Below are 68463 nucleotides of genomic sequence, written 5' to 3'. Positions count from 1 at the left end.
GAATCCAAGAGGTCCTTGCGTGAGGAAAGTCTGAAGTCATCTACAGGAAACCATCCATCCGGTTCTCTTCCAGAGAGATCAACCTCAGTTGAAATTCCACGGTCTCCAAGTTCAAGTGCAGAAACTCCATCTAAGGAAAAGGCTAGTCATGTTCACCCAAAGCTTCCTGACTATGATGACATAACTGCACACTTCCAGTCTCTCCGACAGAGTCGGTAATAAATTGAGTTACTTACACATAGAATATAGGTGCTGTTACATGATTATTGTGGGTTGCTATACTTTTACAATGTGTATGTTTGTAATTACATTTTTGATCCGAGAACCCAAATAGCTTTGTTGGTTACAGCCTTATAGGATGAGTAAGATTATAGTTTCCTTGTCCAAAACGAGTCATGTCAGTTAATATATATATTTTTGTCGTTCTTATATTCTTTTTTGTACCATAAAAATATAAGGCTACATTGCTTTGAACGATCTTGTAGCGTAATAAATTGTTATCTCCTGGTTGACTTTAAAGATCAAAATTGTAAGAATGTGAACCTCCCTAGTTTATGCCTGTCATTCTAACTTGTAACTGGCTTACTTTTGTCCAGTACAATGTCTATTTAATTTTTAGGTGCTCTTAGACATCCAAAGAAAGGCAGGCCTGATGTTTTAAAGTACTGGTGATTAGGGGTGGTGATTTTTATCCATATCCATAAATTCACCTATTACTCATCTAATTTGGATAAATCTTAACTCAACTCATTTAAACATTTGAGTTAAATGAATAAAGACCCATTAAGTTATTTAATTATATCGGTTTTAATGGATAAATAAATAACAAACAATATAAATTTCTAGAAAATTACCAAAATACCTCTTAAACTTAGAAAATGACCAAAATACTTCTAAAACCTAAAAAATGACCAAAATGTCCCAAAACCTAAAAAATGACCAAAATACCCTTGAAACTTAAAAATTACCAAAATACCCCTAAATCTAAAAAATGATCGAAATATCTCCGAAACCTATAAAATGACTGAAATACCCCCAAAACCTAGAAAATGATCAAAATACCTCCGAAATTAAAAATGGCCAAAATATCTCCTAAACCTAAAAAATGACCGAAATACTCTCAAAACTTAGAAAATAACTGAAATACCCTCGAAACCTATAAAATGACCAAAATATTCTTGAAACCTAAAAATTACCAAAATACCCCGTATACCTAAAAAAATACCGAAATACCCCTGAAACTTATAAAATTACCAAAATATTTGCTAAACCTAATAAATGACTGAAATGCCTCAAAAAATGACCAAAATACCCCCAAAACCTAAAAAATGACCAAAATACCCCCAAAACCAAGAAAATTACTGAAATACCCCTAAAAATTAAAATTACCAAAATGCCCCCCCTAAACTTACAAAATTACTGAAATACCTCCGAAACCAAAAAATGACCAAAATATCCCCTAAACCTAAAAAATGACCAAAATGCCTCTAAAAGCTAAAAAAAAAAAAATGATTAAAATACTCCCGAAACTTAAAAAATAACTAAAATACCCTCGAAACTTAAAAATGACCAAAATACCCCATAAACCTATAAAAAAAAAAAAAAACCGAAATACCCTTAAAACCTAAAATATATTTAGCCTAGTATTTTCACAAAAAATGAAACCCAAGGAAGGGATGAGGCTTGTATTTTCATCATCATTATTATTATTTTTTGAAGCTGTATTTTCATTATAATAAATTTCTAGACCTTTTCCCAATTGATTGCATGAAAAGTTTAATTACGTTGAAGGGTTATTGTAATGGTGAGGAGCTACCTTCTTGTTCATATATCAGTCATACTCGATTGATTTTCCCCTTTGATTGTAAAATTTGATTGATTTTGCACTAACTTATAAATGTGGCAATTCGCTTTAGCAAAATGCAAAATGTAATAGATTTTGCCCTCGTATTACACTTTGTTGTTCCTCGATATTTTTTAGGAGCTTATTATTTGTAGTAATTGTAGAATGGTGTTACACAATTATTAGGTCTAATAAGATTTTTCATGACCCAAGCAAATGGTTAAGCACATTTGTGCTTATACCCTAAATGTTACTCTTCTTGTTTTCTTACCAATTTTAGTAGTAGATCCTGTTTGATGGCTAGTATAGGTTTCCTAACCACTTTGAAAGTGCGTTCATTTTCTAGAAAAGTACCAATACAAGGCATCATCGAATTACACCATCATTTCTTACATCTATCTACATTGTTTTCGGGACCCTAGATGAAGTACATTTATGTCTACTCCAAATACATTTCCTTTAAAAAAAATTTCTTGGTAAAACCATTTATTTTTCAGCATAAGATATAATCAGTTATTAGGTAATACAAGTAACCAAATGGTTTCAGGTTTGTGAAGGTAGATTTATTGTTATATGAAGCAAAACTCATCTACAGAAAATTTATATGGGAGAAAAGAATTGGTTCCAAATTGATTTTCCAACTAGGGTTGGGATATTTAGAGTAATTTATTTTTATTTTTTTTAGTAGCTAAAAGTATTCCAAAAAAAGAGAGAAATATTTCTTGTATTTTGGTAATTTTTGAGGTTTCGGGTTATTTTTTGTCATTTTAGAGGTTGTGGGTGTATTTTGGTCATTTTGAAGGTTTAGGGGTATTTTGATCATTTTATAGGTTTTGGGGAAGTTTTGGTAATTTTTGAGGTTTCGAGTTAAAAAAAAAAAAAAAAAAAACATTTTAGAGGTTTTGAGCGTATTTGGTCATTTTAAAGGTTTAGGGGTATTTTGGTCATTTTATAGGCTTGAGGGTATTTTGACCATTTTTTAGGTTTAGGGTGTATTTCGGTCATCTTATAGGTTTTAGGGGCATTTTTGTCATTTTATAAGTTTCGGGAGTATTTCGGTCATTTTCTAGGTGTTAGGGTACTTTTTTTTTACACCTAATTTTATTTGAGTATCACCTATTTACTTTCAAATACTTCTAATAAGTTATTGGGTTTTCCCAAATATTTTTTGCTCTATTATCATGTTAATAACAAATGTTTCATATCTCATTTCTTAAATTGGGTTATGATATAAATTATCACGAAAAGCCCAAAAACTCATATTTTATCTAATTTTATTATCATCATCTAGCTAAGCCCAAAATCGGCCCTGTGAACCCAATAATACTATTCTATTTAAAGCCCAAGAATACTTATGCTTGGCAATATTTGAAAAGCCCATAATTCAAATCCATGGCAAAACAATTTTATCAATGAAATTCAAATCCATAATCAAAACCCATAGTTTAAACCCATGGCAATTTATTTATTCAAAGCCCAATTCACATTGCTAACATCAAAGCCCAAAGCCTAATTCTCATTGGCAATATCAAAGCCCAATTCTCATTGGCAATATCAAAAGCCCAACTTATGTTGGCACTATTAAAAGCCCAAGCTAACTATTTGACACTATTTATTGAAAGTCCAAGGTTATCAATACTTGGCAAAATATTATATCATAATTATTTTATCTAGAAGTCCAATAATGAACAATACTTTAGACCCTTAAATCTATTACTATAATATTACAAAACTCATGGAATTTATGAATTATCTACTTTCAAAACCCATTGCGATCATCTTATAAAAGCCCATGGAAAGACATGATTATTAGACCCATGATATTTGTTTATTTCATATTATAAACTCATGTTCACTATCTATCTTACATCACAACATTCATAATATTTATTACCAAAACTCATGTAATTATTCATCCTACATGTCCATTATGATTATCTATAGAGAAACTCATGAGAACATCATATTATTCCATTATAGTGATTGTTACCATATTTAAAACCCATGGTAAATATTATTCTCAAGAAAAATATTGGAGGTCATTATTTAAAAAGTCTCAAAGAAAATATCATTTACAAAGAAATCCATAACAAAAATTAGGAGAAACTATACAAGTTGTTATTTAAAGCCCATGGAAATTAATACCCAAAATCTATCACAAATATTTATTAAAGCTCATGGATTCATTTTATTTCTACTAACAACTAAAGCCATGAGGAGTAAAAAATTCATGGCAAAGCATGTCTTTAATGCCCATTTTGTAGACCCAAAAATCTCATGGAGTAGGGAACAAGCCCAAGCAAAGAAAGGGCCATGTGGCCCAACTAAAGGTGCTAAAATGGAGCAAAGTTCCAACCCAAAAAGGTCCCAGCAAGAGGCTTGAAAGTGGGCAACCGGCCTTTGTCCATCCCTAACCAAAGAAGCAACTAGAGACCCCTACAAGAGAACCAAGCCTTTGAGGATGAACTAAGGGTTGCCCCTTCAGTTTTTCTGCCACCCTCTACCTGACATGAACAGTGCCCAAGGGCTGCCATATCAGCTGAAGTCTAAAGAATGATGAGACTCCATCATTTTCCTCAAGACTCCAATTTTAACGGAAGGGGAGCTGAAACTAAAATATCCAAATTTTAATAAATTGATGCTATAAATGTTAAAAACATTCAAGACGTAATTCATGTGCCAAGCCCATGAATCCTAAAAGGGGAAAAATTGGGAATATGTTGTTTGGAGGGCATAAAGAGATCTCCAGCGAAACTCTCTGAAATGGGCTTAAACTTTGACACTTGGCTTGGGGTGTTGAATCTTACTTCCTGGGTCCAAATCTCAATTGCAGCACTAGGATTCTTCCTTAATACTTGCTTTAATCCCATTAGCTGAACACAATCGCAACAATCTTAGCATTTAATGCAAAATTACCCCAAATACTACCCATGTGTGACATTGCCCAAAGAAGCAAAACAACCCCAAAAGCAAATCTCCCATTTTTAGGCCAAATCTAGGTTATTAATTCAGCTATCAAGGCTCCCTTGAATCAGACCTACGTTTTTTGGATTCTTGTTAATTAATACTTCTCTAAACTCCATTATAAAATCATAAGCATCTCAACCCACAAACACTGCAGCTACCCTCTTTGAAACTTTGGGTTTGTTTGCTATTTTGCTCGTGGTTTAGCTACCCTCAAGCTCACCACTCATCATCTTTAGCCCATAACTCATCTAATCTCAAATACTCTTTTCCCCCTTTCACACAATCATAGCCCACAAATGTCTCTCAACTAGACATAAACAGCCCCACTCACAAAAAGCCTTAAAGCATTAATCCCATCTCACTCAAGAAAAGCTCACATTCATCTCATTCATGCCTTATAAATACACACTCATCAAAAATCATAGTTTAATACTTGCTGCACTGAGCTGAGATCTCTCTCTCCCTTCATTCCATCCTATTTTTCCTCTTTTATTTGTAACTATAAAGCCTTTAATCCTTATTTAGTATTATTATGATGAAGTCCATAATGTTTTGGAAACTATTGAAGTTTTCCCTTATATTGACTTAATAATAATAAGGAAAAAAAATATGATTTTTACCATGTAAACACACTTACTAACCTGAAATTATCCTACCACTAGAGATAATACCGTACCACTAGAGGACTGATTTGAACTACTGGACCAGGACCATTAATATACTAATTAAGTATTGTAACATGCTTTTCATTGGGCTTTTGTTGCTGTCTTTTCATGCGCAGTCTTTGTTTCTTGCTTGGATAGACTTTGTCATCACACCGAAAGCCTTTGGGTACCATCTTAAGAGCCCATAGTCAAGTTTCGGCTTGGCTTCCCAACATCTTAGATAGAGGCATCAATTTCCCCCTTGACACTAGGTTTCCCGAGGGGGGGGGGTATTTTGGTAGTTTCAAGTTTTGGGGCGTATTTTAGTCATTTTTTAGGGGATTTTTTTTCCCATTTAGCATTATTTTAGCAACAATTTCATTAGTTAGCATGTTTTTGAAATCGAGTCTAATACACTCGATTTCAACTAAGGAAATCGAGTCTAATACACTCAATTTATGCTCTGCCGACGCTGATGTGGATTGTTTGTACATGTGGATCTCGAGTCTAATACACTTGATTTAGGCTTTAGATTTAGAGAACACGGAGAAGAAGAAAGAAAGATTTTTTTGCAGGTGGGTTTGGTTTTGCAGGTAGAGATGGCAATAGAGGGGTGGATTTGGTTTTGCTGTGGGTGGGTTTGGTTTTGCAAGTGACTTCACGGGGTGGGTCTCTTCTTCTTTTCCTTCTTTCTTCTACTTTTCCTTCTTTCTTCTTCGTTCTTCTTCTTTGTTCTTCTTGTTTGCTTCTTAGATCAGTAAAACTAAATCGAGTGTGAGACTCGAGTTCTAGGTGTAATAAAATTTTCAAATCAGCCTTCTAGAGCATCAAAATCGAGTGCGTGCGATTGGATTTCGTCAATTGAAATTGAGTTCAAAAAACTCGAGATGTTAGTTTGCTAAAATGTTTCAAAAACATGCTAACTAACGAAATTGTTGCTAAAATAATGCTAAATGGCAAAAAAAAAAAAAAAAGGTTTAGGGTGTAATTCGGTCATTTTTTAGATTTAGGGAGTATTTTGGTCATTTTAGAGGTTGGGGGGGGGTATTTTGGTAATTTTAGTGGTTTTTTAGTATATTTGATGATTTTAGAGAGATCGGAGGTATTTTAGTCATTTTTGAGGTTTTATGTGTATTTTGCTCATTTTAGAGATTTTGGGGATATTATGGTCATTTTAGTGGTTTTTGAGCATATTTGGTGATTTTAGAGATATTGGAGGTATTTTATTCATTTTAGAGGTTTCATGAGTATTTTGCTCATTTTAGAGGTTTTGGGGATATTTTGGTCATTTTAGAGGTTTCTATTTTAGAGGTTTTATAGGTATTTTGCTCATTTTAGAAGTTTTGGGAATATTTTGGTCATTTTAGTTGTTTTGGAGATAATTTTGGACGTCCAAGGGTTTATTAGTAATTTTAGAAGTGTAAGGGTATTAGGGTCATTTTAGGTATTTAAGGGTATTTTCAAGTCAGAGGGTATTCAAGTAGTTTTAGAAGTATTTTGGTCATATTGGGTTAAATCGATGTGTTACTAATTAAATGAGTTTGGTGGGTAATTGGTAATTAATTTATATATAAACGAGTCATAAATAGATAAATGAGTAATTTCACACCCAATCTATTTATGACCCAACCCATCTATTTGCCATCCCTACTGGAGATGTCATTTGATTGGATAAACATCATCTTTACATGGATCAATTATGAACATCATTTTTATTAAACCATTCACATTAAGTTATAAAAAAGTGTTGTGAAAATTTTGTGCTATCAGATTTATCGTGAATAACCAGGTTCGAGTTTATCGTAAACTTTTAGTTCAGCAATGGACAGGATCATGTTGAGGGATTAGACGCTGTCAAACTCACTATTGTCTTTATTTGCAGAAATGCAAGCCTTTTTAGTGCTACTGTAGCTTAATATATCTTTCATGTAATTTAATAATTGTCCTTCCAAGAATTTAATAACAATAATATATTAATAATAATAACAACAATTGTCTTTTTGTCGAACTTTTATACCCTTTGAGTGGTACTCAGTACTTACGACTTATTCTTGGTCTCCGAATGGATTGGTTGTTCCTCCTGCTTACGTTATTTGAAGTTTGACATATTAAAATGGTTGGCAGCAAACGAAAAGATCAAAAAAATAGTTTTCCTTGGGAATTAATCTGGTTTACTTGTTACTTGTCAAAGTAGCATACGTGAGCTAGCTTTACCATGAGTACCATTTCAAAAAAAAAAATTCCTAGTCACCGACGCTTTTGATGATATTGGCTTGGAAATATTCTTATGGAAAGCATAAAAAAAAAATTAAAAAAAAATAAAAACTAGAGGAAAGGACTGAGGAAGCCTTATGCAAGGGAACATTATTATGGTTGAAAGTTGAAAATTGCCAAAGCTTGCTAGAGAACCTTGACTAAAAGTCTAAAACAAAGTCTATAAGAGAGCTTTCATGGTGGAACTGAGTTTGTATTGAAGAAACAATAGGAAGTTGTTGAAACAATAGACTCTTAACAATTCAAAGCTTCAAATATTTTCTTCTTCTTCTTTTCCCCAAGCCAGAAGTTACAAGGTATGCCTCCTTCTCTTCATTTTATTTGTATGGTTTTTTTTTTTTTTTTTTTTTTTTTGGGGGTGGTGGGGGGGGGGAGGGTAAATTTTAAGGGCTTTGTGGTTTGGTTAGTTCTTCACTATGAGTTAAAGGATGAATATTCAGAAGTCTCTTGACACCACGTTTTTGTTGCACTTGTAGCTTTATAATCTGATATTAGGATTGCCAGTATAGTTAAAAATGTCTCGTCGTTTTTGTATGCTGTTTCTCTTTTTCTTGGGGATTTTGTGATTGAGATTGATGTGTAGGCACGGTAACTTTTACCTTTTTAGTTTTTTATGCTGTTTCTCTTTTTCTTGGGGATTTTGTGATTGAGATTGATGTGTAGGCACGGTAACTTTTACTTTTTTATTTTATTTTATAATAGTAGCTTTTACTTTCAAGGATACATACTTGGGAGACTAATAATTTGGACATGGTATTACATCTATCGGTTGCATGTATCTATCATTCTAGGCTCTCACATATGAGTGGACTTCATTCTTGTGAGACCCACATTCACGTGAGAAAATAAATATATGTATCAGATTCATGATAAATTTTCTTCTATAATTTGTAATATGCTCACATGGTAAAATCTATATATATATATATATATATTAAGACGTAAAATTCAAAGAAAATCCAATTAGATTTTGATTGGATTCTCAATTTTGCACCATGTGTCTTGTTTAAACTTTTAAAATTTTTTGAGCTAAAATAAATGATACATTAAGAACTTGCTATATATAGTGCTTAATATATAACAGTATTTACCAAAAATGCACAAAAGGCACCATCCATTGGGCTAAAATGCAAAAAAAATTACAACTTGCTATAGTGCTTAAGCGAATATACATAAGCATTGTAGCAACATGTAAATTTCTTTTTATTTCTCTTTTATGTTCAGCCTCCTATCTTGTCTTACTTTCTCTCTTCTCTCTCCCATTATAGCATTAAAGTAGGATTATTTCAATGTGATATATTGTAAAATATAGAATAGATGTATAGTGTGTTGTAAAATAGATAAAATGAGTTTTTAGTGAAATAAAATGTATATTTTTTCTATTTTTTGCATAACCGGAATGCTCTAATATACTATTTTAATTATACTCCATTAAAAATAGTTATATCAAAAATTTTGGGTCTACTAGTAATATAATTATAACGATGTTTGTTTTCAAGAACTTACTATGGCTTTTTAGTGGCACTTACGACTTATCATGAGCAACATTGTGTAAGGTCTATAATTGTTGGTTAATTCCATGTCAAACTTATTTGTATCTTATTGGTCTAAATTTCCATATGTTTGTGCAAATTTATTTGTATTAAGTTGGTGAAGTGAAAAGATCATGTGCTGAAATTGAAGTTGTGATTTGATGTACTTCACTGAACCTGAGACAATTCAGTTCCGTTTTTGTCTACAGATACAACCTTTTTGCCCGCCTATATAAGCTCTATTTCCCACAAATTTGTTACCCTAAAGTCTCATTTGAAAATTTTTGAGAGAACCCATAACTTTAGAGCAAAACCCAAATCAATCTCTCTATCTTCTTGCTCTCACCATTGCCAAATTCTTGAGAGGAGATCAAATCTATCATACAAACCAACCTTTCGAGTTTTTGTGTCAATTCACTTGGGACGATTTGGAGCCACTACAAAACAGCCGAAGAGACTTGGAGTTTGCAATTGGAGGTTCAATTGCAGATTTGATGACTAGAGGAGAGAGGACTAGAGAAATTGGTTGTTAGCAAAAGCTTGGAGGTATTGAATATATATTTTTTTACTTCTTTACTTGGAGGACTTCGTATGTAAGATGTACTACAATCATTTTTTTTAGTGGATCATTTGATACTGTGATGCCTCAGAGAGATTTTTCCGCCTAATACTCGAGTTTTCCTCCTCGTAAACACTTTGTTGTCTTGTGGGTTATTGTGATTTTACGTGGTTTTGCTTTATTTAATGTTTATCCATGCATGCTAATGCCAATTGGCTAATCTTGTACACAACTAGGATTTACATTTTGTTATTAGTGATTACCATAAAATTGACATTAGTGGTAAAAATTAGGGATCTAAATATCTTGAGTGGGCAACTCTTTCAAATTGGGTGGTCACAAATTATCTGCATACGTAGTTGAGATTGGATTGGGATCACCATGCAATTTATCCAATCCTCTCACAACTTTTTTTACTTTTATTTTTACTTTTACTCATTTTTTATATTTACCAGATTCTGCTATAACCTTTGTCTATTTTAGCTTACCGGATTCCGCTATAACCCATAGCATCAACCAATAACCATTGGTTCCTTCTTAACTGCTTCTTAAATCATCAAATAGCCTTCTCACAGATATGGGTATGGTGAGAAAAGGATTTGGATAAGAACCTCTCAAGGATGTAACAATGGAGAGGATAGAGGAATTTGAAGAGTTTCTATGTGAAGATTGTGAACGAATCAATCTTGTTTTTCTCTAGGGTTTCTCTCTCAAAATTCTCTCTGGAGGCTCTCTACATTTCATGGGTTTAAAGGGTATTTATACTTGGGTGAGAAGGGAATGCGAAGAGTCAGTTTTTCCCAAACAAGGTGGTCTGGTGGCTTGGCCTTGCGACTTGACTGAGTCGTGAGTTCAAGCCGCAAGATAATAGAACGGTCAGGCTGAACTTTTTGTCCTGTAGTGCTCCAGCTGGCGCGACTATTCATCTTTTCGCACGCTTCACTCGTGTGTTGTATTTGGTGGCTTGCTAGTTGCAAGTCACCCGCAAATCCCAGCTATGAATCTCTGCATTTTGCACAATCTTGAGCATTTCTTCACACTCTCTCACTCACTACCCTTACATGTTTCCCACCTAAATACAGGGTTACTAATTGCTAAATTACAAGCAAATTTGGTATGGAATAAAGCCAATACAATGGTTAATTAAATTCAACCTTACATTTGGATTTAGAGAACACGGAGAAGAAGAAAACATGGAGAAGAAGGAAGAAAGATTTTTTTGTAGGTGGGTTTGGTTTTGCAGGTAGAGATGGTAATAGAGGGGTGGATTTGGTTTTGCTATGGGCGGGTTTGGTTTTGCAAGTGACTTCAAGGGGTGGGTCTCTTCTTCTTTTCCTTCTTTCTCCTTCTTTTTGCTTTGTTCTTCTTGTTTGCTTCTTAGATCAGTAAAACTAAATCGAGTGCGTTAGACTCAAGCCCTAGGTGTATAAAAACTTCCACGTCAGCCTTCCAGAGCATGAAAATTGAGTGTGTGAGACTCAGTTCAAAAAACTTGAGATGTTAGTTTGCTAAAATGTTTCAAAAACATGCTAACTAACGAAATTGTTGTTAAAATGATGCTAACTGGCAAAAAAAAAAAAATCATTTTTAGGTTTAGGGTGTATTTCAGTCATTTTTTAGATTTAGGGGATATTTTGGTCATTTTAGAGGTTTTTGGGGGTATTTTGGTGATTTTATAAATTTTGGGGTATTTTGGTCATTTTAGTGGTTTTTGAGTATATTTGGTGATTTTAGAGATATCGGAGGTATTTTAGTCATTTTAGGGGGTTTCATGTGTATTTTGCTCATTTTAGAGATTTTGGGGATATTATGGTCATTTTAGTGGTTTTTGAGCATATTTGGTGATTTTAGAGATATTGGAGATATTTTGGTCATTTTAGAGATTTCATAAGTATTTTGCTCATTTGAGAGGTTTTGAGGATATTTTGGTCATTTTAGAGGTTTCATGGGTATTTTGATCATTTTAGAAGTTTTGGGGATATTTTGGTCATTTTAGTGGTTTTAAAGATAATTTTGGATGTCTAATGGTATATTGGTAATTTTGGAAGTGTAAGGGTATTTGGGTCATTTTAAGTATTTATGAGTATTTTGAAGTTAGAGGGTATTCAAGTAGTTTTAAAAGTATTTTGGTCAAATTAGGTAAAATGGATGGGTTACTAATTAAATGGGTTTGGTGGGTAATAGGTAATTAATTTGTATATAAATGAGTCATAAATGGATAAATGAGTAATTACACACCCAACCTATTTATGACCCAATCTGTCTATTTGTCACCCCTACTGGAGATGTCCTTTGATTGGATAAACATCATCTTTACACGGATCAATTATGAACATCATTTTTATTAAACCAATCACATTAAATTATAAAAAAGTGTTATGAAAATTTTGTGTTATTAGATTTATCGTAAATAACCAGGTTCAAGTTTATCGTAAACTTTTAGTTCAGCAATGGACAGGATCATGTTGAGGGATTAGATGCTGTCAAACTCACTATTGTCTTTATTTGCAGAAATGCAAGCCTGTTTAGTGCTACTGTAGCTTAATATATCTTTCATGTAATTTAATAATTGTCCGTCCAAGAATTTAATAACAATAATATATTATTAATAATAATAACAACAATTGTCTTTTTGAGGAACTTTTATACCCTTTGAGTGGTACTAGTACTTACGACTTATTCTTGAGCACCGAATGGATTGGTTATTCCATCTGCTTACGTTATTTGAAGTTTGACATATTAAAATGGTTGGCAGCCAACGAAAAGATCAAAAAAAATAGTTTTCCTCGGGAATTAATCTTGTTTACTTGTTTCTTGTCAAAGTAGCATACGTGAGCTAGCTGTACCATGCGTACCATTTCAGAAAAAAAAAAATACTAGTCACCGACGCTTTTGATAACATTGGCTTGGAAATATTCTTATGGAAAACATACAAAATAAAAAAATAAAATTAAAAAAAAACTAGAGGAAAGGACTGAGGAAGCCTTATGCAAGGGAACATTATTATAGTTGAAAGTTGAAAATTGCCAAAGCTTGCGAGAGACCCTTGACTAAAAGTCTAAAACAAAGTCTATAAGAGAGCTTTCATGGTGGAACTGAGTTTGTATTGAAGAAACAATAGGAAGTTGTTGAAACAATAGACTCTTAACAATTCAAAGCTTCAAATATTTTCTTCTTCTTCTTCTTTTCCACAAGCCAGAAGTTACAAGGTATGCCTCCTTCTCTTCATTTTATTTGTATTGTTTTTTTTGGGGGGGCTAAATTTTAAGGCGTTTTGGTTTGGTTAGTTCTTCACTATGTGTTGAAAGGATGAATTTTCAGAAGTCTCTTGACACCACGTTTTTGTTGCACTTGTAGCTTTATAATCTGATATTAGGATTGCCAGTATAGTTAAAAATGTCTCGTCGTTTGGGTATGCTGTTTCTCTTTTTCTGGGGGATTTTGTGATTGAGATTGATGGGTAGGCACGGTAACTTTTACTTATTTTATTTTATAATCGATCGCTTTTACTTTCAAGGATACATAATTGGGACATGGTATTTCATTAATTGGTTGCATATGTCTAGGCTCTCACATATGAGTGGACCCCATATTTGTAAGACCTATCTTCACGTGAGAGAATAAATACATATATCGGATACATGATAGATTTTCTTTTATAATTTGTAATGTGCTCACATGGTAAAAAAAAAAAAAATATATATATATATATTAAGAGGTAAAGTTCAAAAAAAATCTAATTAAATTTTAATTGGATTCTCAATTTTACACCATGTGTTTCATTTAAATTTTTAATATTTTTGGGCCAAAATAAATGATACATTAACAACTGGCTATAGTGCTTAAGCAAATATACATAAGCATTGTAACAACATGTAAATTTCTTTTTATTCCTCTTTTATGTTCAGTCTCCTCTCTTGTCTCACTTTCTCTCTTCTCTCTCCCATTATAGCATTAAAGTAATATTATTTTAATGTGAAATACTTTAAAATATAGAATAGATGTATAGTGTGTTGTAAAATAGATAAAATGAGTTTTTAGTGAAACAAAACTATTTTTTGCATAACCGGAATGCTCTAATATACTATTATAATTATACTTCATTAAAAATAGTTATATCAAAATTTTTAGTAATATAATTATAACGATTTTCATTTTCACGAACTTACTAAAGTGGCACTCAGACTAATTATTAACGGTTGACTTTTTCAAGAACTTACTATGGCTTTTTAGTGGCACTTACGACTTTTCATGAGCACCATTGTGTAAGGTCTATAATTGTTGGTTAACTCCATGTCAAACTTATTTGTATATTATTGGTCTAAATTTCCATTTGTTTGTGCAAATTTATTTGTATTAAGTTGGTGAGGTGAAAAGATCATGTGCTGAAATTGACGTTGTTCACTGAACCTGAGACAATTCAGTTACGTTTTTGTCTACAGATACAACCTTTTTGCCCACCTATATAAGCTCCATTTCCCACAAATTTGTTACCCCATCTGAAAATTTTTGAGAGAACCCATAACTTTAGAGCAAAACCCAAATCAATCTCTCAGTCTTCTTGCTCTCACCATAGCCAAATTCTTGAGAGGAGATCAAATCTATCTCACAAACCAACCTTTTGAGTTTTTGTGTCAATTCACTTGGGATGCATTGGAGCCACTACAAAACAGCCGAAGAGACTTGGAGTTTACAATTGGAGGTTCAATAGCAGATTTGATGACTAGAGGACTAGAGAAATTGGTTGTTAGCAAAAGCTTGGAGGTATTGAATATATATTTTTTACTTCTTTACTTGGAGGACTTCGTATGTAAGATGTACTACAACCATTTTTTTTAGTGGATCATTTGATACTGTGATGCCTTAGAGAGATTTTTCCGCCTAATACTTGAGTTTTCCTCCTCGTAAACACTTTGTTGTCTTGTGGGTTATTGTGATTTTACGTGGTTTTGCTTTATTTAATGTTTATCCATGCATGCTAATGCCAATTGGCTAATCTTGTACACAATTGGGATTTACATTTTGTGATTAGTGATTATCATAAAATTGACATTAGTGGTAAAAATTAGGGATCTAAATATCTTGAGTGGGCAACTCTTTCAAATTGGGTGGTCACGAATTATCTACATATATAGTTGAGATTGGATTGGGATCACCATGCAATTTACCCAATCCTCTCACAACTTTATTTTTAGTACTTTTTTTACTTTTATTTTTACTTTTACTCATTTTTAATATTGAATGGTTGAGATTTAAAGATGCTTTTTGCAATTTTAAATCTTAACCATCCATACCAACTTTAAATCTCAATCTGTTTTGATTTGACAAATCATAATGATCAAAGTAGAAAAAGAAAAGAAGAAAAAGATTCTTTGTAGTTTGTACGAGTGAAAACATCGCTTGGAAATATCACAAGGAAACATGAGCTTATTTGGATCACCATGATTTTGAGTGATATCAATTAGTTTTTATTATTGAGTTTTCAAAATGCGTGGGTCTCACTGAAAAAATCTTGTTTGGCTTGGTTTTTGGACGATGTTTTCATTACTCAAAACTCAAAAATTTGAATGGTAGATGATAGAAACTGAAAATAAAATTTTCATATTTTCAGTTTTTGAAATATGAGTTATGGTGGCAAAAGGTGAGTTATGTGACGAAAGAAAAATTTTGGAGTTTTTGATATAAAGTGAGGTTTAGGTTATGAATTATGGATTTTGAGTTTAAGTTTGAGTCATGAAAACTGAGTCATGGTCAAATCAAACGAGCCCATAGCTTACGAGAAAGGACAAACAAGAAAGGAACGAACAAAAGGTTGCAGCTTTGAAATCTGAAAAGCACGGGTCTCATTCTCACACTACTTTTATTTCTCAAAGTGGTCTAGCACTAAAACAGAGGTTACAACAATGGTGGAACCGAGTCCATATTGAAGAAACATAAGGAAGTCGTTGAAATTAAGAGCAGAGTAAGTAAAATATCAGTGATTCAGGTTCAGGGCTTTGGTTTGGTTAGTTCTTTACTGTGTTAAAGCATGGATATTCAGAAGTCTCTGACAGATCACTTTCTTAAAGTGTATGACATGTTTTATTTTCTTTCTATTTATGTATGTTCTGTTTTCTGACACCGCGTTTTGTCTTATCATGAGTGTTTGTTGTTTTTCCCTTTCTTAGAAATTTTGTGATTGAGATTGTTATGCTGGAACGGTAACTATACCTTCGAGTATACTTAATTGAGAGACTATGATTTGTCATATGTGTGTGTGTCTTCTCTTAGAATGAATGTGCAGTACTATAGTAGACAAGTTTGAGCAAAAAAATAAATAAAAAATTGAAAATACCATTGAGGAAAATTATTATGCTAGCAACTATTTTTTCTTTGGGGAATGTCATAATTTCTTGCGCACTTGCATATAGATGGAGAACACAAAAAAGCAAGGAAATCTGCCAAACCCTTTGATTTTGCAGAGTGAGGAGTTATACGAGGTACTGTCTATTATCTTCTTGACATTTTTTCTTGAGTTTAGCTGTTTTGTTTCTTTTTAAGTCAATGACGTTCAATCTAATTTTTTATTAATCTGGCAGTACATATTGGCCACTAGTGTGTACCCACGAGAACCAGAGCCTCTTAAGGAGCTGAGGAAAGCTACTGCAACCCAACCATTGTAATAGTTCTTACTATCTTAAACTACACTAAACCACCAAATTGCCCTCTCTCTCTCTCTCTCTCATTCTCTCTCTCATAATTTTCTTTTGTCTTCACATGGTTCACATCAAAATCATTTAGAGATTCTCCATTGTTTAAAAGCATTTTCAACTTTTCCTTGCATTTGTACCAACAATGTCACATTCGATACAATTTTTTTTTTTGGTTGCTCCAAGGGAATTAAAACTTCCAAATTTGATATACTTAACTATTTTGGGAGTCTAGACCTCTAAGTTAGACTAATTAATAATTTGTTAGACTAATTAATAATTTGTAACTTAGAAAATCATGACTATAATTCATTTATTATCAACATCAAAATTTATAGAAATACTTTCATTTGGATAAAAGATAAATACTAACTTCCTATAATCCCTCGGTAAACTAATCATGATTCATGCTAATCCACGCTAATTTATTTAAATCAATATAACATATTTATCATTTTTTAAAAATAAATGAAAAATGGGTAGAGAGGAGTGACCTGAATTGGCGTCTTCTACTTAGGCGTGACCATAATAACACTCTATCCGTTGGGCCTAGGTTTACGGGAGCAGGGGATCCGAATAAACCATAGTTGTGCACCCAACCCCATCAAGGACGCTAGTAAGCATGAACCGAGAGCACCAAGTTGTCCACCGGAATGAAAAATTCGGAATGATATTCAAAGCTTTGGCTCTAATACCTAGTGTTAGTATGTTGTTTTGAGGAAATCAAGACCTCAAAATTTGATAAATGAACTATTTTGAGGGAGTCCAAATCTCTAATTTAGACTAGCGGACCATTTGTCACTTAGGAAATCATGGTAATACTTTATTTTTTGTTAGCATATGAATTTATACATGGCAAAATTTCAATTGTATAAAAAATAAATACTAACTTCAATTAGAATTAATCCTAATTCAAACAAATCTAACTAATAAGAATCCAAACTATTTTATTTGAACCAATAAATATATCTTTATTATTGGGGACTCTTGGGTGCTGGACTTTGCTATTTTTGATTCCCCACGGCTAGTGGTGGTTACTTTGCTAACTTTGGATAAAGTTGAGCTTTTCTATACTGGACTAATTTGTAGCTAATCTATAAAATTTCCATTTGTACCCAAAAAAAGATAGTGGGAACTCTGGGATATAGTTTCATGTGATTGCTTCTAACAGGTTGAGTGACAAATATCTTCTCCAGGGCATACTTTGGCACATCGCCAGATGCAGGTCAGCTAATTGCCATGTTCTTGAAGATGGTGAATGCAAAGAAGACCATTGAAATTGGGGTTTTTACAGGATACTCTCTTCTCCTCACGGCCCTTACAATTCCTGATGATGGCAAGGTATTCAAATAATTTATGATAAGTATGTATGTTAAATACATTGTCTTGGCAAAATCCTTATGCCTTGTAATGCCTAATTGCAGATTACAGCCATAGATGTTGATCGAACAAAATATGAGATAGGATTGCCAATTATACAAAAAGCGGGGGTTGAGCACAAAATTAACTTTATCGAGTCACGAGCTTTACCCGTTCTTGATGAACTGCTACAAGATGTAAGCTTTAGTAGTGCTTGCTCCTTTTAAGTTTCACCAGAAAAATGTTATAGTTTTCATGATCACTTTTCAAGAATTGGAATGTTTGACTCTATATATGTTACATTGCAGCCAAAGAATGAAGGGAGTTTTGACTTTGCTTTTGTTGATGCTGACAAAGTTAATTATTGGAATTACCATGAGAGGATGATGAAATTGGTTAAGGTTGGAGGGATAGTTATCTATGATAACACACTGTGGGGAGGATATGTTGCTTTACCTGAAGAGGATGTTCCAGAAAAGAAAAGAGCTTGGAGACAGTCTACCATTGAGTTTAATAACTCCATTTCTTCTGACTCACGTGTTGAAATATCTCATGCTTCAGTGGGTGATGGCGTTCTGATCTGCAGGCGAATTTGCTAAGTATTTCTAGACAACTAGTTGAACTTATTAATAAATCTTTTCATCCCTACAAGCACGAGTGCTTGTTATGAATTTCTTGAGGACCAGACTATTTCATAGGAATGTTTAGGGAAAATGTGCTCTGGTTTTGTAGGAAGGACAATTTTTTTATTGTTTTTGTCCCTTTAAGTTTGCATGAATTTTGATTCTTCTATTCAATCGAAGGCCAAATAATTAAAATTTTGCAAATCCAATTTCCTTTTTAGTTAATTTAACATACAGTCTATATACTTTACACCCAAATGATAAAGAATAAATTAAAAGAAAAAAATAAACAAAATTACAATCTGGAGAGGGAGAGAGAGAGGGAGAGAGAGAGAGGAATTAATATTATCTATCTTTTGGTTGGAAAGAAAATAGTGATCGGTGATTTTTCACCCGCCCACCAATTTGTTTCCTTTCAACTTGAGGAGTGACCATGAATAATGAAATTAAAAAATTACCCTCATTACCTTATTGTTTCAAATTGCAATAAGGGCATAATAGTAATTTAATATCTATCATTTCAGTTTTCTATTCCTTGTGCTAAATATACATGATGAAAAACTAAAATTTTTTCTATAAATCTAGGGATACACCAAATTTTACACTCATGACTCAACTAATGTATCAAGCTATGATTGATATACAATAAAATAGTCTCAATGGTAGACTCATATAAAAGCATTTATTCTATACCACACACTTTGCCATAACTTTTCATATTTGATGATATGTGACTATGATTGATGAACCATTAATTGTACTTTTTCTCCACCACTCACAATTGTGTATATATATATATATATATTATATGTCATTAAGTTATGACAATAAATGAATTTCTTTCATAATTGAAGAAAGTGAAGCAATCCAGTCACCAGTAACATTGTACTACTTTTGTGAGGGATTTTGATCCCAAATTAAACCTCATGTGTTTGCACGTGAGCATACTCACTAAGCAAGTTTTTATTTCATTTAGGCTATCGTAACATGGCAGTCCAGGTGGCAATTTACATGAAATGAAACTAAGATTTTATTTTGGCTGTTAATCAAGTCAGTTTTTTTATTATTTTTTCTTGAGAAATAGATTAGTATTTTTCATTTATCACTTTAAGGATCATTTTTTTGACACAATATCAACACATTTAAAAGGTATGGGAACAAATAGGTAATTTTCCCAAAGTAAAATTAATCTCAAAAAAAAAAAAAAAAAAGACTACTCATTGGGATGTTGATTAACGAAATAATTTCTATCATCCTAAAGTCTTCAAAGACACAGAGTGGTGGAGACAAGGATGTAGCCAAGACTTGGAATTAGGGGGGTGGTTTTGCTACTGACTGCGTGCTGCAGTTTTGGCTTCTAAATCTGTTGTTTAGTTGGGAGGGTTTTTGTGTGTGTGTGTGTGTGTGATGTGTATTGCTAGGTAAGGATAAAATTAGTTGGTTTATTATTTTTTTTTTTTAAGGGCAGAGTTGTTTGTTTTGAGTAAAATTGGTTTATCGGGCTTTATTTTTATTTTTACTAGTATGTAACCCCGTGCTATCGCACGGGATTGGTTAATTGTAATGATGCTATTGGCTAATATTTTTTTTTGTTTTTTTGGGTTTATCACACGGATGATAGAACTAAATTAAACAGTAAAAAATATATATTGTATTTTATTATTTAAGTAATGCTATTAGTCTTTTTTTTTTTTTTGGTTTATCATACATAGGATAGTATTAGATAAAACAATGAATAAAAGAAAGAGAATATTGCATTTTATTATTTAAGTGATGCTACAATGAAAAAAAAAAAGAATATTGCATTTTATTATTTAAAATTTATAAAGGGACATTAAAAAATAAAAACTGATAATTGAGTTTGGAATCTTCTTGGAGGCGCCAATGAAGTGTTAATGTATGAGAATGTGAAGTAAGGAAGAGTGGGATTGAACATTGTGTTTGAATTCGGCCTTACTCTGAGAAATCTATAAGGAGGAGGAAAGGGTAGTGTGTAGATCTAGTTGGTAGAGGTTAAGAGAGGAGGAGACATGAGATGACGATATGGAATTAGGAGGAGATGATGTTTTACTTTTATAGTCTTTCTCGTTAGACTCCTTGGTTCTGGTTGTGGAATTAGAAGACTCTATACTTTATTGAGATCACCTATAAAAGTGTGCAGGTGAGATGTTCTTGCTTAGGCCAATGAATATTATCATTGTGATTTTCTTGGCTTTCGTGTTAAATGTTAATGCATCATTTATTTGGGCACAAAAATTAGAAAATTTAGATAAGATACATGACACAAAATTGGAGTCGAATTTATAATCTCTATAAAAGTGTGCAGGTAAGATGTTCTTACTTAGACTAATGAGCATTATCATTGTAGTTTTCTTGGCTTCCATGTTAAATGTTAATGCATCATTTATTTGGGCACAAAAATTAGAAAATTTAGATAAGATACATGACACAAAATTGGAGTCAAATTTATAATCTAATTAGATTTTTTTTTTTGTTTTGAGTTTTAGTTAGGACAAGTGGCGCAAAATTGAGAATCCAATTGAAATCTAATTGGATTTTCTCTCTGCTTCACCTATTATTATATATATAGAATTTTGCAATTGGTAATTTTTATTACTAGGCTAATTTTCTGGGCTTGTATATTTTGTTTTAGATTTTATATCTATAAATAAATTTTAGTCTTTAAAATGATGAAAATGCTAGAGTTACAAATATAAATTGCTGATGTGGTTAGTGGTTGTTGTTATATAAAAAAATGATGTGAGTAGTAGTCTCAGATGCGAACCAATAAGAATTTGCTAACTTAACAGTTTGTAAAATTTTTTAGGAAATTTTGTTACTATAGCATTTCTCTCAAAAGAATTAATGATATTGTTGAGGGGGGCAAAGTGTAAATTTATGGAACAAAATTGCTAAAATTAATACACACACACACATATAGATGAGTTCAAGTTACACACTGTGTAACTTCACAAGAGTTACACATTTTTTGGACCATTGATTTGTATTAGATCTAAGAGTGAAAAAACACTCATAGTCATGTATTTATTGTTCTCTAAAAATTAGTAACTAAGTCATTAATTCTTCTTATTAAAAATAGAAAAATAAAAAACAGCATTAACTCTTTGTCCATCATCATCTTCATCTTCTCTCCCTCTCTCACATGGTCTTGTGTTTAGGAAACAAGAGTGTTTGATTGCTTCGTTCATTTATTTATTATATTATATCCATTCTTTCCTATATAATTGAGTGCTGAATTAATGGTGGTGATGCAGGAGATGATAAAGAAGGAAGTGAGGAGTTATATGACCGGGTTAAAGGAGCAAACTGGAGCTGGGTTTGGGATTTGTATGGGTATGAATATGGGTATGAACATGGGTATGGGTATGGATATGGGTATGAGAGGTGAAGATGGGTTTAGGGAAGTGGCTGTGAAGAGAATCAGAGTTAGTAGGATCGATTAGTTGTGAAGGGGATGAAAAAAAAAAACTGGGTCTTTGTTTTTTTTTTTTTTTTTCTTTAAATTGTGGTAGTTAGCGAATAAGTAAATGTACAGAGATAGAGAGAGAGAGAGAGAGAGAGAGAGAGAGAGAGAGAGAGAGAGAGAGAGGTTGAGGATGAATGAATCCAAGCGAAGAGGATTTTTAGAAGGGACTTTGATGGAGTAGAGTATGAACTTTTTTTTAAAAAAAATTTATGTTTTTGCTTCTGGCCTTGTTCAGAGAGATGGTTTAGGAAACCAAAAAAAAAAAAAAACATGCTGCTGCAAAGGAACAAAGAAGGAAAAAAAATGGAAAAGAAATTCAATATTTTTGTCGAATTAAAATTTTTTTATCATTTTGGGACTTTTCTTCAATCGTTTTCTTGTTTATTTTTCTCCATGGTGTCCTTTTTTTAATTATATTTTGTTAAAGTTTAAAACTTTTTGTTTTGAGAAACAAACACACAGACAAGAGAGAGGAAAATTGGTTCTAACATAAAGGCACACAACAACTCCACTCAAAAGCCATGATAACTTTTAAGGGAGGGTGGAACAAGTTATACTATACATAACATACTCTTTTAAGTAATGTGGGACAATTACCCTTTTTTTAAGAAACAAACACACACACACACACAAGGGAGAGGGAAAGAGGTTCTAACACAAAAGCACATTACAACTCTACTCAAAAGCCATGGTAACTTTTAAGAAAGGGTGGAGCAAATTTTAAAACTTGAATTTGAAAAAATCTAAGTGTTTAATATATAAATGAAAGGAAAAAGAACTAGAATGCAGCAAGACAGTGGAATAGACATGAGTGAATTTTTGTCAACAATGATTTATCATACTTTTTATTTTGACAAGGCATGATATATACTTTGGGTAAAGGATAAAAACAAAAACCATCAATTGTCGGTTACTGCTCATGTCATGTGTAAAAAGACAAGTTAATGGTTGGGAATGGTAGATAATATCACGCTTGTCGGTGTGTAATTTTAATCAGGGAGTACAATGATTTTTCTAGTCAATTGTTCATGGCTAGGGCTGTGTCGAATTGGGCCAGTGAATGTGATGCTTAAATGGATAACATTCATCGAGTTAATGATGATGATGGAGAGTACAGAGTAGAGAGTTAATGTTGTTTTTTATTTTTATTTTTAATAAGAGTTAATGACTTAATTACTAATTTTTAGGGAATAATAATGACATGATCATGAGTTTTTTTTTTACCCTTAGATGTAATACAAATCAATGGTTCAAAAAATGTATAACTCTTATGAAGTTACACCAAGTATAATTTGAACACATCTCATATATATATATATATATACATTTTTTTTTTTGTATGGAGAATACTAAGTATTTTTAACACACACACACAGGGGAAAATGTCTTAAAAAAATTTACATATATTCAAAAAACCCTAACTTTTAGATACACAACACAGACTTTAAATCTCTATTACCCTCGATGCTCCAAGAGTGTTCTGTCACTGGGTGGAGTGGGGACACACACTGAGACAAACCTCACTGTTTTGTTACAATGATTTGGGTCCTTTTTCTTCTTCTTTTTTTCACTGTTTTGTTACAATGATTTGTGTCCTTTTTTTTGGTTATACAGATATATCATAAATGTGTGGTTCCAGAATGGTACTTGAATCAATTTCATTTTTTGCTGGTGCTGGAACTCAGACTCAGGGTGAGTCCTCAACCATTTCCTCCGGGTAATTTCCATCCATCTCTATTGCCAAATTTTAATTTTTAATAAAATTTTATATTCTTCTCAAGCACTCAAATCATTTGGATCGTCAACATTGTTTTTTTTTTTTTTAATAAATATTGTTATTGTTTTAATTATGAGTGACAAACCTGAATATTATGAGATTGTTTTAGAATAATAATTACTATTCCCATGTTATGAGATAGTTTCAAAAAGCCAAGTTACGTATCAAGGTCTATGAGTATGAAAGATCCCATCCATCTCGTGGGAATTGGTAAAAGAAATCTCCTTCTACATCTACATGGTTAATTTTCTTAGCTTTTTCAAAACCACTTCTATTTTTTTTCTTTAAAAATATTAGAGTTAGGAATCTTTTATACTACTGTCTACTAGGTCTGTTTAGTTCACCATTTTTAGAATATATATGTTCTTAAAAAGGGTAAAAAGTGGTTTTGAATATTTTTCTTTTCAAAGCATATTTTTATATAGGTTTTAATGTGAAAGAAAGAAAAAAGAGAAAAAAGAAAAAAGAAAAAAACCAGCTTGGTAATTTATCTTTTTAGTTCTCTTTTTTTCCTCAATTCCTACTATCTCTATTTTTTTATGAGAGTATTCATATTTTTTCGAGTACCTGATTATTCTCTAAAATGTGTAAAGTACTCATGTCTTAGTGCTCATGAAATAATTAGGGAAAAGAATCTCATGGTCCAAATATGGTAGCTAGAGGTTTTAAACTCATAGCCTTGTGAATCTCACGAGACATTAAGAACTAGAGCCACTAGACCAACCACATATAGTTACACTTAATTAATTGGTAAAGTATATCTCGTTCTACCGTTGTTTTCTTAGCCTTTTCAAAACCATTCTAACTTAAAAAAAAGAAGAAGATATATATTGGAGTAAAAATGTTAATATCATTGGGACTATTTGGTTCATATTAAAAAGAAGAAGATATATATTGGACCATTCTAACTGTGGGGCCTAAGGATTTGTCAACCGTGGCCCACTTTATGTCAGGCCCAAAGGCCCATGCCGAGAAGGTAGAAACGTCCGAGGACGAAAGCAGGAAGCCTAGGTTCCCAAGAAACTTAGCCGGGGACGATCCTGTCCTCGGCCAGCCGAGATTATATAAGGGAAGGGCAGCACACTACCAAAGACAACCTCCCAAAGCGTCCCAAGAAAGAGACAAGTACAATGGATTAGCCATGGAAGCATGAAGGAGGAGCAATTCCAGGAGGAACTGTCACCTTCCCATTAAATGCTCACAACTAACATTCTGGCCGCATTAATGAGAAAATGACCTCTGGATAGTACTGTCTAGGTCACCGCAGCTCATAGAAAGCTGAGGAAGGTGGCTAATGGGACAAGCACTCAAGTAGTAGCCTGCATGATTAACAGATGGAGGGTCAAGATTAACTAAGAGGGAGTATATAATGTAAAGAAGTCCTCCCTAAAGAGGGGCACGGAGAGGCAGAAGAGAATATAGTAATTGGAATCAACTTAGAGACCGGTGCAGTCTGATATTGAGAAAAGCAATAAGAACTACAAACCCTTCAGTTGAGAGAGGGGGACAGACTTTCACACTTCAAATCCGTTTTCTAGTTATTTAACCCACTCATAACCATGTTCAGTTGTTGTAATCCTTACTCAGGCCTAGTTCTTACACCCATTCTCTACAAATTCATTGTATTGGGCTAGTTGGGCTTGAGTTCATTCATCCAAAGAGTAGAAGTGCTCGAACCCAGTCCCTACAATTGGCGCCGTCTGTGGGGAGAACTTGTGTGCTAGTAAGAGCAACGATTAAGCATGGTAGGATCAGGCCCTCACCGAGCAGGCTCCCATTAGCTTGAGCCGGCTAAGTCCCAGCAGCAAAGTAACTTCCATAACCCTAAGCGTGATCAAAATGAAGAGAATGGAAGGTTTCGAGAGGGAAGTGTAAACACCACTCAAACCAGCAGAAGCCATTCTCGTTGGGGCAGCCATGTGCTCTAAAGACGAAATAACAATCGGGCCATGCAACAGGAAGAAGAAGTTAGGAGCCACGTATCCTAGAGACAGGATGATGAGCTGGCCATGCAGTGAGAGATAAACGACCTAAAGAGACAACTGCATCATGCACAATGAAAGCGGTCTCGCCCTAGTCTTGACATGCCCTCTGACGATGAAAACGACGGTGACTATAGGCAAAGATCGAGAACTCCTCCAAGTGAGACCTTCTCCCATGAAGAAGAACACCACCGGAGGCGTAAGTGTAAAAGCCCACCCTCTAGGGGCTTGAGGAGCGATGCCATGAGCCGGGCATTGGATCAACTCTCCAAGTCACCTTTCACACACCATATAGAAGAGGCTGTACTTCCTCGGTGGTTCTAGCAGCCAACCTTTGCCATTTATAACGACAAAATGGACCTTGTGGAGCGTGTGAGCCAGTACAACCAAAGGATGGCTGTCCACTTTAAAATCGAGGCGCTGATGTGCAAGTTTTTCCTATCTAGCCTGAGACCAGTGGCAATGAGCTGGTTCAATGGTTTGAACGCAAATTCCATAAGTTTGTACAGGCAGCTAACCCAAGCCTTTGGCTCCCGCTTCGTTACCAATAGCAAGGCCCCTTGGCCCCTGAGTGCACTATTGTCTTTATTCATGCATGATGGAGAAACTCTACAGGACTACTCAGACCGATACTGGGAGATGTACAATGAACTTGATGGCAATTTTGATGATGTCGCCATTAGCACCTTCACAAATGGTCTCCCAACTGGGCACAACTTGAGAAAGTCTCTAACTGGCAAGCCTGCCATCAGTGTGTGCCAACTAATGGATCAGATCGATAAGTACAAACGAGTAGAGGAAGATTAGCTGTAAGGTAAATAAAAATAGAAGGTTATCCCCTAGGAGAGGAGGGATTTCAAGTCGGACCGGTATAACAGTAATCGTCCGAAGAGAGACTTTGTAGGGCAATCCGGAGTAACCAACACACAGACTGTCAATATTGTATTCTGGGAACTAGTACACCGGGTGTTGGAGAAAATCAAGAACGAGCCATACTTTAAGTGGCCGAACAAGATGGTGGGAGAGCCCACAAAGCACAATCAGAATCTTTATTGCCAATACCACCAGGACCACGGAGGACTGCAGGAACCTCTGGAACTATTTGGACCAGCTAGTCCGAGAAGGAAAATTGAAGCACCTTTTGCATCATCCCAGTGGTCCCCAAGGCCAGGCCCATCAGGAGCCCTAAAGAGATATTGCGCTGAGACCACCCACGGGGACGATCAATGTGATTTTGGCCGCGCCAGGACGAACAGGTACGCGCCCTTCGCAAGTGCTGTCTGTGGCTCAGCTGCCTGCTGAGGAGTCCTAGCCAGAGTCGAAGAGGGCCAGGAGGAATTTTTACCCAATCTTGAGTTTTACAAAAGAAGATAAGATTGGAACCACTCAACCCCATGATGATGCACTAGTAATCACTCTTTGGATTGGGAATTATGATGTAAAGAGAGTAATGGTGGACGATGGCAGTGGGGCCGAGAACATGTACCCTGACCTCTACAAAGGGCTGGGGTTGAAGCCAAAAGATTTGATGCCTTATGGCTCTCCTTTGATGAGCTTTGATGGGAAGCTTGTTACTCCAAAAGGTATGATTAGGCTACCCATCTAGACTGGCCCAAAGATAGTGGAGGTGAACTTCGTCGTGGTAGACACCTACTCTCCATACATGGCCATCGTCGACAGGCCTTGGCTTCACACCCTGGGGGCTGTTGCCTCTTCCTTGTACCAGAGGTGAAGCTCCCATCAGGGGACCAGGTTCTCAAAATCCGTAGTTGCCAATCCACAGCAAGGTAGTGTATAGTGGCCACCATTTCACATTAGCTCGATGCGAAGTCCTCGGCTTCTGCCGAAAAGAGCTTATAGTAATCAAAAGCCCCGTTGGCGCCTCCTAATGTGGCCGTCGAGGAAGAAAAATGTGAAGATCTAGAGAAGTGGACATTGGTGATGACCCAGAGAAGTTCTTTCAGGTTGGGGCTCAGCTGCCTCTCCGGGGGAATAAGGAGTTGATTGAGTTCCTCAAAACAAAACATTGACGTATTTGCATGGGACGCCTGTGATGCTCCAGGGATTGATCCATCCTTCATATGTCACCACCTCAATGTCAATCCGTCCATTACTCCCAAGAAGCAGCCATCCCGACGCCCGTCAAAGGAGCATGCTGATGCGATAAGGGAAGAAGTGAAGAAGCTTAAGCGTACAGGGGCTATCAAAGAGGTTTTTTACCCAGAATGGTTGGCCAATACTGTGGTGGTCAAGAAAAAAAAGTGAAAAATGGAGGGTTTGTGTAAACTTCACAGACCTAAATCGAGCATGCCCGAAGGACCCGTTTCCTATGCCTCGAATAGACCAGCTGGTGGATGCAACTGCAGGCCATCCTCGAATGAGTTTTTTAGATGCCTTTCAGGGCTATCATCAAATACCGCTAGCCTTCGAGGATCAAGAGAAGACAACCTTTGTAACACCCATTGGGAACTACCACTACAAGGTAATGTCGTTCGGTCTGAAGAACGCAGGGTCCACTTATCAAAGGATGGTGACAAGAATGTTTAAGCCACTGTTGGGCAAGAGCATTGAGGTCTATGTTGATGATATGGTGGTAAAGAGTAAAAAGGTATCCGAGCATTTAGGAGACTTCGGCTGCACCTTTGATGTCTTGAGGAAACACAAGCTGTGCTTAAATGCCTTCACATGCTCGTTTGGCGTGGGATCTAGTAAGTTCTTGGGCTACATTATTACTCACAGGGGGATTGAGGTTGATCCTGACCAGATCAAGGCTGTTAGCAACCTAAAGCCTCCGCAAAGCTCCAAGGAGGTCCAAAAGCTCACTAGAATGATCGCGGCCCTGAATCGATTCATTTCCAAGTTGGTTGATAGGTGCAGACCTTTTTACCTCCTGATCAACAAATGGAAGGGATTTGAGTGGTCCGAGGATTGTGTCGTGGCCTTCTAGCAACTCAAGGAATACATATCCTGGCCACCCATCATGTCTAGTCCTGAAGCCGATGAAGTCCTATATTTATACATTGCTGTGGCCCCTCATGCTGTAAGCCTGGTGCAAATACGGAATGACAATGGCATTCAAAAGCCAGTCTATTACGTGAGCAAGTCGCTACATAAAGCTAAGGTCAGGTACTTACCCTTGGAGAAAGCTATACTAGCTGTGGTCCACGCTACACGAAAGCTTCCCCATTATTTCCAAGCCCACGCAGTGGTTGTCCTAACCCAACTACCTTTGAAGTTTATACTTCGGACTGCTGAATACATTGGAAGGATTGCTAAGTGGAACATAATTCTGGGGGCTTTTGACATCAAGTACATGCCTCGGACCTCTATAAAGGGCCAGGTCCTGGCCGATTTGGTGGCCGAGTTTACCGAACCACTAATAGAAGTAGTAGCTGAGAAGAGTAGCACGGACAGAAAGTCAGTTGGGGCAATCTCTGTCCTAGGGCCCCCATGTTGGAAGGTGTACGTTGATGGCGCAGCAAACTAAAAAGGGTCTAGAGTAGGGCTCGTCCTAGTATCCCCCGAGAAGTCTGTCATAGAGAAATCCCTAAGACTTAGGTTCTCGGCCACAAATAATAAGGCCAAGTATGAGGCCTTGTTACAAGGGATGGTCATGGTGTAGAAAATGGAAGGAAAAGCAGTGGAAATGTTCTTTGATTCGAGACTGGTGGTGGGCTAGGTAAAGGGAGAGCTGGAGGCCAGAGATGTGAGGATGCAAGAGTACTTAAGTTAGGTCAAACGCTTGCAGTCAGACTTCGAACTTTTCAACTTGTCACATGTCCCCAAAAGTGGAAACACCCATGTAGATTCATTGGCCACACTTGCTACCTCCTCGGCAAGAGATCTGCCTCGGATCATTCTTGTTGAGCATTTGGAAAGAGAAAATGAGGTGGCAAAGGACGTGATTCTTATCCATCAAGTTGGAGTGGGTCCCAGCTAGATGGACCCTATAGTGAGATTCCTCAAGGACGATACTCTACCCGAGAGGAAAAGTCAGAGGCTGAGAAATTACGAAGAAACGCTCCTCGGTTCTGGTTGTCTGAGGACTACAAATTGTATAGATGCTCCTACCCTGGGCCATACTTACTGTGTATTCACCCCGAGGCATCAGAATTACTGCTTGAAGAGTTGCACGAAGGGATCTGTGGAAGTTACATAGGAAGGAGATCCCTGTCGCACCAAGCCATCACCTAGGGATATTGGTGGCCGGGAATGCAGAAGGAAGCCCTGGAGTATGTTGAAAAGTGTGACCAACGCCAAAGGTTTTCCCCAAATATTCATCAGCTAGGAGGGATCCTTAACCTTTTGTCCAGTCGATGGCCGTTTGCCCTGTGGGGACTGGATATTGTAGGTCCTTTTCCCAAGGCGCCAGGAAATAAAAGGTATATGTTGGTCGGCACAGATTATTTCACCAAATGGGTTAAAATTGAGCCATTGGCCAACATTAGAGATGTGGATGCTAAGAAGTTCATTTGGAGAAACATTGTTACGCAGTTCGAGGTCTCTCATACCCTCATTTCAGATAATGGACTTCAGTTTGACAACAAAGCCTTCAGGAGATACTATTATGGACTGGGGATCACAAACAGGTACTCAACTCCAGCTTATTCTTAGGGAAATGGACAGGCCGAGGCTGTCAACAAGGTTATAATCAATGGGCTTAAGAAAAGACTAGACGACGCCAAGGGAAAATGGGTAGAAGAGTTGCCCCACATCTTATGGACTTACCGGACCACACCTCAGTGATCAACAGGGGAAAAGCCTTTTGCTATGACCTATGGGGTTGAGGCTATTATCTCCCTAGAGGCGAACTTCCCAACGCTGAGGACGAGCTCCTTCACCCCAAGCAATAACAATAAACTAATCTAATTGATGAACGAAGGGAAAAGGCAATGATCCAGCTGGCCTATTACCACAAAAAGCTCAAGCAGGGATATGATGCCAATGTGAAGCTAAGACCACTAGCACAAGGGGACTTAGTGTTGAGAAAAGTTGTGAATGCTGCTAAGAACCCATCCTATGGAAAGCTAGGACCTAATTGGGAGGGACCATATCGAATTACCTTAGTAGCAGGGGTGAGTGCATACTACTTAGAAGACTTAGACGAAAAACCTTTACCTCGTCCATGGAATGTAAATAACCTGCGAAGGTATTATTATTAATAAAAACATTTCTGTTAATTCAAATTCTAAGTCTGTTATGATTATATGTCTCCTGTTTTGGCAACCACATAAGTACTAGACAGAACCAAGGTCTTGCATGGTCCTCGGACTCAAACTTATGGGGAAACTAACTACTTCAAGAAAAATCTAAGTACTAAATAGAACCCAGGTCTTACATGGTCCTCGGACTTAAACCTATAGGGAAACTAATTACTTCAAGAAAAATCTAAGTGTTGGACAGAACCAAGGTCTTGCATGGTCCTCGGACTCAAACCTATAGGGAAGCTAACTACTTCAAGAAAAATCTAAGTACTAGACAAAACCAAGGTCTTGCACGGTCTTCGGACTCAAAACTATGGGGAAACTAGTTACTTTAAGAAGAATATAAGTGTTAGATAGAACCAAGGTCTTGCATGGTCCTTGGACTCAAATTTATGGGAAAACTAACTACTTCAAGAAAAATCTAAGTACCAGACAGAACCAAGGTCTTGCATGGTCCTCAGACTCAAACCTATGGGAAAACTAGTTACTTTAAGAAGAATCTAAGTGTTAGACAGAACCAAGGTCTTGCATGGTCCTCGAACTCAAACCTATGGGGAAACTAACTACTTCAAGAAAAATCTAAGTGTTGGACAGAACCAAGGTCTTGCATGGTCCTCGGACTCAAACCTATGGGGAAACTAACTACTTCAAGAAAAATCTAACTACTAGATTGAACCTGAGCTACGCCTAATTCCTCGGACCACCTGCTTTGACAATGATGACCTTTCCTATAGCAAAATCTCAAAATTAAGCCAATGAGTATCACTTAAAGCATTTTAGGGTGCCATGGACTTGGTTCTGGTTCAACCCACACCTGGAGGATTCCTCTTTCCATAACTTTGAATGTTCATTAAAGAGCTAGAGGATCTAGTGACTTTGATCTATCCTAGTTCTAAATCAAAAATGAAAGAGGGGTAGGTTTCCATATGTATAAACATCTTTACGTTATTATAATTATTGCTGTGATAAGCCGAGGCACAATTAGAGTTAGGATTGTACAAGTGAAAAAGATAAACAGGGCAAGTAAGGGAAAATAAAATATGCGCTTCATTAAGTCCATAAAAGTTACACAGTAGGAGTCCTATTACAATGTTTAAAAAAAAAAAACAGATAAGGCAAAAGTGCCAAGGGGCCTATTTCTTCAACTTAATCTTCTTTCCCCCCTTGGGAGGTTGGTCTATGGCAGCCTTGGGGTCCTCAGAGCTCTGACTTGGAGGAATAGCCTGCAAAGGCACCACAGAGAGAGTTGTCTCCCCGGTAAGAAGGGCCTAGGTATCAGATGAAGGGTTTGCAACCCCTTGGGGTGCTTCCTCGTTAGGACCTTTGTCTGTTTCAATTACTCCAGGAGGATCAGCTTCCTTGGCAGGCTCATTAGAAGTGGTAGCAGCCAGGGCATCTTCATTTGGAGCAATACCGACTTCCTCAGCGGCCACCTCAGCCTCGGAGCTAGAAGGGGCAGCCTCACGGATGGCAGGAGGGAAGTAGACGTTCTCAACCTTCCACAGGTCAGATGAAGCCTCAACTCTACCTTGTTTGAGGGCCTTATTCCAAGTCTAGGAGCAGTAGAGCCTGCATACCCCAGGGACTTGAGTTTTAAGGGCGGTCTCCGTCTCAGCCACCTCCATGGCATAGGCCGCCTCCTTGGCTGCCTCCTTAGAAGCCTGAGCCTCTGCCCTACCAAAATCTGTCTCTACCTTAGCCCTTAGTGCTTCGTCTCTAGCAAACTCTGCAATGTCCTTAGCTCCCTCTGCCTTAGTCGCCTTTTTCTTCAGCTCGGCGATTTACTCTTTGGCAGTTCTCAACTATTCCTCTGCGCCAAGCAAGCGTCTCGTTTGGTCTTGGGCCTGCCTTTGAGTGCCTTCCAGGCCTGCCACGATGCTATCCCTGGCCCTAGTCATCTCCTTAAGAACCTTCCTAGCTTTTACGAGATCAACCTCGAAGACCTTAAGGGTCCGAGCAGCATCTAGGTGCTTGTCACGCTTGATGTCTAGGGCCCTGCTTTGACTGTTGGCCGCCTTCTCCAACCTAAAAGTGGCCTGGACAGCCTGCCAATTGAAATAAGTGCACAGTAAATAGGAAACCTAAAAAAAAAAAAAAAAAAGGATTAGAAGAGTCACAAGTGTTAGAAGTCTTACCATGCCCAAGTACCTTTTGAGGTTTAGGAAGACCTCCTTATTCCTTAAGTTCTCCAATTCGACCATGTCAACGAGGAGTAGAAGAGACCTCTCCAACACATCAGCCATGAATATGCCTTCACCCCCTTTAAAGTCCCTAAGGGAAGCAATATCCATCAAGGGCTCCCTGTGGAGTATTAGGGCGGGGAACCAAGCCTGGGACTCAGCCTGTATGGCCACTTCTTTCCCTTGGCCCTGATGCCTAGTTTTCTGTTGCTTAGAAGGCCGCTAAGCCTCATCCTCCTCTTGAGAAGAACGAGTCTTGTCTCTTCCCATCGGTCTCTTGCCCTTAGAGTCCTTCTTATTTTTGGGATCTGTGGGCTCAGACCTCTATGGCAGACTTGGCTGAGGTGGAGGAGGTGGAAACTTGGAATGAGCGGAGGATGACCTGGTCTAGGCAGGCTAGGACTTGGGCGGAGGAAGAGGAAGCTTGGATTGAGACTTCCCTGGCACATCCTTCCCTGGCTGGCCCTCAATCAAGTCAAATAGGCTAGTCTGGGGCTGTCTTTTGAAACCCATCTCTGCCTAATGAGAAGTCTCCGCTGATAAGAGGTCCGCTTCAGTCAAATTAGGGTCGCCTAGGTCACCAGAGGGATCCTTGGCCTAATGGACTTGGTCGAACGCGCCAAATTCGTCCTCGAATGGACAAAAGTCAACAACCTCCTCTTCTTCTTCTAGTTTTCTCCCTCGGCCTCTGCAACTTGAGGTGATGAAGAAGGACCTGCTAACGGGATGCCCTTCGGAATAGGAGATCCTTCAGGGAGCAAAAATCCATGCTCAGCTATAGTGATTTTGCGTAGCCGAGGATCTTTTGCTCTAATCACGTACTTTGGAGTCGAGAACGATTTTTGGATTGGATCGTATCCAAGGATCTTGTGAGCAGCTCTAACTTGATTGTCAACTTCGTTCACAAAGACCTTTGCCCTCAGTACAATTTGCAAATCCTCCTTGTTGACCAAATGGAAGTGTCATTCGAAGGCGTGCGGATCTGCAAAAAAGAAAGCATACTCTTGTTAGCAAACAAATAGTGCAAACTGGAATAACACAGAAGATCAAATTCTTTCCCACTCTCAATACCCTACTTTGTGTCCCTTCTTCCGTTGGACAATGAAGGTCATTGTGCCACTCCCCGAACACAATGAGGAAGTCCTTATCTAACCCCTTACTGGATCCAAGGAGGCACTGGATAAGCTGCACCCTATCCTCCCTCGTCTTCATGTAGTAAGACTTACCCCTTAACACAAGAGATTTATTAACAATTGTCCTAGGTTTCATGTGTTTTTTTAAGAAACTTAATATTAGAAGAGATTTGCCATTATCCTTAAACTAATATATATATATATATATATATAATGGCCTGCATAGTGAAACTTAAGATCTTTTTTATTTTTTCTCAAAAAAAAAAAATCAATAGAAGATTTTATTGAAAGAGAAAATGTTGTAGCATTTTTGCACCAACAGAAACTATATATTACTTGTACAACCTGAGTAAGAAAAACTCAGAGAAACATGTATGGAGGAGGTTTCTACCATCCTAGTCCTACCATAAAAAAGTTGCAGCCCTATATATAGCAAAACTACTAACCCAAGAGTAGTCCTAGTACAGAGATTTACACAAAGTTTTGAAACGTATTGTGCAACCCTATACTGTTTCTATCATTCAGTTCCAAGAATTGAATCTTAAAATCAACTACTTTCCGAACCAAAATCCCATAAGAGTCTCATTTCTATGAATCCACAAGAGCAACTAGTGGTACAAAACATCTTCAAGTCTGGTTTACTCTCTTTGTCTAGCTCCGTTTGTTTTCTTGTCTATATATCTATACTATTACTATTATTTAAGGGGCTTTCTTTGTTTGGATTCCTCAATTTTGATGCCTAAAATACCTTCAAATTTACCAGTCTGTAAAAATTAAATAGTAGGGTTAAACATGTAAAATTACTATTTTAAAAAGTCCTAAATTTTAGATAAATTTAAAAATCATTGCCTACAAAATAGGAACACTCCCACTAACTCACTTATTCTAACACACGTTTCTAATATTTTATTCTTGAAAAAAAAAAAAAAAAAAACATACACACACACTCACACACACAAAACTAATGAAATACCCTTAATTTAATAAACTTATCTTTATATCTAAATCATAAGAAATGGTTTAAAATCTTAAATTGATAATGTGGGAGTGAGGGCCCAAATTCATATATTGGGCCTTGGGCCTTATTTGAGGGCAGGGATATGTCTGAGGAGGATTAAATGATTGGAAGGGGCACCGAAGTATAGAATAGCATAAGGAAAGAATGGAGGAATATAGTCCAAGGAGGGTCTCCTTCTTGGATACAATGAATTTTGATCAATTCTGTATTTGAGCGATTTTGGTGACCTTCCAGGAAGTTTCGACGATAAGGATGAGATCCAGGCACGTACAAAGGCGATAGGAACTCATAAATATTTAAAGAAAAAGCTGCTACCATCTCATTAAATGCAATGCAGCAACTTTCCTAGCCACATTTACGTGGAAAAGACCCCTGAACAATGTAGTATCAGTTATCACAAACTCACCGAAAGCCAAAAAGGATGTCTGATGGGACATGCACTCAAGTGAAAGCCTAGATGATTAACATGTGTAGGATCAAGATGGTCTGAAAGGAACTACATAAGGAAAAAAATGTCCCATAAGAAAAGGATGAGAAAAAGAAGAGAGAATAAAGAGAAAAGGAATTACTGTAGCATGAAGAATTGTATTAACTTTCAAAACTAGTGGTTTAATTCATAATTCATCTCCTCGGACAATCATTTCATCGAGTTTTACATGTGTTTCATGCTTGTTCATCCTTGAAATCCTTACTAGCCATTGTCCAATCCACCAAAAGCCCAGCTCTTTCACCCACTCTCTACAAATTTATTGTACTAGGCTCATTGGACCTATATCCCATATCCACAGGGCTTAGGCTACAAATTGTGACCCTACAATTGGCGCCATCTGTGGAAAGAACTTGTGTTATAGTGAAAGCAACGGTCAACTATGGCAAAACTAGGTCCACAACAAGCTGAGTCGAGAGAATCTCAAGGTGATGACCCCTTTTTTAACCTTGAGCAGAGAGGTGATCATGAAGGAAGTGTCCACCCTGCACATACAGACAGGAGCCAACCTCGAGGTGGAAGCCATGTCTCCCATGCAGAGAACAATAGGATCATGCAACTAGAAATCGATCAATTAAAAAGAAAGTTACGCCATGCAAGGAAGAGACAAGCTTCTCCGAACTCTGACATGTCTTCTGATGACGAAAGGGATGTTAATTACAAGCGGAGGTCTCGAACTCCACCTAGTGAATCCTTCTCCTATGAAGATGAGCACCATCATGAGCGGTGGTTTAGAAGCCCGCCATATAAGGGCGTAGGAAATGATGCTATGAGTAGAGCCTTAAACCAAATCTCTAAGTCACCTTTCACACGTAAGATTGAGGAGGCAGGACTTCCTCGACGTTTTCATCAGCCAACGTTCACAATTTACAATAGAAGAGCAGATCCTGTTGAACATGTGAGCCATTTCAACTAGAGAATGACTGTCCATTCTAAGGACGAAGCCTTGATGTACAAAGTCTTCCCATCTAGTCTCCGACCCATCGCGATAAGATGGTTCAACGACCTAAAGGCAAAATCCGTAAACTCCTTTCATGAGCTCACTCAGGCATTTGGTTCTCGGTTTGTGAATTGCAGGAGAGTTCCTCAGTCGTTGGCTTCCCTCCTATCCTTGAGTATGCAAGAGGGGGAGAACCTTAAAACATACTCCGATAGATATTGGGAGATTTTCGATGAGATTAAAGGTGATTTCGACGACGTGGCCATCAGTACTTTTAAGCTCGGCCTTCCAGCCGAACATGGTTTAAGAAAATCCTTGACTAGTAAGCCTGTTACTAACATGCGTCAGCTCATGGATAGGATTGATAAGTATAAAAGAGTTGAAGAAGATCAGTAGCAAGGGAAAGGAAAAGATAAGGTTATCCCTCAAGAGAGAAGTGATTTCAGGTCGGATTGATACAGCAATAACAAACCACGTATAGTTCTAGAGAAGATCAAGAATGAGCCATTCTTTAAACGGCCAAGCGAAATGGTGGGAAACCTTGAAAGGCGTAATCACAACCTATATTGCCAATACCATCAAGATCATGGACACATCACAAAAGATTGTAGGAGTCTGTGGGATTACCTAGACCAGCTTGTTCACAAAGGTAAATTAAAACAACTTGTACACCATTCTAGTAGTCCGAGCGGCCAGGCAAGCTCAGAATCTCGTAGAGATGAGTCTTCCAAACCCCCCCTGGGAACAATAAATGTCATCTTCGCTGCACCAAGGAAAACTGGATCCTATCCGTCAAGGGTAATGTCCATGGCTCGGCTATCCGCAAAGGATGCTAACCAAGATATGAAGCGAAGAAGAATGGAAATTCAACCTGTTTTAGGCTTCTCAAATAAGGATAAAATTGGAACCACATAGCCCCACGACGATACCCTGGTGGTTACCCTCAAGATTGGGGTGTATGATGTGAAGAGGGTGATGGTGGACCAAGGTAGTGAGACCGAGATAATGTATCCTGACTTATACAAGGGGCTGAATTTAAAACCCTAGGACTTAACGCCCTACAGCTCTCCCTTAGTGAGTTTCAATGGGAATGTCGTATCCCAAAAGGCCAAATTTGACTACCTGTGCAAACTGGTCCAGAAGTAGTAGAGGTTAATTTTATTATTGTAGACGCATACCCATCCTACACCGCGATTGTAGCCAGACCCTAGTTTCATACACTAGGGGCTGTTTCTTCTACTCTGCAATAGAAGGTTAAATATCCATCCGAATGCCAAATTAAGGAGGTTTTGGGAGATCAATCTGTAGCCACACAGTGCTTAGTGGTCGCCATCCAACATAAACCTGAGGCTAAGTCCTCGGCCTTTGCTAGAGAGGATTTATAGCAGTTAAAATCTCCAGCGTCGCCCATTGATGACTTAGCCGAGAGGTTGAAATGTGAAGATTTGGTAAAAATTGCTATTGGCGATGATCCTGAGAAGTTTTTTCAGGTTGGGTCTCAATTACCCATTCAAGAGAGAGAGAGGTGTTAATAGAATTTCTTAACATAAATGTAGATGTGTTTGCCTGGAATGCTTACGAAGCCCCAAGGGTGGATCCAAAATTCATTTGTCACCATTTGAATGTCAACCCATTGGTCACCTCTAAGAAACAGCCCCCTTGGCGTCCATCCAAGGAACACTCTGACGCAGTACGAGAGGAAGTAACGAAGCTCAAGCAGACTGGAGCTATTAAGGAAGTTTTTTTATCCTGAATGGTTAGCTAATACTGTGGTGGTGAAAAAGAAGAGTGGGAAATGGCGAATGTGTGTAGATTTCACAGACTTGAATAAGGCTTGCCCGAAAGATCCATTCTCTATGCCTAAAATAGATCAGTCAGTGGATACAACTGTAGGCCATCCTCGAATGAGCTTCCTGGATGCCTTCCAAAGGTATCACCAAATACCATTAGCCCTGGATAATCAGGAGAAGACTGCTTTTGTGACCCCCATTGGAAACTATCACTACAAGGTAATGCCATTTGGTTTGAAAAATGCAAGATCTACCTACCAAAGAATGATGACGAGGATGTTCAAGCCGCAGTTGGGTAAGAATATTGAAGTCTACATCAATGACATGGTAGTAGAAAGTAAGGTAGTTTCTAAGCATGTGGGAGACCTTGGAAACATCTTTGAAGTTCTTAGAAAATATAAGTTGCGTCTAAACACTTCCAAGTGCTCGTTCGGCATGGGATCAGGCAAATTTTTGGGCTATATGTAACTCACAGAAGGATTGAGGTCAACCCTGACCAGATAAAGGCTATTAGCAATTTGCAACCACCTCAGAATCCTAAACAAGTTCAGAAATTGACCGGAATGGTTGCTGCCTTGAACCGATTTATCTCTCGATTAGCAGATAGATGCAGACCTTTCTTCTTGTTGATTAACTAGTGGAAAAGGGTTTAAATGGATTGAAGAATATGCCTTAGCTTTCCAGCAACTTAAAGAATATCTCGCTCGGCCACCTATCATGTCCAGTTATGAATCAGATGAAGTCTTATTTGCCTACATCGCTGTGACCCCTTACGCTGTAAGTTTGGTATTGATACGAGTTGATTGCGGTGTACAATGGCCAGTTTATTATGTGAGCAAGTCACTGTATGAGGCCAAGGTTCGCTATCTTCCACTGGAGAAAGCCATCTTAGTGATAGTACACGGCACACGAAAATTGCCCCATTATTTCCAAGCACATACAGTCGTCATCCTCACCCAGCTTCCACTTAAAGCCATATTATGAAATGTTGATTACACTGGAAGGATCACTAAATGGGGCACGCTTTTAGGAGCTTTTGAGATCAAATACATGTTGCGCACCTCCATCAAGGGCCAGGTCCTTGCGGATCTGGTGGCCGAGCTTACTGAACCCTATTTAGAAGAAATAATGATGTCACATACCATGGATGAAAAATGGGTTGGCATGATTTCCCAACGAGGTCCCTTATCTTAGGAAGTGTACGTGGATGGTAAAGTGAATCATAAGGGCTCCAGAGTGGGGTTAGTGCTGATATCCATTGAGAAAATCACCATTGAAAAGTCATTGAGGCTGGATTTCTCGGCTACAAATAATGAGGCCGAATATGAAGCTCTACTGATGGGAATGACCATGGTTCAAAAAATGGGTAGAAAGGCAGTGGAAATGTTCTCGGACTCAAGGTTAGTCATTGACCAAGTAAAAGGAGAATTCGAAGTGAAAGATGAAAGAATGCAAAGGTACTTGAGTCAAGTTAGATGCCTGCAATCAGAGTTCGAATCTTTTAACTTACTGCACATTCCTAGAAGCGGAAACACACATGCTGATTCCCTAGCCACACTTGCGACCTCCTCGGCACAGAATCTGCCTTGGGTTATCCTCGTAGAGGATTTGTACAAACCCACGGATATGAAAAGAGAGACAGTCCAAGTCCACCAGATCAGAGCAGGGCCTTGTTGGCTGGACCCTATAATTCTATTCTTCAAAGAAGATACTCTGCCTGAAGAAAAATCAGAAACTGATAAAGTACAGAGAAAGGCTACACGGTTCTGGCTGTCCGAGAACCAGAAATTATACAAATGTTCCTTTTTAGGACCATTTTTTTTTGTGTGTACATCCTAAGACAACTGAATCACTCCTCGAGAAGCTACATGAAGGAATTTGCGGAAGCCATACTGGAGGTAAATCCTTGGCACATAGAGCCATCACCTAAGGCTATTGGTGACCAAATATGCAAAGCGAGGCCCATGAATATGTGAAAAAATGCAATCAGTGCCAACGGTTTGCACCAAACATACACCAACCGAAGGGAATACTTAATCCACTATCCAACCCGTGGTCATTCGCTCAATGGGGTTTAGACATTGTGGATCCATTCCCCAAAACAATAGGAAACAAGAGATATCTGCTGGTCGACACAGACTATTTCACCAAATGGATCGAAGTTGAACCTCTAGCAAACATTAGAGATGTGGATGCCAAGAGATTTGTCTGGAGAAACATTGTCACTCGGTTTGGAATTCCTCATACCCTTATCTTGGACAATGGTATTCAGTTTGATAGCAAAGCGTTCAGAAGTTATTGTTGTGAATTAGGAATCACGAATAGATATTCTACCCCTGCTTATCCCCAAGGGAATGGACAAGCAGAGGTTATTAACAATGTCATAGTAAATAGATTAAAGAAAAGGCTAGATGATGCGAAGGGCAAATGGGTGGAAGAACTGCCACATGTTCTCTGGACGTATAGGACTACGCCTTGTAGATCTACTGGGGAGACTCCCTTCTCAATGACTTATGGGGCTGAAGCTGTTATCCCTTTGGAGACTGGTTTCCCAATGTTGAGAACCAGTTCATTCAGTCCGAGTAATAATAATGAGCAGCTAAGGAAGAATTTGGACCTGATTGAAGAGAGGAGGGAAAATGCAATGGTCCACTTAGCATATTACCAACATAAGCTCAAACAGGGTTATGATGCCAATGTGAAGTTGAGACCATTAACGCCTGGTGATCTAGTGTTAAGGAAAGTTGTGGGCGCTGCAAAGAACCCAGCATGGGAAAAATTATGACCCAATTGGGAAGGTGTTGGGGTTTATGCCTTAAAATCCAATTTATTGGCATGTTATAAATAATTAAGTTGTTTAATTATATGAGACTATTTATGAACTAATGGGACATTATCATAGTCCTTAAGATGCATTGTATATGATTTAGTCACAGAACATATAAATCACAAGTTCCTTGTAAACTCAAAATATAGTTCGTAGTCGGTGATGAAATTAGGTGTTTCATCTACGAAGACTATAACACATCAACTAAGGTGATTTGTCTTGATCATGGAAGTGGAGACTTCTAGTTGATGTGTTGATATGTCTTAAGAGTTAAGACATATTGAACTGGACTGCTGTGAGATTAATTATTCAATCAACAACTGTCACCTAAATAATTAATCTTACGGCTTCTAATTTCATAAACTCTCAATCCTGAGAGGATAGTGAACCCGATCATGAAATGCAGATTACTTTAATATATCAGGAGTGAGATATAATATTCACGGTCAAAACCTCAGTATGTTGGGTAACCACACTAGTGTTGCAGGAACACATATTCTCAAGATGGAATCGATAATCTCTTTCTCTACAAATATCCCCTTGAGATAAGTTTAATGGGAACTGGTTATTCAGAGCACCCACTTTAGTAAGGAGTTACTAAAGCTTATATTTATTGAAATTGGGTTTCAATAAATGTGAATAACTAAAAAATTAAACCGGGTACTCAAGGATAAAATAGTTGTCTACAAAGTGACAGTTCATTATGACTTTGTTCGCTATGGATATTTCATGGAAGGGTCAAATGATGTTATTAGAGTCTTGGGATATAATTTATTGATAAGGCCTAGAGTGCAATTATATTTATATAGTGGTATTAAATATAATTAATGGTAACTTTGAACTTGTCAAGAGTTGACAGAAAAGCTCAAGGCCATTGGAGCTAGTGTCTTATTGGTCCCTTTTGGTCCCACTTCAAGCCACACACTAAAGCCTAATTGGAAATGCCCAATAAGCCTGCCTAATTAGATAATCAGTTAGTTATAAATGGAGAAACATACAGAATTTATTTTAAAAGTGAGACATCATTGTGAAATGGTGTGTATGTGTGAGTGAAGCCACTCGATTATTCTCCCTTGGAAACTGATTGAGAGACCACACTTCTTGGGCGTAAAGTGGAATTAGAGTGAAGATTAAAAATGTTCCCAAGTACTTCTAATCTTTTGTTTTGAATTTCACCTCACCAAGGTACGTTATCTTGTTCTCAGATTCTGAAATTTACATAGTGCATGTTATCAATCATGAATGAAATAGATCCATGTTTGTTGCTTCTATTGTGTGTTTTGTATGAGATACAAAATTAGATTTACCAACAGAAGGACCATACCGTATTACCTCAAGGGCTAGCATCGAGACATATTTTTTAAAAGATTTAGATGATCATATAATACCACGCCCATGGAATGTAAACAACCTTAAAAGGTATTATTATTAACGAGTTTTTCCTCTGTCAATATGTTTATCTATTACATAAAGGTTGTACATTTTCTTTCATTGTAATTTATATAAGTGTTTAAACTTAAACTCAGTCATGCTTGAAGTCCTCGGACCAAATGATATGATTTGGTTAACACTCCATCATAATTTATATAAGTGTTTAAACTTAAACTCAGTCATACCTAAAGTCCTCAGACCAAATGATATGAGTTGGTTAACACTCCATTATAATTTATATAAGTGTTTAAACTTAAACTCAGTCATGCCTGAAGTTCTCGGACCAGATGATATGAGTTGGTTAACACTCCATCATAATTTATATAAGTGTTTAAACTTAAACTTAGTCATGCCTGAAGTCCTTAAACCAGAAAATATGAGTTGGTTAACACTCCATTATAATTTATATAAGTGTTTAAACTTGAACTCAGTTATGCCTGAAGTCCTCAAACCAAATGCTTTGGAGAATTTAATATACTGGCATTCTTTATAAGAGTTTAAACAGACCTTAAGTCATGTTAGGTCTCTCGGACCACACACTTGGGTAAAACTTAACACTCAACGACAATTCCCCAAATTTTTAAGTCTATGATTGAATCCTCATCAAAGTAAATCTAAATAAGTTGAAATCCTTGATTACTTATTCAAGAATGAAAAATGTGAAAGGTATTTCCTTTTTTCATTCTTTATCAGGTTCACTGCTTATTTTTATTAGAATCAGCCTTCATTGGCATTTAGCTAAATCACTTGTATTATCATCTGAGTAATACTGTGGGTTGGTTCCTATCAAGACTAAAGCAAAAATAATTCAGAAATTATTTGCAACAACAGTAAGTCCAAAAGTATATGAAATAAAGATGCGAGAGATAGAAAAACCAGCACATTCATTAATTCAAGAGAAAGGAGATACATTGTACTGAATGACAATAGTTTAAACAAAACTATTACAAAATGTACTAATAATTAAGTCTATGTCTTGGAGGCTAGAGGGTCAGCTGCTTGGCTCGGTTGAGAAGAAGCAACATCCTTGGCCGTAGGATCAACTTGCTTGTCTTTCGCCTTAGCCTTGGAAGTAGCTCTCTTCTCCTGGACTTTCTCCTTCTCCTAAGCTCCTCTAGCTTCTTTGCCCTGGACCCCTTTAAAGCCTCAACAAGATTAAGAGCAGTTTGGCCTGTAAGGAGTAGCTCTGATGCCTCTAAAAGATGCTAAGAGGGAGAAGGGTCAGAACCTGGGAGCTCGCGAATTTTTGGATGATAGTATATGCTCCCAGGTTGCCTCAGAACAAAGTCTGCTGGGATTCCTACAGCGTTAAGGGCCTTGCCCTATGTTATGCCGCAATAATCCCGGCAAACCCCTGAAAATTCCTTGGCTAGCCTTATCTGCGTTTCTTCCACGCTGAGCAGATAAGAAGCTAGCTTCTTCACCTCCACTACCTCATTGGCTAACTGAGCCGCCTCCTTGGCTTGCTGAAGCTCAGCTCGAAGGTCTTTCACCAGTTGCCTTTCTGTGGCCAAGTTAATCTCAGTCACATGTAACTTCTGTGCTAATCTTCGGCTTGCCTCTCTGCAGTCTTAAGGCCTGCATCAGCACTATCCCTGGCCTTGATTGCCTCCTTCAGCTATTCGAACAGTTTAGCTTGGTCTTGCCTAAGAGTGCCCAACACTCTCTCAACCTCGACCGAGATTAGGCCTCTGCCCTAGCCTCATTGCGGGCATCCTTGACCCATTCTTTGGCCACAAAAAATTATTGGGTAATCTGCGTAACAATAGCACAAGAATTCTATATAAGACAACGAAAAAGAATGAATAAAAGTGAAAAACATTCAATTGGAAAAGTAGACCGAACCACTTACCATGGCAAGATCCCTCTTAAGGGATAAAAATAGCTCTGGCTGCTTGAAATGCCTGTAAGCATTTATGTCTCTCGAGAGAAGAAGCGGCTGCTCCAGGGCTTCAACAAGGTAGCCAGAATGCCCCCCTTGGTAGCTTCAAACCGTGGCATCCCAAGGGATAGGAGCACCATCAATCTCTAGCCTGAAGGACCAAGTGTGCTGTGGTCAATGCATATCAGCCCCAAAAGATTCATCCCAGCTCTCAACGGAAGGTGATCTCCTGCCCCGGTTATTCTTGGCCACTTTCTGTCGTTTTTTCCCTTTTTGGGGGCCCACTTCACCTTCCTCCAAAGCCTCATTGGGCTTTTTCTTTTTCATCTCGAGAAGTGGCTTCAATCTGAGATCCTTGGGAACTTGAGGAGGGGGAGGAGGAAGGTTAGCTGGGACTTGAGCTGGGATTTAGGACTTACTAGCCTCCTTTGAAGTGGACACTTGGTTCCTCGCGGCCATAAGCTCCTTCAAAGTTTTAATCCTTCCTTTGTTCAAAGCCATTCCTTCTTCTTCTTCCTCTTTCGAGGTGTCGTCTGGAAGAGCAATTATTAGAATTGGGGCATGGATGCTTGATTGCCTGTCGGTCCCTTCCTCAGCGTTCGAGAAGGGAATCACTTGTACCTCTCGAGGAACCTCTTTTTCAAAACAAAACTTGTCAATTTGTTCCTCTAGTGAAGAGTTCGATGAAGCAACCCCTTCCCCTGCTGCGGCTACTTCAAGGGGAACCTGTTGAACTAGGTGGGCTAGTAGGGGAACACCCTGTGGGACCAAATGTACTACTGGTGGAAGATCGTATGGTGCCAAAAAATTAGGCTGAGATATGTTGATCTGGGCTATCCGATGATCATCCATTTTTATAGCATTGCCAACTTCTTGAAATTTGTCTGAAATAGGTTTGAAGTCCAAAATTAGGTGGGCGGCACAAAGTTGCCCGTCTTCACTTACAAAAATTTTGGATCTCAGTAGGTAGTTGAGGACCTCAACGTTAGTCAAGCAGATCCGAGGAGCTACATGCCTTCTATCTGTTAATACCAAAAAAGAATTAAGCATAGTCAGAAACTTAAAGTCCATTGTTTAAAAAACAACAACAACAACAAACAAACAAACAAACAAACAACAAAACAATAAGACAAAGAAGTAAAACAAGGCCGAGGACAAAAAGCCTAAATCTATTGTCTGGGGACCTAAATTTAAGATATCCCACCTGACTCTCCCACTTGGGTTGGACAATGAAGACCGTCATGCCACACTCCCGAAGTAATCAGGTAGTCTTCTTTCATCCCCTTATTAAATTTAGGGAGACAAGAGATAAGCCTGACAATATTGGATCTGGATTTAAGGTAAAATCCCGCCCCTTTTTGTTTATGACATTCATACATGTGGATCACGTCGTACCAAGTGAGCCCCAAACCTAAATGCTGGTTTAGAGTATCGATACTATCTAGGATCCTAAAAAGGTTGGGTGTGCACTAGTGGTGACAAATCCTATGGTTACGGAGATATTCCCTTGTAATATCACATATAGGGAGAGTCATTCCCCCTTCTATGAAAGCTATCATAGGGATTATGACCTCTCCCACTTCTCAGTTAGTTGCTATTTCTTCTGGGGAACAGTACCGCAGGGTAACCTCCTGCGATATGTGATATTCTCTCTTAAAAATCTCTATCTTTGCAGGGCTGTCCACTAAATACTCAAATCTACCCATTTCGGACAAATAAAAAGGAAGAACACTGGAAACGACAACTGGGGAAAATAAGAATTTGAAGGCCGAGGAGAAAAAGAAGGGTTCGAAGAAATCAAAACTTATGCAGAAAAAGGTGAGTGTTGATCCTTGAAATCTTTAGAAGAACTCTCAAAGATCTCTAAAGAAACAAGGGTTCGATGATTTAACAGGTCTTGTGAATTTGAATGCTCGAGTTCGCTGGAAATTTTGGAAGGTTGTAAAGTAAGAGAAAAATGATTTCCTACAAGGCTTTATATAGAAGGAAAATAATGGGTGGGAGTTATCTTGCCCAAACCCTGATGAAAAATATTGACCGTTGGATTAAAGCCTCACCGTTAGATATAGGGAACATAACGCCACTTGGAGCAATTAATGGCGCTTCATGGATTCCGAAACGTCAGTAGCAATGATGACACGCACAAAACTATACTCCCACACGTGTAAGCTCAGAGATTTTGATCCTATTGGCCCTTCATTTTGAAACAAATCAAAATCCCACTTTTTCTCCTCAGATGCGAGAGAAAAACCGGAATTTTGAGGGGCTATTGTGGGAGTAAGGGCCCAAATTCGTATATTGGGCCTTGGGCCTTATCTGAGTGCAGGAATATGTCTGAGGAAGATTAAATGATTGGGAGGGGCACCGAAGTATAGAATTGCATAAGGAAAGAATTGAGGAATATAGTCCGAGGAGGGTCACCTTCTCGAATACAATGAATTTTGATCAATTCCATATTTAGGCGATTTAGGTGACCTTCCAAGAAACTTAGATGATAAGGATGAGATCCAAGCATGTACAAAGGTGATAGGAACTTAGAAATATCTAAAGGAAAAGCTACTACCACCGCATTAAATGCACTGCGGCAACTTTCCTAGCCGCATTTATGTGGAGAAGACCCCTGAACAGTGTAGTATCAGTTATCACAAACTTACCGAAAGCCAAAAAGGATGTTTGATGGGACATGCACTCAAGTGAAAGCCTAGATGATTAACATGTGTAGGGTCAAGATGGTCTGAAAGGAACTACATAAGGAAAAATATGTTCCATAAGAAAAGGATGAGAAAAAGAAGAGAGAATAAAGAGAAAAAGAATTACTGTAGCACAAAGAACTGTATTAATTTTCAGAACTAGTGGTTTAATTCATAATACATCTTCTCAGACAATCATTTCATCGAGTTTTACGTGTGCTTCATGCTTGTTCATCTTTGAAATCTTTACTAGTCGTTGTCCAATCCATCAAAAGCCCAGCTCTTTCACCTACTCTCTACAAATTTATTGTACTGGGCTCATTGGGCCTATATCCTATATCCATAGGGCTTGGCCTATAAATTGTGACCCTACAAAGAAAAATTTAAAAAAAAAAAAAAATTCCTACAATCACTGCCACAATACAAGTTTTAGGTAACTTCATGTTTAAAAACTCAAATAAAATATGCTAAAATTTCAGATAAAACTACCACTCTCCCACAATCACAAGTTATTTTTCCTTCATCTAAATGCAAGTTACATGGAGTTATATTTCTGCCATAATGATAACCACTCATGAGAAGATTTATCCAAATTAATTCATGGCCATGTCAAAGGTTACTTCCGCACCAAGTTAGGATTTGCTTAATTTGTGATTTATACATGTGGGTTTGTCACTTTGTCTTCAGTACAATTCGATCAATAACATCTTCTAGGTATTTTTTTGTGGTACTTACTTTATTGGGTAAACAATTGTGGGAATTACTTTTTTTTTTTTCTCTTTCTTTTGTTTTTTTGAATTGCGATGACCAGGTTATGAGTAAGATTGCTTTACAACTCCATTAAAGTCCAATACCCTTTAAATAGGGAGTGTCCTTTTATGGTCGTGGTATTTAGCTTATTGTGTTAACAATTGTGGGGTTTTGTCTTTCTTCTTTTTTTAAATTAATTTTGCAATTGGATTCTAATACACTTTATAGGGGGGAGTAAACATGAGATAGTAGGGTCAGGTTTTTATCTACTTTTTTCTATTCTTTTTTTTTTTTCCTCTCTTAATTTTGGATTATATTTTCCATTTTTCAGTTAATTTTTTTTGGATGTATACATTTCTCTTCTACATTGGGGGTTCTAAAGTCAAATGTAAAAGAGGAATCATTACCACCAAATGCAATTGTGCTTACCAAAAACTCAAACCGTTCCTATCAAAAAAGAAAAGAAAAAAAGACTTAACTGTTCTTCTGCATCTACATCTCTTTCAGTGATAATTGAGACAAAGTGTGAGTGGGGTTTGTTGAGAGGAAAATTTTGATGTTCTCAAATAGAATATGGGGTAGCCAAGCCGAAACTCAACAATGGGTCCTTGAAATAAAGCCCAAAGGCTTTCGGTATTGTGTAAGTCCGCCCAAGCAAGAGATAGAGGCTGCACCCTAACAAGAAAACAACAATAAAGTACAATAAACACATTACTGTTGTTAGTTTGTTATATTATTAGTCTTTTTACAGCATCATAGTTCAAATCAGTCTTCTAATAGTACGGTATTATCTCTAGCGGTAGGGTAATTCCAAGTTAATAAGTGTGTTTACATGGTAAAAATCATATGTTTTCCTTATTATTATTAAGTCAACATAAGAGAAAACTTCTATAGTATCCAAAACATTATGGCCTTTATCTTAATAATAATAAACAAGGATTAAAGGCTCCATAGTTAAAAATAAAAGAGGAAAAATAGGATGGAATGAAGGGAGAGAAAGATCCCCAGCTCAGTGCAGCAAGTATTAAGCAAAGATTTTGGTGAGTGTGTATTTATAAGGAATGAATGAGATGAATGTGAGCTTTTTTTTAGTGAGATGGGATTAATACTAAGATCAAGGCCTTTTATGAGTGTTGGTTTGTTTATGACTAATTGAGAGACATTTATGGGCTGTGATTGTGTGAAAGGGGGAAAAGAGTATCTGAGATTAGATGAGTATGGGCCTAAAGATGATGAGTGGTGAGCTTGAGGAAAGCTAAACCACAAGCAAAGTAGTAAACAAACCAAAAGTTTCAGAGAGGGTAGCTGTCTGTTTTTTGGTTAGTTGCTCATGTTTTTATGATGGAGTTTTAGAGAAGCATTTATTGACAAAAATCCAAAAATCACAGGACTAATCAAAGGTGATGGATCAAGACTAATCTTCCTAAGATTTTAGGTCAGAAGTAGAAGATTTACTTTAGGGGCTGCCTTGCTTCTTTGGGTAATGATGGGATTCTAGAGTGCTTTGCATTTAATGCCAAGATTTCTGGGGCTGAACTTAATCAATGTGACTAAGGCGTGTTATCAAGAACAAATCCTAATACTGCAACTGAGATTTGGACCCCCAAGAAGTAAGATTCAACACCCCAAGCCAGGCGTCAAGTTCTCAGTCCACTTCAGGGGGTTCCGCTGAAGATCCCTTTATGCCCTCCAAACCACATGTTCCTAATTTTTCCCCTTTAGGATTCATGGGCTTGGCACATGAATCATGTCTTAAACGTTTTTAACATTTATAGCATCAATGCCTCCTCCCTCACTTTCAAAGACAAAATTCAATTCTTATGTAAATTTATCTACTTTTATTTTTTAATGTTTAGTAAGTTGGGTTGTTCATAATTCTTAACTAATACATTGAGGTTATCACTTAAATATGCTTTGAATCTTTTTTTTAAAATTATTGAATTCAAGGTTTTTCATTTAAATATGGGCTTTAATTTTGCAAACTCACTTTATAATTTTTTTAGGCATCTCCTTTTATATTAGTTGCATGATTATCTACCACATTCCATTCAATTACTTTTGGACTTATATATGATTTTTTATTTATTAATAAAAAGCTTAATCTTACACAATATTCATTCATTATATAACTTAAAGTAAAAGGTTACTTTGTTTAAAAAAAATAGAGTAAAATATTACTTTATTTTTACTATCTATTTAATTTAATTTAAAATAATTTTTTTTATTAATTTACACATGATTCTTGATTAAGTCGTGCATCACATGAGCATAATACTAGTGTCTATTAATATATATATATATATATATTGTTCATAGAAGATTACGGAAGAAATGTTGAAGGACATTCATAGTATCACGACAGTTTCATTCCAACAATTCCCTTCATTCTTCCTATGCTTCAATCTCTTTAAATTTGAATGGTGTTGGAGATTTAAAAGCCATAAATGTTGGGGGGCGACTAGATCTGATTGTTGTGGGAGAATGAGATTGTTTGGTTACAAAAGACAAGATTAGATTTATTTCTGGGTTTGGATTTGAATTGGGGATTTAGACCCAAACACATAGGTTTGGATTTAAGATTATCATAGTAAAAAATTTTAATAAAAATTAAGGGAAAAATTTAGTTACAACCTTACTCAATATCTTTTTATTAGAGGTGAATTTTGACAAATCTATCATTGGATTATATCTTCTTCTTATATCCTTTATACTTGCAAAATTTCAAGAAAATTAAAAATCACTAACTATGTCATCAATAAATTTTTAAATTGCAAGTTTTTGTAATTTAAAATTATGTATAAAATATAAACTTTTAGATTATATAGTAAATAATATCCTATTGACACAAAATTTGGCATATATATTAAGAGCTAAAGAACATGCAATTCAACGGTTAAATTTTCAAAATATGTAGTAATATTTATTGATGGTGAACTGAAAATTGAACCAACTCCAATTTGTCCATGAGAGTCATCCAGGTTAAAAAGGCAGGAATGATCATCCTTAGTAGGACGGTTGTTCATGGTCATGAGAGTCGTCCATCAGGAAAGTGCCTGGATGACCCCCAACACTTGGTAAATTTCTAGAAAATATTTATCTACAAAAGCTAGGGAATCAAACCACATGTTAATATTTTAGAACATGAGTAAGATCCTGGTTCATCGCTATAACTTCCTACTAAGTACTTAATTTCCAATAACAGTTATAGAAGATAAGATTGAACATTCTAACTCCTATAACGGTTGTAGAAGTTAATTATGAACCTTTTAACCTCCTCAAATATTGGGAAAGTTACAAGACAAGTAACCACTCCAAAGTATACTATATAAACATTCATCCACATCAAATAGAAGTAAGTTCTCACTACTCTAAAAGTTGGAATTCTAACATTCTAGAGAAAAAACTAACTTAAGCATCAGAGGGTTCTTGGTCGGTTCCTCCCTGTCACCTTTGATCTTGTGTCTTTTTCTTTTCAAGCCTTCCAAACAGTCATTAATCCATTGAACCCCAAAGCATTCAACCTACTGATTTTCTTTGTATCATCAGTTGGCACCGTCTGTGAGAAGATTAAACTTTCATTTTGCAATTTATCTTTCATTGACAAAAGGCTACATGATTCGGACAAAATCGATGGCCATTAGTCCAGGCCACCAGGAGAGTAGGAACGCTTCTAGTTATCCTAACCGCGATCGCCAATCAGCACCTGTCATGTAACCACCTTCCATACAACAAGTGCAATCCATGGCAACCATTGTGGCAAAATTAACTCATCAGAACCAAGAGTTGACCAAGGAGATTACTCTAAGGAGATAGCGTCATGAAGTATATGTAGAAGGACAAGCCCAGAGTCAAGAAGTTAGAGAAGGAGAAAACGCTAAGCATGAGAACCAGTCAAAGGGTATCGCTTTACGAAGAGTGCCACACTTGAAGAGGGAGATGGATCAAATAAGGAAGGCCATGGACGAGGTGAGGGAGAACATTAGAAGTGCGAATCACGTAGATGATTTAGTTCATTGAACTGATTCTCCTTTCATGGCTTCCATCAACAGTCATCCCCTTCCTTCTAAGTTCAAGATGTCTTCCTTGGACTCATATGATGGAACGCGCGACCCTTGTGATCATATCGCAACCTTCAAGACTACAATGCACCTTCAAGGGGTTTCAAACGAGATTATGTGTAAGGCCTCCCTTAAAGGGTCAGCACAAGTGTGGTTCACAAGATACCTCCAAACACCGTGAGTTCTTTCGAAGAATTGAGTAAATTGTTTGTTAACAATTTTATCGAAGAACAGAGGCATAAGCACTCCTCGTCCAGCCTGTTAACTATTGAACAAGAGGAAAATGAAAGCTTGGGTCCTTCATTACTCATTTCAACAGGGAAGCCCTAACGATAAACAAGATGGACAATAAGTTGTTATTGGCAGCCTTCCATAATGGAGTTAATTTCGATTTATTCATCCATAATCTCTATGAGCAAGAGCCTCAAACCATGGCTGAACTCGTCCACGCAGCCTAAAACTTCATGAATACAAAGGATGCAATCATAGCTAAGAAGAGGAAGAAAGCCAAGTGAATGGAAGCAGATCTCCCGCGTCATCCAGAATAGGGCCCTTGTCCAAAAAAGGCCCGGACAGGAGAGAAGAAGGATCGAGACAACAGGAAGGCAAGTTCGTCCTCAGGAAGGAGTCAGCACTATACACCCTTGAATGTTCCACTTGATCAAGTACTTATGCAAATCAAGGACGGCCCATCCTTGAAATGGCTAGAGAAGATGAAGGGAGATCCCAATAAGTGCAACAAAAACAAATATTGTCGCTTTTATAGAGACCATGGGCATGACATAGACGAGTACTATGATTTAAAGCAGTAGATAAAGAATCTTATCAGACAGGGAAAGTTGAGACATTTCGTTGGAAGAGATCATAAAGACGAGAAGTTGAAAGGAAAGGTAGAAGAGTCATCACGGCCCCCACTTGGAGAAATAAGGGTTATTATAGGAGGTACTTCAACAGGGCAGTCTTCCAAGTTAAGAAAGATATATCTCAAGGTGGTACAAAACGTCCAACTCTCTGTTCACTAAGGACGAGGGGGATAGGCGAGCTAGCCATTATGTTCATAAATGAGGATGTTGAAAGAATCCATAACCCACATGACGATGCAATTGTCATCACTTTACTCATCGCAAATTATATAACTAGAAAGGTGTTGGTGGATAATGGAAGTTCAGCAGACATCTTGTATTACCCTGCCTTCCAACAAATGAGGCTCGCACAAGATCAACTTTGTTCAGTATGTTCACCCTTGGTGGGATTTAGAGGAATGAAAGTGCAACTTGTAGGCACCATTACATTACCTGTGGTTGTGGGATCATACCCACAGCAAATAACCAAGGAAGTGAATTTCCTTGTGGTGGATTATTCGTCTTCTTATAACTCAATCTTTGGAAGGCGAACTTTGAACAGTTGGAAGACAATGACATCTACTTACCACCTATCAGTCAAATTTCCTACGAAGTACTGGATAGGGCAAGTACAAGGAGATTAGTTAGCAGCAAGAAAGTGTTATTTAGCCATGTTAGCTATGGATGAGCACATGCACACAATGAGCATTGAGGAGAGAAGGGTTGCTGCAGCACCAAAGTACTGGAAGACATTCCTTTGCATGAGAATAACCCTAAAAATTTTACAAAGATTGGAGTAAGCATGGAAAAGAAGACGAAGCAAGACTTTGTCCAGTTTTTAAAGAAGAGCATTGATATGTTCGCATGGAGCCATGAGGACATGCCAGGTATTGACCGAAGTGTCATTACCCATCATCTAAATGTGTATCCTTCCTCTAAGCCCATACGTCAAAAGAAAAGAATGTTTGCTCCTAAATGAGATAATGTCATTAAAGAAGAAGTCCAAAAATTGACCACGGCAAAATTTATCCGGGAATTTTATTACCCGAACTGGTTGGCTAATGTGGTGATGGTGAAGAAGGCTAATGGCAAATTGAGGATGTGCGTGGACTTCACTGATTTGAACAAGGCTTGCCCCAAGGATAGCTATCCGTTACCACGCATCAACTAGCTGATGGACTCAACTGCAGGTCATAAATTGCTAAGTTTCATGGACGCCTTCTTAGGTTACAATCAAATAAGGATGGATGAGGTGGATCAAGAAAAGACATCCTTTATTACCAGTCAATGCCTGTTTTGCTACAAGGTGATGCCCTTCGGTTTGAAAAATGCAAGGACAACTTATCAAAGGTTGGTTAACCATATGTTTCGTCCATAGATTGGATGAAATGTGGAAGTTTATATGGATGATATGTTGGTGAAGAGCTTGGACGAGGAAAAGCATCTAGACAACCTTCAAGAGACCTTCAATACGCTTAAACGATATGACATGAAGTTGAATCCGAGCAAGTGTGCTTTTGGAGTTTCGTCAAGAAAATTTCTTGGGTTCATGGATTCACATAGGAAAATTAAAGCCCCGAACATTCAGCCTACTGATTTTCTTTGCATCATCAATTGGCGTCGTTTGTCACTGGGCGAGTTGCTGCCCTTAACAAGTTCGTCTCAAAAGCTACTAACAAGTTTTTACCATTTTTTAAGGTTCTTAAAAAGGCATTTAAATGGATGGACGAGTGTCAAAAGGCCTTCCAAGACCTCAAGACCTACCTCACAACAGTTCCTCTACTAAGCTCGTCTATACCAGGTGAAGAATTATACTTGTATTTGGCAGTGTCTCCACATGCAGTAAATTCAGCGTTAATTAAAGAAGAAGGAAAGATACAGAGACCGGTTTATTATACAAGCCGAGCACTAAGAGGAGCGGAAGGACAATATCCCATGATGGAAAAGTTAGCCTTCGCTTTAGTTGCAACTTCCAGGAAGTTACGACATTATTTTCAAGCTCATGTCATCAATGTCTTGACAGATTATCCACTCAAGAAGGTGATGAACAAGCTAGAAGCCACAGGACAAGTTATCCAATGGGCCATAGAACTTAGTGAGTTTGATGTCAGATACTAGCCAAGAAACGCGATAAAAGCTCAAGTATTGGCAGATTTCATTATAGAGTTCACTCCTAACCAAGGTGAGTTAGACAAGGAAGACATCTCTTAGAAGTGGGTCGTCTATATGGATGGTTCATCCACATTATATGCAGGAGGAATTGGAGTTGTGCTAAAATCCCCTGAAGTGGACAAGTTGAAATATGCATCTCGTCTATAATATTAAACAACTAACAATGAAACTGAATATGAAGCACATTTTAAAGGATTGGAATTGGCAAAGTCCTTAGGGGTAGAATCAATACTTGTCCAAGGACATTCTCAGTTGGTCATAAATCAAGTGAATGGAATATGTGAAGCTAAGGAAGACCGTATGAAAGGGCATCTTGATAAAGTGAAGCGGCTTGTCAAAAAGTTTAAAGAAGCCGACTTTGTTCAAGTCCTGAGGAAGGAAAACATGAAAGTAGATGCTTTGGCGAAAACAACTTCAGCAAAGGGGCCATGGTAGAATATGATAGAGTCCAATATATGCAAAGCATAGATCTTCCAGAAGTACAACAAATTGAAGGAGAAGAGAATTGGATGACTCCGATAGTAGTTTACCTCAAAGATGGAAGGCTTCCAAAAGGCAAGGACGAGGCTAGAAAATTGAGGATCAAAGCTACCAACTATGTCCTCATAGACAAGGTTTTATACAAAGAGGCTTCTCTTAGCCTTACTTAAGATGCTTAACTCCAGATGAGTCAAATTATGTGTTGAGGGAAGTTCATGAAGGAGCATGTAGAAACCACTCAGAAGCAAGAGCACTGGTCCATAAAGTCGTTCATGCAAGTTACTACTAGCCAACTATTCAAGTAGATACTAAGGCTTATGTCAAGGTGTGCGACCAATGTCAACGCTTCAGCAACGTTCCTAGACAACCGTCGGAGTATCTCACCCAGATGATGGCCCCATAACCCTTTGCATAATGGGGATCAAATATCTTAGGTCCCTTTTCACTTAGAACCAAGCAGATGAAGTTTCTAATAGTAGGGATCGATTACTTCACTAAATGGGTGGAAGCCAAACCCAGCAAAGATCACACAGCAGAATGTCAAAAACTTTATTTGGAAGAACATTGTATGCAGGTTTGGGGTACCTAGGGTACTAGTGTCAAACAATGGATGACAATTTGACAACACACCTTTCAGAGACTTTTACAAACAATTTGGAATCAAGAATCATTATTCCTTACCCTCCCACCCATAAGCAAATGGACAAGTAGAAGTAGCAAACTGATCTTTATTGAAAATCATCAAGACTTGGCTTGAAGGAGCAAAGGGAGTATGGCCAAACGAGCTATCAAGAGTTTTATGGGCGTATAGGACAACTGTAAGGACCTCCATAGGGGAAACTCCTTTCAAACTAGCCTATGGAAACAAAGTAGTTATACCTGCAGAAGTGCACATAACGAACCACAGGATGATGAAGTATCAATATGATGACAACGAAGAACAACTTCGTCTCAACCTTGATCTGATAGACAAGGTAAGGATGAACGCAGAGCAAAGGACAGCGAGGTATAAAAAACTCATGGCTAGATAATATGATATAATGGTGAAACCCAAACGCTTCAACATTAGGGACCTTGTCCTAAAAATGGTCTCTTTGGCAACCAGAAACCCAGCCTATAGGAAATTGGGACCTAATTGGGAAGGACCCAACAGGGTTATTAATTCCAAGAGACAAGGATCATATTACTTGGAAGCTCTGGACGGAAGAAAGCTAGAGCACCATTAGAATATGGAGCATTTAAGGAGATATTATCAATAGGATATCAGCCTGGATGAGTGTCATCCTAGACAGATCATCCTAGACATTGTGGTCGCCCTGGACGAGCTGAAGTTGTGTGTTGATTTTTATTACTTGCATTTACTTGTGTTTGTTATAAGTAATATATGTTGTGTTTCAATTCCCTAAAGATGCATCAGTTTCTAAACCGTGCACTATTTATGGACTATGAACGAAGTCATGGACTTAGAAACTTATTTGTAAGAGTATTTTTAATTCCCTAAAAGGCACTAGCTTCTAAGCTTGTGCCATGCTTGTGGATGATGCTTATGTTATGTATATTTAGTTTGGATTCTCAATATATATGATGTATGAATTTCTAATTTACATAACTTCATCCATAAGAAAGCTAAAGACCCAAGATGAATAAAATCTCTGGACACAGAGACGTAACGTCTATGAGCTTTCCTTAAACTGAGGATAAAGCAAAGAAAAATAAGCTTAAGGCATGTTCATCTAACTAATGGGCAAGGAAAAAGCCTAAATCTTATTCATTCAGCCAATGGACAAGAAAATACATGCATGAGAATAGTCAAATCCATAGAACAGCTAAAACAATCCAACCTTTGGACTAGTAAAGCTAGCAAAAGCATTGCCATTCATAAGATGAGTTATACTTGTAAAGTTTAAAGGATAGTGAAAATGTAGAACATAAGGAAATCCTAAACATGGATGAGCTAAAATGCTTTCATAAGTGGACGGACCACATTTAAAAACTAACATGACATGGATGATGTAAATAAAGAGAAATTTGTCCATACAATAACATGTTCAATGGTAAATAAAAAGTGATGGAAACAAACATTCATAACGTTTAGAAAAAGGGTAGACGACCACCGTCCAAAACCCTTATAAAGTAAAGCCTAGATGGCAATTTTTTAAGAGCTCGTCACAAAGATTATAGACGAGAATAATGTACTTAGATAAATTTAAATGGTCCAAAACAACAGACCTCATATATATAATAAAAAATAAAAATAAAAATAAAAAAAAAGAGAAAAGGAAAATGACAAGATAATTTTTCAAACATTTTTCAATGAGGGTTATCTCCAGAAGTGGGGCCGTCGCTGAGTAGTGGCATCATCCTTGATGTTGACATTTTCAGAGCTCGTTTGAAGGAGAGAGCTTGCAATACCAATGTTGAGCTTAATGGAACTAAAGTCAACATTTGGGAAGCGTTCCTCAACGTCCATATGAAAATCTTCAAAGCCAGTAGCATAGTTTGCGTCCAAGAGGTCAGTAAACTATTTGGAAGCTCTGAACTCCACAACAACGTACTCTTTGGCTTTCTTAAGAAGGGTGCTCAGCTCATCATTCTTCTTCTGAAGATGGTCAAGACAAGTGTCCTTTTCGACGATGTCAGCCTTGAGCTCCTCGACGAGGTTTTGTAGTTCTTTGGCCTCGTCTGTAGCCTTGGCTGCCACTTTAGCCCAGCCCCTACAATCGTCTTTAAACTCCTGAATCCTCATCTCAAGTTGGATTCTCGTCTTTTCCATCTTTGTGGCCTACCTAGATGGTGTGATAAACTTTGACATTGCCTAAAGTTTAAAAAAAAAAAAAAAAAAAAAAAAAGATACTTGTTAGACAAGAAAAATGTAAAGTGACAAGACGAGGCAAAAGTGAAATCACATACCTTGAAGAGATCATGAACAACAGAATGTTCAAATTTCTTCAAGGACATGTCATAGCAAGCAGCCACACCCTCATCAGTCATCGCCTTCTAAAATCGTTTCCAAGCCAAATCTTTATTTTCAACGAGATTCATAGGAACCTTTTGTGAAGGCTAAGACGAGGTAGGCGCAGTCATCTTGGACGAGGTGACTTCGATGGGCACAGACGAGTCTACATCATGGACTTGGATGGACGGCTGAGAAGTAGAAGGGAGGCCAGACTTAACAACCCCAGGCTTGGAAGACCTATGCTTCACCTTCTTGCTTCCTCGACGACTAGGAAGGTTTCCCAAATCCAGCGTCTTGGATAAGCTTTTTCTTTTATTTCCAACAAAAGGATGAGGCTGAGATTGAGCCTCTGGCCTGGTTACCTCGTCCACTACCTCCTTTCCCTTATTTTCTTTCATGGTTGCCATCCCTAGAAAGAAAAACGTTAGAATCATTTAAAAAGATGATATTAAAATAAATTCTTTAAGTAAATTCGCGTCTACGAGTTGTAAGTTCCTAGGCTATAGCTTCAAGATATGGCTCAGGACCAAGTCCCCACGTTGCAAGATGTTAAAAGGTGACCAATGAATGGAAACTCCTGTCAGCATATAGACGAGCCCTTTAGATGCAGTCAAGATAAAATCTACTCAAAGATGGTCATCCAACAGCTATAAAAAAAGAGAAGAGAAAAGGGTTAGACAATTATAAGTAAAAGATAAAAACACTATATATATATATATATATATAAAACATACCTTCAGGATGAAGGTTCCCTAACTCTCCAGTGTAGGGGCAAATGGATCCCTGCCAACCTCAACAAAGTGTCCATCCCAAAAACCAGATACAAAGAAAAACTTCGTCTTCCAATTCCTATCAGATGTTACAAGTGGTTTTATTAATCTACAATCTTTCCCCCTGGCTGTGAATTGATAAAAACCAAGGGACTGGTTAATCTCTAAGGGCTTGTAGCAGTAGAAGAACTTGTCCACAGTGAGAGGACGATCCCCTTCAAACACTTCCCTCCACAAAACTTGCATAGAGATGACTAGCCTCTATGCGTTAAGGTTAAACTGACATATTCCTAAACCTAACTTGGTAAGTAATTCCCTAGCAAAGGCATTAAGGGGTAACCTAAGTCCCCCTAAAAGGTAAGCTTCATAAACACCTACGCCAAAATGGGGTTGACTGCACCATTCCCCACAAATAGCTAACCTAGGGTTAAGGTCGTCTAGAATTTGGTACCAACTCCTAAAGGAAGTAAGTCTCTTTTCATCAGTCTTGGAATGGACTCCTTGATAACGCCTAAAAATGTATACTTGTTATATATTTATATGGGCGTTATCTCCTTATTACTATGCTTAATTTGTATAATTAAGTCATGATTTGCATTAGTTCCTATTATTTACCTTCACATAATTTCTTGAATAAGATGTTATTCATTGTGTGTAATTTTCTACTTTCAGGAAATCATGTGAGAAAGATGAGTTTACAGGAATTTGTGAGAGAATGGAGGCCAAACTAGAATTAAAGTGGAGCTAAAGGACCATGCTTAAATGTCTAAGGAGGTGCAGCTGGAGAGCTTAGATCGTCTACCATGATTGGAAGCTTTAAATAAAGAAAGAAATCAAAGAGGCAGAATCTGAAAAGGAAAAATCTTATTCGAGCACTAATCAGTATTTTGAGTTGGAACTGTGACTTAAATATCCAATTGACACAAGGCCAGATAGGTTGGAATTGTGACTTAAATATCTACAAATTTTCAGCTTTGAGTTTTTCGAAATTCTCAATTTTTGAAGGCCGAAATTAACTCACAAGTTACTGCTGTAAACTTGGATGGAAATTAAAATAGTAAAAAATTTATTTTCTTTGGACACTTGAGACATGAGGATTTTAAAGGGAGGCTTGATAGAACAAATTTTGGCAGAGAAAACCTTGTATTTTCCTTTCTCTAATGGCAGCCTAAACTCTTTACTAGGGCTAGGGGTTATGTTTCTTCTATACGGTATGAATATTCAATGTGATTCTTTCTAGGATTTTATCAACAACATATTTGATTCTTCCATGCTCTCAATAAGTTCAATCATGTTTTTCTTATTGTTTAGATGAATTTCTAATAGTTTCAAATAGAAATCAAGTTTTAAAGTGAATGATTTTTTCTGAAAACTTTTCTAACCCATTATCAATTTAAGTTATCATGCGTTCTTGAATTGTCTTAGTTCAACCAAATCATAAGTATTTAATTATATAAGAACAATCAATTATGAAATATATCACAAAGAATTTCATATCGATATAGGGAAACACCCCGATGCCCTAGTATTTACATTATTGATTTAAATCAGTTTTTATTATTATTCTTGTTAACACTCACCAAGCAAAAGTATTTTTCTTCTTCACCTAAATTGTTATTTAATTATATTGTCTTTGAATTTATCCTGCTCCTTATTGTTTGATCTCGGTACTCCAAGAATTATATTGCTACGATCTCCTGCACTTGGGAGTGAGCAAGCATTCCTACAACACAACTATATACTGTTTCAACCTCGTCTAAATGAGTGGACGAAGAAACACTCGTCAAGGTACTAGCTCAAGACCCAGACGCTGCACTCATCCTAAGCTGTTCTTGAAAAACCTCTAAAGGAATCCCAAGAACACTAGACGTGTATTGCTCGTATGTGGTGTTCTCCCTACTACTACTGTTACTACTACTATTACCACTACTAAAACCACTATAACTAGTAGTGTCATGGTACTTGTCTATAGCCTTATTAACACTATTACTAGATGAAGAAATGACAATCTCAGACATCTTGAAATTTGAAGGAAAACCTAAGAACAAGGATGAAGAGAATACCTGGCTCTAGATGAAGGAGGACTAAAGACGCGGAAATACTTCTAGACAAGGCACTGGACGATAGATGTCAAGGGAGAGAATTTAGGAAATGTGAAGGGTATGAGAGGAATTCTACTATTTAAAGGCAGTGAAATTTGGCATCTGAAACAACGCAACCAACCAGATAATGACACGTGGCATATTCCTCGAAAAGGTAAATCGACGCGACTAGTCACCAATGAGGTCATGACACGTGGCACAACATATAACCACCGACATAAAGACACACATCCAAAGAACGACAATAAATTCTACAGTGCTCTGGATGGCCCTTGGACAAGGGGGCAACTGATGGTGAACTGAAAATTGAACCAACTCCAATTTGTCCATGAGAGTCATCCAGGTAAAAAAGGCAGGAATGATCATCCCTAGTAGGATGGTCATTCATGATTATGAGGGTCATCCATCAGGAAAGTGCCTAGACGACCCACAACACTTGGGAAATTTCTAGAAAAGATTTATCTAAAAAAGCTAGTGAATCGAACCACGTGTTAGTTTGTTACTATTTTGGAACATGAGCAAGATCTTGGTTCATCGCTATAACTTTCTACTAAGTACTTAACTTCCAATGACAGTTGTAAAAAATAAGATTGAACATTCTAACTCCTATAGTGGTTGTAGAAGTTAATTCTGAACCTTCTAACCTCCTCAAATATTGGGGAAGTTACAAGAAAAGTAACTACTCAAAAGTACACTATATAAACACTCATCCACATCAAATGGAAGTAAGTTCTCACTACTTGAAAAGTTGGAATTCTAACATTTCAAAGAAAAAACTAACTTAAGCATCGGAGGGTTCTTGGCCAATTCCTCCCTATCACCTTTGATCTTGTGTCTTTTTCTTTTCAGGCCTCCCAAACAATCACTAATCCATTGAAGCCCTGAGCATTTAACCTACTGATTTTCTTTGCATCATCATTTATTTTATTATGTGAGTTTGTAGCCTTAAGATACAATCAATTTTGTAACTAAACTTTGTCGAAAATTAAGTTGGTTTTTTGTTAATTATTGGGTTGGATTGGGTTTCAGAATTTATTTTGAATCTTGAGATGATAATTTTTTCAACCTATATGATTCAACGTAACCCCTTATTTTATTTTATTGCTATTTTAAGAACTAATTATGAATTTGAAAATTCAAAATATAACTTAGGCATATTACAATGAATTGTAATAATTTATTGAGAAAAAAATTAATTTTTAAATAGTTAATGAAAGAGTCCAATTTTTTACAATGTATGAAATATATAAGCACAGCCACCTATTCAATGCAAGTCAACTCAACCCATATAGGTTGAATTAATTTGGGTTGAAATATGGGTCTAGTTGGGTTGGAATTTTATTTTGAGTCTCTAATTAAATCAAATTTAAGTTGGTAGTTTTTAAACCTATTTAACTTAACCCATCCCACCATGTATAAATTGACAAGGAAGAGAGAACGAGATTCTAACACAAAAGCATATCATTGTCCCTTTAAAATTATCATAGCTCTTGAGTAGAGTTTGTAATAGACCTTTCTATTAAAACTTAGAACTTTATCTCATTCCATATCCATTATGAGACTATTTGTTTCTAATATAAATAAATAAAAACTTTTCAACTAATCTTTTTAATTTATTCATTTAAATCAATTTTATATTAAAATACTTTAAGAAATTTTAATAAAAAAGAATAATCTTAAGACCACATAATTGTACACGACTTTAGCCACAACTCATCATGTAACAAGTTATGAGTAGTAAAAGTGTAGTGGTGGCCCATGTGGATCTACATCTTTATAATTCACAACTCACCAATTATGCCCAAAATTGTGTATAACAATACAATTATTTGGTATTATAATTTTCTAATTAAAGAAAAAAAAGAAATTAGTCGTAATAAATAATTTTCATGTATTCTTTTTTTTTTAATGATGTATTTTGTTTTTTAGTCACCCCATAAACAAATCAAATATTTGGCTTACTTACAATATTTTTTTTAACTAAAATTATTTTTTATTTTAATGAGAAAATGCTACAACATCTTTTAACTAAATAAAATATAAAAATTAAAATCCACTACTAATTATTATTGTATATTTAAAACAAAAATACATGTAAAAAAAAAAAACTAACAGTAAACCGAACCCAAAAAACAAAACGATATCTATCTCTTTCTCAGGAGTAATGATTTATTGTTGTTGTGCATCCAACCATTGAGAACCCTTGTATCACCCCCAAAAACCGGTTGCTGTTGGTGGGATCCTCCATTCGATTTCAGGGTCCTGACTCCTGACTCCTGAAATTCTGAATTCTGATTCAAACATTTTTATTTCCTTCCTCACGCCACTATCTCTTGGGTACTCTCTCCCTCATTTGCTTTACTAAATCAGGTATAACTTAATCTAGGCATGCTTCACTTTTCTATATATAATCTTCTTCTTTTTTGGGTGACATTTATTATCTTCTAAAAGTTTTGTTTCTTAGATGTTTCATATGACTAATCGAAGTTAAAAGCTGCCTGCCTTCTAGAACGGCTATCTATGCTTTTTTTTCTGACATACGGGCATACAATTGAATTATGATCAATACCCTCTGTTTTGATTTGGTTTTGGTTTTTTTTTTTTTTTTTGGGGGGTTCCTTGTTTTTGTTGGGCCCTTTCGGTCCAGGTCCAAGTCCAGGTAATATACCGAGGTTGTTTCTTTTTCTTTTCTTTTTTGATACCGAGGTTGTTTCTTGAGTTAAAAAAAAGTGATGCAGTGTGTTGGAAAAGGACATATGACAATATTAAAATAAGAATGCCCAGGAGTCAATAAGACATGATATGCATCAATGGGTGCAAAATATTGTGTTGGAAAAGGACTAATTTCATAAAATAGTTGTAACCTATATGATGATATTAAAATTGAGACCTGAGCATTTTGCAATGGCTGGGAATTAATTGAAATAGTTGGTTTGAATTACAGTCTTGATGTTCTCCAAAAAGAGTACAGCTTGATGGGGCTGAAGTAGTTGATTCAGCCCATTTTGCCAAGACAATTAACCTTTATCCCTGATGTCATATATATATGTACACTTTGAGATTTTCTATGACAGGCTTTGTTGTGGACAAGACAAACACCCTGAAGGTTAGACACTAAAGAAGGGAAGAGAAATGAATTATTTCATGTTGTTTGGTTATGTAGAGATAATGGAAGGAAACTAGAGATAAGAAAAGATACATTTGTGAACTTTTTCCTTCTCGTCAATTTTTGGAGAGAAAATTTTAGTTGACTTGACCAGTGAAAATTTTTGAACAATTTCTTCCATCTTTATTTTCTTTTACCTCACTGTCGATTTTCACTTACTAGCCAAACAACGAAAAAATAAGAGAAATTAAAAATTTTCCATTCTTTTTTTTTTATTCAGTGTTTAACTAAACGTAACACAGGTTTGTGAAGGAGATTCACATTATTTGAGTTAGCATATAATATATATGCAGATTTGTTAATTTTTCTCTCTTCATAAACAATACCATTGCTGGTATATCCTATCATTATTATCCATTGTAAATGGTATTATTCTTATAGTGATTCCTCCTCATGACCCTAGGCCTTTATTGGAAGCAATGGAGCAAAATGCGAAAATGGTATCTGGCCCATCCAAGGGTTTATTGCAGAGTGAAGATTTGTATCAGGTACAATCTACCATTCTTTTGTGTGTTTGTGTGTGTGTTCATCTTTTCTTTTCTTTTTTGATAATTTTTTTTTCATCTTTTCTTTTTTAAATTCTTAATGTCATTCTTCAACAATGTTGCAGTATATCCAGGAGACTAGTGTTTTCCCACGTGAACCAGAATTTCTCAAGGAGCTAAGGCGTGTCACTGCTAGCCACCCAAGGTAATTGTCCTTCTAACTAACTTGGTGCTTGTTCTTTCAATTACTATAGTTCTTGTATGTTCTGAAATTTATAAATGTAACTTAGTAGGTGTTTAGAAACCCCAGCGTGAAAATGAAAATTTCTGTGTGGATTCCGTGTAACTTGTTAAGCTATTTAAAATTTCTTTAATTAAGAAATGCCATGTGAATGAATGGAGCAAATTGATTCTTGTGATATTCAAATACTTCCTCAAGAAATGATGCATTTGACAATGGATGGCATGGATACGGCTAAATCATCTTACTGGTTCAGTAGTTGGCATTGAAAGAATTTTTGAACTTGTTATGGTACACATTCATGAGCATGCCTTCGAAATGAGTTACTGGAGACTTTCATGTATCTTTTATCTCACAGCATTCAGAGAATTAATTAGCTTGTCGTTTTCTAGGGCTATGATGACTACCTCACCAGATGTCGGTCAGATGATGGCCATGCTGTTGAAACTAGTAAACGCGAAAAAGACTATTGAAGTTGGAGTTTTCACGGGATACTCTCTACTCCTCACTGCCCTTACAATTCCAGAGGATGGCAAGGTCTGTAATGGACAATCTTATGTATCTTCTCCTTATCTATTAAATTACTTATGGTTTGTTGTAGATTACTGCAGATTATAGCTATAGATGTAAATCGGGACCCTTTTGAAATTGGGTTGCCCGTAATTAAGAAAGCTGGTGTTGCTGACAAAATTGATTTCATTGAGTCTGAGGCTTTACCTGTTCTTGATCAGCTATTACAGAATGTAAGGATTGCTTCCTCTTATTATTATTAATCTTCTTTCATGTTTGCCACAATAAGGTCTTCATGTTTCTTTTTCTTTATTTCTTTTTTTTTTTGGCTGCGGGGGATGGGGCTTATGCAGCATGAAAATGAAGGGAGTTTCGACTTTGCTTTTGTCGATGCTGACAAGGTCAATTATTGGAACTACCATGAGAGGCTGATGAAACTGTTAAAGGTGGGTGGGGTAGCTGTCTATGATAACACACTCTGGGGAGGGTCAGTTGCAATGCCTCATGCATTGGTTCCAGAGTTCATGAAACCGGGCAGACAGTTGACAATTGAGCTTAATAAATTACTTGCAGCTGATCAGCGAGTCCAAATTTCACGCGCTTCATTGGGTGATGGTATCACAATCTGCCGGCGTCTCTACTGAATTACTGCTTGGATTTAATCTGTATTTTACTTTGTTTTCTTTTTTCTATAGAAAGGAAATGCATGAGAACAAACTAAGCAGCATCACAAATATTTATTTCTTTACTTGTTTTATGAGCTTGAATGTAAAATTCACCCGAACTAGCCAGCATATATTATTACTCCATTGCATATTACTTATCATAGGCAACTGTTTGCATATGTAAAGTTTCAATTTTCAATTATATCTCTTGTAAGTTTTTGAAATTAATCACTTTTCTTTTTAAATTTAAAAAATAAGTTGGATATAAAAGGTATTTAACAAATCTAAAATAAAATGAATATTTATTTGTTATACTAGTTAAACTGGTTGTGTTAAATGGAACATTTCGAGTTGACACAAATAAATTTGCGTGTCAAACGTGTCTATTGTGGGTTATGCGGGTTGACCTGCTTATAACATGTTTCTTATCGTGTTGCTATTGTGTCACTTTCAGGTTGACCCATTTATGACCCAAACCTGCTAAGGCCTAACCCTAACTCGCAAAAACCCATGTCGTGTTCACAAGTTGGGTCGAATTTTTTTTTTTTTTTTTTGAGAAAGAAGTTGGGTCGAATATTGACACCCCTATCAATAAGAGTTATTCCAAGATTTTCTCTCCCCAACATTCTCACTTGTTTTTGACCGATTTGGAGCTATTTTCCTCCAATTTACTATATGACTAGTTTTAATCACATAACTTTTTTAATGAGTTATGTGACTTTTATATATATATATATAGGCAAAATTTAGAGAAAATCTAACTAAATTTTACAATTGAAGTCTAATTTTGCGCCATGTGTCCTAATTTTTATGTTCATTAATTCCAATTTTTAGAGTTTTATTTCTTAATTTTAGAGTCAAATGTGGAACTACATCATAAATATCTATCCAAATAAGTTATTGTATACAAAAACCAAAGTGTTTAGAATTAATGAACATAAAAATTAAAAATTAAAAATTTGAAATTTGAAATTGGATAATTTACTTTTTCTACTTAATAATATTCTTACTAGACTTCTTAAAGAGTTTTAAAAAAATTATAAGAATGACTATCAATAATATTTAAAACATATACGTAAGAATTATACTATACATATTAATATATGTCTTTTAAATAATTCTATGCATATACATAAGGTTACAAGTTAATTTAAATAATGCATAAAAATGGTCTTGTAAAATGTCACGTGTTGGTGGAAATTCCTCCAAACTATTTGAGGTACAGTGTCTATTTTTTTTTAGTTTCTTTTACCTGAATAGGCCTGAGGATCACTCTCATTATTTTCTCCCCCCTTTTTTTTTTTTATCACAATGAGAATATGCCTTCTTGCCTTATATGACAAGTTAAAGATGTGGGCGTCATGCCAGTGAGGTGCGATACCTCTTGCTGTTTGTTATATATTTATAATCCCACTACTTGAAAAGCAGGAGGAGGTCCTTTTCAAGTAGTGGGGTTTGAATCCATTATCCTTGACAAAGAAGTCCTTACGCCAAAAGTCTATAATTTTATCAAATTATTGCTCTTTCCCCAAAGGCAGAAGATAAGTTCTTCCAAAGTGCAATTCCTTCCCTTATCCTATCATTTAAATATGACTACAAAAATCAATAAGCCTAGAATCACTTTTTTTTTTTTACAAAATTATTCAGAATCATTGAAGTGGGAGTTGTAACTAGTAGACAATAAAGTGGTGTTAGTAATGAGCCTAAATGATAATTAATAATAACTTGACAATTCATTGATTGTGAAATTTTTTGTAAAAAAAAATATACGTAGCATTACTCACAATTAATACAAGCAAGTTGACACAAAACACAAAAGCGTCTTTAAATACTGTTATATAAGTCGGTAACCCATACAATTCAGATGAAAGTTTAATATAATATGATTTTTTTTTTTTTGTCTAAATATGAAATTTGATAATTATTAATATTGAAAAAACTAAATTAA

General features: G+C 36.7%; 4 protein-coding genes across 10 annotated transcripts in view; all 4 read left to right on the top strand.

The window, feature by feature from the left end:
• Nucleotides 1–519, top strand: part of LOC112010779 (uncharacterized) — a 6504-nt gene extending 5985 nt beyond the window's left edge. The window contains exon 7 of the mRNA XM_024043142.2: nucleotides 1–519. This exon is cut by the window's left edge and continues 2738 nt beyond it. Coding sequence (XP_023898910.1) covers nucleotides 1–219 — 219 coding nt within the window. The 3' untranslated portion in view covers nucleotides 220–519.
• Nucleotides 520–7855: 7336 nt separating this feature from the next.
• LOC112010783 (probable caffeoyl-CoA O-methyltransferase At4g26220) lies at nucleotides 7856–18694 on the top strand. Of its 5 annotated transcripts, none has more exons than XM_024043150.2 (7): nucleotides 7856–8024; nucleotides 9470–9806; nucleotides 16230–16298; nucleotides 16398–16477; nucleotides 17705–17849; nucleotides 17933–18064; nucleotides 18176–18694. In XM_024043150.2, the coding sequence occupies exons 3-7, from the start codon at nucleotides 16230–16232 to the stop codon at nucleotides 18464–18466; spliced, it is 717 nt and encodes a 238-aa protein (XP_023898918.1). In that variant the 5' UTR covers nucleotides 7856–8024; nucleotides 9470–9806; the 3' UTR covers nucleotides 18467–18694. The 5 variants fall into 5 exon arrangements, with proteins under 5 accessions (XP_023898918.1, XP_023898917.1, XP_065637819.1 ...); XM_065781747.1 differs by lacking the exons at nucleotides 7856–8024; nucleotides 9470–9806 and adding exons at nucleotides 12810–13028; nucleotides 14262–14583; XM_024043149.2 differs by lacking the exon at nucleotides 9470–9806.
• A 7396-nt stretch (nucleotides 18695–26090) lies between these two features.
• On the top strand, nucleotides 26091–26543 carry LOC112010773 (uncharacterized). The gene has a single exon (XM_024043133.2). The coding sequence runs from the start codon at nucleotides 26091–26093 to the stop codon at nucleotides 26541–26543; it is 453 nt and encodes a 150-aa protein (XP_023898901.1).
• A 37048-nt stretch (nucleotides 26544–63591) lies between these two features.
• Nucleotides 63592–66676, top strand: LOC112010778 (probable caffeoyl-CoA O-methyltransferase At4g26220). Of its 3 annotated transcripts, none has more exons than XM_065781746.1 (6): nucleotides 63592–63785; nucleotides 65018–65102; nucleotides 65225–65304; nucleotides 65733–65877; nucleotides 65952–66083; nucleotides 66204–66676. In XM_065781746.1, exons 2-6 carry the CDS (start codon nucleotides 65034–65036, stop codon nucleotides 66492–66494), a joined length of 717 nt encoding a protein of 238 aa, XP_065637818.1. In that variant the 5' UTR covers nucleotides 63592–63785; nucleotides 65018–65033; the 3' UTR covers nucleotides 66495–66676. The 3 variants fall into 3 exon arrangements, with proteins under 3 accessions (XP_065637818.1, XP_023898909.1, XP_065637817.1); XM_024043141.2 differs by having other exon boundaries at nucleotides 63593–63818; XM_065781745.1 differs by lacking the exon at nucleotides 63592–63785 and adding an exon at nucleotides 64018–64107.
• The last annotated feature ends 1787 nt before the right edge of the window (nucleotides 66677–68463 follow it).

Source organism: Quercus suber, unplaced genomic scaffold (assembly GCF_002906115.3).
Source record: "Quercus suber isolate HL8 unplaced genomic scaffold, Cork oak 2.0 scaffold_277, whole genome shotgun sequence".
In the NCBI taxonomy this organism is placed as follows: Eukaryota; Viridiplantae; Streptophyta; class Magnoliopsida; order Fagales; family Fagaceae; genus Quercus; species Quercus suber.
This window is presented reverse-complemented; position numbering and strand designations above follow the sequence as displayed.

Coding starts and splice junctions, on each gene's coding strand:
- LOC112010783 (XM_065781747.1), top strand. CDS start 14,539: ATGACTAGAGGACTAGAGAAATTGGTTGTTAGCAAAAGCTTGGAG. Junction 16,299..16,397: donor AGAGTGAGGAGTTATACGAG/GTACTGTCTATT, acceptor TTAATCTGGCAG/TACATATTGGCCACTAGTGT. Junction 18,065..18,175: donor TTGATGAACTGCTACAAGAT/GTAAGCTTTAGT, acceptor GTTACATTGCAG/CCAAAGAATGAAGGGAGTTT.
- LOC112010773 (XM_024043133.2), top strand. CDS start 26,091: ATGGACCTTGTGGAGCGTGTGAGCCAGTACAACCAAAGGATGGCTGTC.
- LOC112010778 (XM_065781746.1), top strand. CDS start 65,034: ATGGAGCAAAATGCGAAAATGGTATCTGGCCCATCCAAGGGTTTATTG. Junction 65,103..65,224: donor AGAGTGAAGATTTGTATCAG/GTACAATCTACC, acceptor ACAATGTTGCAG/TATATCCAGGAGACTAGTGT. Junction 65,878..65,951: donor CAATTCCAGAGGATGGCAAG/GTCTGTAATGGA, acceptor AGATTACTGCAG/ATTATAGCTATAGATGTAAA.